At 37.7% G+C, this 72,089-nt stretch overlaps 3 protein-coding genes across 3 annotated transcripts in view; 1 reads left to right on the top strand and 2 right to left on the bottom strand.

Moving 5' to 3' along the window:
* Positions 1 to 1,374, top strand: part of LOC104242679 (probable protein phosphatase 2C 63) — a 3,114-nt gene extending 1,740 nt beyond the window's left edge. Inside the window, exons 3-4 of the mRNA XM_009797753.2 lie at positions 240 to 476; positions 868 to 1,374. Of these exons, the coding sequence (XP_009796055.1) occupies positions 240 to 476; positions 868 to 1,119 (489 nt within the window). The 3' untranslated portion in view covers positions 1,120 to 1,374. The remainder of the gene's footprint in view (positions 1 to 239; positions 477 to 867) is intronic.
* Positions 1,375 to 41,546: 40,172 nt separating this feature from the next.
* On the bottom strand, positions 41,547 to 46,256 carry LOC138881203 (uncharacterized). Its single transcript, XM_070161412.1, has 2 exons — positions 46,153 to 46,256; positions 41,547 to 41,871 (listed from the first exon to the last, which is right to left on the bottom strand). Exons 1-2 carry the CDS (start codon positions 46,254 to 46,256, stop codon positions 41,547 to 41,549), a joined length of 429 nt encoding a protein of 142 aa, XP_070017513.1.
* An 8,957-nt stretch (positions 46,257 to 55,213) lies between these two features.
* Positions 55,214 to 56,948, bottom strand: LOC104221872 ((S)-8-oxocitronellyl enol synthase ISY1-like). The gene is made up of 2 exons (XM_009773009.2): positions 56,769 to 56,948; positions 55,214 to 56,580 (listed from the first exon to the last, which is right to left on the bottom strand). Exons 1-2 carry the CDS (start codon positions 56,805 to 56,807, stop codon positions 55,453 to 55,455), a joined length of 1,167 nt encoding a protein of 388 aa, XP_009771311.1. The 5' UTR covers positions 56,808 to 56,948; the 3' UTR covers positions 55,214 to 55,452.
* Between the last annotated feature and the right edge of the window lie 15,141 nt (positions 56,949 to 72,089).

A 72,089-nucleotide genomic window follows, 5' to 3' on the forward strand; every position in this document is an offset into this window, starting at 1 on the left:
TGCTTTTCTTTTTTCTTTTTTTTTGAAAAGTAAAAGCACAACTTACAGGAGCTTGCTTCTGAGATTCCCATTTATCTTGGTTATGCACAACTCATAGCTGTAACCTCAAAATGTTGCATACTTTTAAAGGCCATGATTTTCAAGGAAAGATACTTACACATAGCACATTTTGTCTGTAGCCTCTAGAACTTTGTCATTATGAATGTGCGACAAAGATACTTACACATGGCACTTTGCAGGTCTCTAGATCTATTGGAGATGCCTATCTCAAGAAACCTGAGTTAAACAGGGATCCTGTCTTTCAACAATATGGAAATCCTGTTCCTTTGAAGCGGGCTGTACTGACAGCAGAACCTTCTATTGTTACAAGAAAACTTAGACCGCATGACTTATTTGTGATATTTGCTTCTGATGGCCTCTGGGAACACCTAAGCGATGAAGCAGCTGTGGAAATAGTCTTTAAAAACCCAAGAGCTGTAAGTTAACATTTCTTTCATTGTTGTTTTCTATGGACAAGATGTGGAAATAGTTTTTAGAAACCCATGTTTGCTTCATTTTTATTATTAGTGTCTAAGTAGCCATATATTTCATTTTGCATTTCGGCCAAGCTACTAGCTATATTGGGCTGTTAATACAGTCGGAACTCAAGTCTATTTAACCTGGGAGGGGATTGAAATGGCTTTGCTGACATTCTTGTTTAAGTCGTCTGAGCACATTTGAGATCAGCTACTCGATTAGATGTAGATATCTTTGTTAAGATATGGGAGTGATTCTTTATAAATTTGTTTATTTTGATCCAAGAAATGTAACATGGCACTTGAATTTTATACAATCATGAACTGATCTTTTGGTTTGGTGTCCTTGCAGGGAATAGCTAAGAGATTGGTGGGAGCAGCCCTTAAGGAGGCTGCTAAGAAGAGGGAGATGAGGTACAAGGACATAAAGAAGATAGAGAAGGGGATTAGGCGTCATTTCCACGATGACATAACAGTTATAGTGATCTATCTTGATCACCAGAAGAGCTCTTTCCACTCCAAAAGCACTGTTGGCTGTATCACTGCGCCTGTGGACATCTCGTCCTATCATTCAGATGGTGTTGCAGATGAACCAAGTGGTTAAGAGTTTCTTAAACAGCCAATATAGCCCCTCGGCGCAGTGTATAATGGATACAGTAGGATTGTAGTAGTGAAAAGGAAACGATACGTGGAAAGAATACAGGGTTGTACATAAAATCACAGTTTTGGGTGGCTGGTTGAATGCATTACCAGCAGAAGCTTTCAGTTTTAGGAGCTGACCAAACAGATTTTTTTGTTTTTTCTTCTCTTTTTTTCATAAGATCAATAGTGTAATGGAGGCCCATGATTTTGAGTTGAAGCAAGTTTTTCATTACTTTATAGTTATCCCAAAGTTTTCTGAAATCCGACATTTCCAGGTTCTCTGTGGAATGGTACTGAACTTAAATAAAAATGAAAAGCAGATCTTCTCTTCAGAAACGAAAAGGTTAATTAAAGACTTCCTCTGCAGTTTCAGTGCTGTGGTTTCTTCCTTTGGAATTTGCACCAATCTTTTGTTGTTCATTAGTATAGGTTTAGGTCTGTAACTTAAGAGTTACCTAATACTCCTATTTTGTAAAGAATAATCACCAGTAATTTTTTCTCTCGCCAATCACCAGTAATAAGTGGTTTCTAAAATATGTTCATCTAATAGAATAACCTTTTTCTCGATTCATTAAATATGAGAATTAGTATCCATTTAGGCTCTCTGCACTGTACATAAGCGGAGTTATTTTCCATTTCTAGATGCTCAAGGAGAAAGTACTATTATGCAGCATAAGAGGAACTGATTTCCATGATCATTTACCCCGGAATAGTTACAAAAGTTTCCTGCATTTTTATTACCATTTTTCGGTGAAAAAGACCATATAACTAAATTCAATATCTTTGCGGCACAATTCGGAAGAGCAGGAACTTTCAGCTGTTCTAATAATAGGGCGGATGTAGCATATACTCCACGGCTTCAATGAACCAATAACTTTTGACGAAGAGTAAAAATTTATATGTAAAAATCCATTAAAATTACAAAAATAGTAGATATGAACTAGGGCGACAAACATGCGGATCGGGTCGGGTCGGAGATGGACGGGTCAAACGAGTAATGAAAAACAGACAAATTATTCTACCCGACCCATATTTAATACGGATAAAAAATGGGTTAACTAGCGGATAATATGAGTAACAATATTATCCATGACTTCTTGAATATGATCAGTTTTGTGAGAATTCCTAGTCTCCAAACTTGAGGAATCCAAATTTGAGAATTTACAAATGTAAAAGTTAAACCCATTAGTTATCCATTGGTTATCCATTTTCTAAATGGATAATATGGTTCTTATATATATTTGACCAATTTTTATAAAGTTCATTATCCAATCCATTTTTTAGTGGATAATATGAGTGATTAACTGTTTTCTTTTAACCATTTTGCCACCACTAATTATGACCCATGCCTTTAAAAATATAATGGATTCAATACTAAAAGTTTTAAAAATTGAATCCAGAGGGCTTAAATCCTGGATCCGCTTCCGTTAATAAGACCCAAAGGTGCAAGAAAGTGCTATAGCGCCATCAATTATGTTGAACACATTGCAAATGGTTCTGCCAAATTATTTAATTATGTGCTCGGGGTTCCCTTTATACAGAAGCGGACCTAAGTTACGGGTTGAGGGGTCACGGGATCCCGTTAGCCTCAGCAAAAACTCTGTATATATCTATACATATAGAGACGGGACCCCTCAAATATTTTATTTGTGACCCCAAAAATTAGAAAGGGGAATGGTAGAGGTGATTGTTCGGGGCAGTTTTGTTTCATCCTTTGTTGGATGATGCGGGTTTGATACCCAACTTCAGTGTCTTCTCCTCCTTTCTGTTTTTGTTCTTTTTTCTTCCTATCTATTTTTGTTCTTTTTTCTCCCCATCTATTTTTGTTCTTTTTTCTCCTCCTTTCTATTTATATTTGATAGCAAACTACTTTATTTTTTATTTTTATCTTTTTTTGAATTCAATTATAGTTTACTACTAATACATAATAGTCAATTTAATTAATTTTATTCCTTTTCAAACCCCCCATCCCCCAATTTTAAAAGCCTCAAATAGCACAAATTGCAACATATCGCTCCCCTTAAATCCTATCTATTTTTGTTCCTTTTTCTCCTCCTGTCTATTTTTGTTCTTTTTTCTCCTCCTTTCTATTTATATTTGATAGCAAACTACTTTATTTTTTACTTTATCTTTTTTTGAATTCAATAATAGTTTACTACTAATATATAATAGTCAATTTAATTAACTTTATTCCTTTTCAAGTATCCCCCTTAAATTTAAAAGCCTCAAATTGCAAAGTATCGTTCCACAAATAGAAAAATACAAATCATTTGGGCACAAATCTTCTTCAACAACTACTTTGACACCGTCTCGACAATGACAACTAAGAGAGACTCTTCTTCATTTCTTTGACTATTAACATTCTCTTAATCTTAATTTCTTTAGTAAGTTTTTGATAATTTAAAGTTTGAGCGCCCTTTTGATCACTGCCCCCTTTTTTTAAATTAAAAAGCTAGAAATTTCAAAGTGTGAAACATGCATAATCAAACACCTTCCTATCCTATAACACCTATTTTGCGAAAAAAATTCTCTCTGTGTGTGGTGCTTTCTTTTTCTTTAGAACTTCTTGTTTATACTTGTATGATAAGTCATTAAAATCATTAAGTTTTCAAAGAGTTGCACGCCAGATTTTATCGCTAGTGATAAGCATACGATGGTGCCCCCGTTATGCTCAAATTCTAGGTCCGTCTCTGCCTTTATATCAACCTCATGTTAACATTAAGGGTTAATACTGCATACTGATCCTAGTTTATTCAAAAATTAGTTAATTTTTCCACGCTATATTAATACATTTATTGAATGTGGTTGCTCATCCTAGGATACTCAAATTGAAGAGAACAACCTCGACTTTAAGTGGATCTGGAAAAGTAACACCCTGAACAAACTAAAATACTTCATGTGGTTGCTCACCCTCAATAGACTCCCAACAGCCACTTTTCTAGCAAAACGTAATATCTGCGCATCTGACATCTGCACCATATGTGGAACTGAAAAGGAGGACATAAAACACATGCTCTTCTATTGCACCCACTCAAAAGAAATCTGGAGGCAATGTCACATAAAACACAATTACCCACCTTCGGATAATGAACTCTCTACTTTTTACTGGCTAAAGCATCAACTAAACTCGAACAAGCGCTATAATCAATACATCACTTGGCCTGTCTTCTTACCTTTCCTCCTATGGTACTTATGGACCACTAGAAATGAAAAGATATTTCACAAAAGCAGCCCATATCCTAAAATTAGCAAAGTAATCAATAGTAGCCAATAATTCCTTTTTCTAAGCAATTGGAGTCCTATCCGGACACCAAAAAGAACCATTCTCATTAAATGGCAACTACCTGACATAGGAACCTTCAAACTAAACATAGATGGATCTTGCTTAGGTAACCCAGGTAGGGGGGTATAGGAGGGATTTTTAGAGATAGCAATGGAAACTGGATACAAGGATTCAATATGGGATTTGCCTACGCTACGAATATCTAAATGGAAGCCATGTCCCTATTACAAGGCTTAAAACTAGTCATCCAAAAGAGACTAACCCCTTTAGTCATTGAAACGGACTGTGAGGAACTTATCAACCTGATAAACAATGATAATTGCCTTTATCAAAATATTATTGATGATTGTAGGTTCCTATTATTTGAGGCGGGCACGCCATCCTTGAAGCATGCATTCAGAGAAACTAATGGAGTAGCAGACACCTTAGCCAAGAATGGATGCAGCCTAGACTCTTTTGCTAATTTAATGTTGTATTATTATCCGCCTGTATTTGCTATTTCAGTTTTTGATAGAGATGAGATAGGCACTGCGTGGCCTAGACAAATCTCATGTTGTAATGACTACTAAGTTTTTGTGTTCTAAATAAATGTCTTTATTTACCAAAAAAAAAAAAATCCAGTTAAAAGCACAGTATACCTTTTTCTTTTTGTATGTGAGAGTTCTCGTGGAACAACCAATCAATGAAGTTTACTTTTATTTATAGAGAAAAGGAATAACGTATCAATGATGTTAATATTTCATTTTATAAAATTACAAAAATTAACGGAAGGCCTCTCCCTTTCCTTCTTGTTTAGATATTGTTCGCTTCCCTTCTTGTTTGAATGTTGTGCATAAGAATTTATTTGTGCGTTGCGATCAATAAAAAATCTAAGTATGACTAAATGATTAGTGTCATAAATTTTGTACGACGAAGTTTTACTAATCAAGCACCTTTTCATTATTCTGCCATATCTTCACGACTCTTGATTATCTCATACATAAAAGTTGTGACAAAAATAATCTATTAAAAAAATCAGCATTTGAGTGAAAAAATAGAAGAAATAAACAATAATGTAAAACAGAGGAAAGAAACGGTGGTGTTCCATTTGGAGAATGTAGATGTCCCCCGTTAATTATTTTTAGTTTAAGTTCTGATCATGTTGCAAGAACAATTCTTTTATTTTAAAAATTAAAAACATAAAAGAAAAGTGAAATCAAAAAAGAAAAAGAAGAGAACCCAAAAGGAAAAAGATTAGAAATCAAGAAATGGATATCCTCTGTGACAGAATCCAATTAAAAGGTAAAAAATAGCACGGGCTAGCCAGTTTTCGGACTGGTCATTCAGAAATAGCTAGCGTTTGCAAAGTCATTGAAAAATAGCCACAATTTTGCTGCAACACGGATAGTTCCAGTATAATATACTGGATATCAGTTCACTTGTGTATGAACTTCCAGCATATTATGCTGGAACTCCAACACGCTGAAAGTTCCAGTATATTATGTTGGACCGATATATTATACCGGAACTCCAGTATATTATACTGGAGTTCCAGCATAGATATACTGGAACTCTAGTATAATATAATGGAATTCCAGTATATTATATTGGAGTATTTTTTTGGATTTTAAACGGTGTTTTCGTTCATATTTATCTTTATATTAAAAGTGGCTAAATTTTGATTATTTTTGGAACTGTGGTTATTTTTGAATGACCACTTATAAATCTGGCTATTTTTTAATTTCTCCCAATTAAAATATCTGATATATACTTACAAAGATTTTCTTCCATTAAGAAAAATCCTCTTGAGTCCAAAATGTACAAAAAGAACAAAAGGGCGAAGCTATGTTGGTCCAATGATGGTCAATTGAACACCTTTCGCCGAAAAATTATACTATGTATAAAGTAAAATATTGCTTGTTATTGATTAAAAAAAGACTTTGAACACCCTTGCATAGCCCACTGGCAAATGATGTTCAAAATTTAAACACCCTTATTGAATTCTCTAGCTTCGCCACTAATACAATATTTTCTAAGAAGCTGGTAATGCCGTATTCGCCTTCATATCACGCAATGTCACCGCTGTCACCTTCTCCATATTGTTGTTGCTTTTGCACCCCATTGCCCATTCATGTTGCTTTTCATCTTTCTCTTTCATTAGAGTAAAATTCAGAAAACATGAGACTTACCATAGAAGAGTTCAAATAGTAGAGTTATTTTTTTGGCTTCAACCCTATTTCGTATCATGGCTTCTTCTCTTCTTTGATTGATGGCGTAAAAATGTGAGCTAAACCCTTGAATCTGCTCTAGTAAGATTTACTGCTACCTCATACGTCTTATTTCACAATCTCAATATGTTGAGCCTTCTAATATAGTTATTGTTAAACAACATAAACTCAGCATGATTTTACAAGTAGGGTCTGAAGAGAATAAGGCGTACGCAAACATCACCCCTATCTTGTGTGGGATAGAAATGTTATTTTCGATCTCAAGGGAAAAAAAGTCTAAACATGTCTGACAAACATAAGACTAAAAAGTTGTGATAAAAATACTAAAAAAAAAAGTATTGCTGGCAAAAAGAGTAAAGAAATGATCAAAGTAAAAGAAACATTAGCAATAATAAAATTGAAGAATAAGATAATACTAGAAAATAAAAATAATACTGATAAATATAAGAGGTAGCAGATGTTAGTAAATCTATTCAAAAAATAAAAAATCTGAGAAGCAAAGAAATGTTAGGTTAACAAATAAAACACAAAATAATTTCGAGCCCACAAGTTGCGTGTGTGTTCTTAAGGAATTTAATCCCATCATAGTTGCTCAAAGTTTTGGATTAATTTCTCCCAAGATAGAACGGAATAACTATTTTGTAATACTGTCAATTGAAATTACAGAACTTCAGCGAACTCAATAAACTGGGCAAATCACATTTGACACTTATGTTTGTTTTGGAAAACAATGCAAAGAAGAGGAGAAAGATTTCAAAATTTTGTGTGTATAAAAATGAGACAAAACCTTTCAATTTAAAAACAATGAAAGGGTGAGACGAAGAGATGCTACCCAAAAGGTGCCTCTTTTATTTCTCATTCACATCCTTTTAAAAAAAACTAACAATCCTCGATATGAATGGAGAATGGCAATATGTATAAAAATATGCAAACAACTGTGTGATTCAAATAAAGATTAATCACATTTGGATATGTAGGTTTTCCTTTAAAATTTTCGTAGTGAACTTATATCGGATATACTCGGTTAACGGGTATATTTGATATCTTTGAACTGTCAAATTTTGGTGTATACCTAGACAATCAAAAGTCACACAATCAACCCATAATAATCTTGGTACTCATTGTTGTGTTCGTTTCAGTCATGAAAACCATCTCGTTCATAAGTGCATAGAGAACTAGCCTTACAGAATTCTGCTTGAAGTGACTTATACTTCGCACTTACAAATGTGTTATCACGTAGATACACTATTTGATATAACTCGTATCAAACATAGAAATCATTAAAAAGTCTTAACATTTATCCTTGGTACTGAACATTGCCTCATCACGAGAATGAACCAAAATTTTATTTGATAACATTGAATCGTCATTAATGATCTTATTTGATCTACTTAAACTTAGATCTTGGGATCTCCAGTCTTCTAGATAGAGCTACAGCCACAATGACATGCCTCGGCCATAGTCTAATTCCACTTGATGATCTCTCAACTACTTCGATAGTTAGCCCTTTTATAAGTAGATCCATCATATTATCGCTTGACTTCATGTACTCAATTATGATAATTCCCCTAAAGAGTAGTTGCCTAATTATTTTTTGTTTTTGTTCTATATGACAAGGTTTTATGTTATACATAATTCTCCTAGCCCTTTCTATTGTCTCTTGACCATCGCAATATATATATATATATAGGTGCCAACAATTTGGACCTATATGGAATATCTTACCAGAAATTTCGGAGCCATTCAACTTCTCTACTGGCCTTATCTACAATAATAAACTCAGCCTCCATTGTCGGGCAATGTATATTTGTTAGGATGATTTCCAAGACATCACTCCTCTATTAACTGTACAAGTATATCCACTTGTACATTTAGAAACAGTCGAACTAGTAATCTTATTTGTATCACTATACCCCCTCTATTATCGTGGGATACTTATTATAGTGCAAAACATAAATATGTGTGCATATTTCAAATATCTCAAAACTAGTTTCATTGTCATGACAGTTCAATGCAAACTTCCTTATATCGTCGACTAATACATCTCGACTTTTTATTGCATATCAGATTATTGACTACACTTATATAGTAATATTATATTATAACAACAGTTGGAATGGTTGGCATCAGTTGTAGCCACAACTTTGTAATATCTAATACATTTCGCAACCATTCCGCTTTTTTTTTTTTGCATTTGTATACTACTCATTCTTATTCCGTGATAGAATACAAGTATATATGATATATGTTATAGCACCTTCATTCATGAAGCAAATCAAGCTTTTTATGGGCCAACGTACAGACCAACGTATTAATATATCCATTCATGAATGGTCATATTTATATCCGTGATTGAATACAAGTATATATGATATATGTTATAGCACCTTCATTCATGAAGCAAATCAAGCTTTTTATGGGCCAACGTACAGACCAACGTATTAATATATCCATTCATGAATGGTCATATTTATACAAAAATGTACAGAAATCTTTTCATATAAAGTCACAACCTTCCAAGTGATACCATTTCGTTAAAAACTAAATCTTATAAATGTTCAAGAAAGAACACAATCTTTTTGGAAAGGCACATAAACAACTTTTAAATTGGTAGTTTTATCAATAAGATTGAACAAGTAATGAATTCACCGACTACCATATCAATATCCACTAAGCATTTGTGGGATCCAAAAATTGTATCATCTAGTTCTTTTAGATAATATAGACATTGCATCTAACATTGGCTTTTGTAATGCATAAGCTAAGGCTCCCCCATTTCAAATATTTCATGTGCCTTTTCTATTATTCATTATCAATATATCATTCACAAATAATGACTTGATTTTAAAATCATTTGATAATATTATGTGATCAAATTTCGCGTGCCTTTTTTAGGTGCTGGTTTTAGTCCATAAAGAGACTTAACACGTTTGCACACCTTCTTTTCTTTTTCAGGAACCCCAAACCCTTCTGTTGTTCCATGTAGATTTCTTCCTCCAAATAACTACATAAGAAGGTTGTCTTTACATTCATTTAATGGATTTCTAACATTACAAACCGAAGCCAATACTACTAATATCCGTATGAACATAATTCTTGTATCGGGCTAGTATGTATCAGAATAGTCAACCTCTTTTCATTGTCCATAATCTTTGATAACAAGTCTTACCTTATACTTGTCAATAGTGCCATCATTTTTCACTTTCCTCTTGAAAATTTATTTGGAACCCAACGGTTTATTCCCTGGAAGAAGATCAACTAAAGTTCAAGTATGGATGTTTAATACGAATTTCTATCTCATTATTGACTGCCTTTTTCCAAAATTTTAGTTCCGAGGAAGCATAAATTATTAAAAGTTTGAGGCTCATTTTCCAATTGGAATATCAGAAAATTTTATCCAACGAAAGTAGCTATCCTTTGATACTTACTACATGTTTGGATTTTCCTCATTAAGCGTCCTTTCCTTTACTTTTTTTTGAGCTCGCATAAATTTTTACTAGACGAATCATATTCCTTTTTATACAAATATATATTTTCAAAGAATTCAGCTTTATCTGATTCTATCACCGTATTAATAAAAATGTCGAAATTTTCTGATTTAAGCACCAGAAAATAATATGCCATACTATTGGTTGTATATCATTCGGAAACACAATCAACGATTTTCAGTCCTATTTTTACCCTTTTAGGTTTAGGACTTGCACTTTACCCAAATTCCCACACTTTGAATCAGTTCAAGTTAGACTTCTTTCCTTTCCATTTTTTATATGGAATAGATTGTGTTTTTCATGGGGCACTTGATTGAGTAATCGGTTAGCTGTAAGCATAGCTTTCCCTGACAAGTTTTAGGGTAAACCAGATCTTATCAACAAGGCATTTATTAGCTTCTTTACCATTTTATTCTTTCTTTCCGCAATTCCGTTACATTGTGGCATGTTAGGGACAGTTGTTTGATGAATAATGCCATAATCCAAATATATTTCTTCAAAAGGAGATACATAGTTTTCCACCGCTATCATTTTAATAGAGCCAATCATAGGAACTATCTGATATTCAAACCGAGCACTATCTGATACAATAAGAATTAATAAACAGTGAAGTTTTTAATCTTCAAATTGAGTAATAAAGCGGAAAAGAAAACCACTAAGATTTTAATTTCCAAAACGAGTAAAAACTCAATTAGGCTTTAATCTCCGACAAATGAGCAGAAAGTCACAAAAACATTAATCTCAACAAACGAGTAAAAAATTACACTGATGTTAATCTCGAAGCTGGAGTATAAAATCACGAAGATTTTGGTCTTCATAACGGGAGTAGAAAATCATGAGGATTTCAAATTAAATGGCTTTCCATCGTAGCCATAAACAATTCAATAGTTTGATATATTATTCTTATCAAACTAACATTTGTATATTTTATTGATCCATAGAATCTTTTCATCTTCATGATCTAAATATAATTTTTAAATATCAATGTAAGCCTAATTCATACTACAACCTTAAATATAATTTTTCACATAATTCTAAGCATGCCATCAAAGTTATATACCAAAAGAAATAAGTAATATAACCTTAGTTATTCATAATTAATATGCATGCAAGACACAATATATATTTGAAATCATCACATAAGCACATATATCCAATATTTATAGAAAGTTAATTTTATAAATCAAAAGGGGTAGAAAACCACTAATATATCTACCGTTTGAAAGCTATTTATTGTCATTTATTGCTCTCTTTTATAGTTTTCAAGTCATTACTGCTCAACTATTCTCCCAAGTTGCCTTCTTCAATGCTTTTCATTAAATATTCATAGTAGAATATTAGATCGATCATTGAACATTAATATTGACTATGATTAACCTTACTTTTCAACAAATCTTATTGTATAAAAGCAAGATCTATTTTTTGAGTCATACAAAAATAGAACCCAATTTTTTTATTGTCGCCAATAATTCTAATCTTGTGATGACTCAAAAGGTCATCACTTATATTAAAAGTAAATTCTACATTCCAAGGCCTTAAAAACCTCTTTCGGTATCACCTTGATTTGCGTGCGCAGTCCGGGCGCGTAGCCGGAAAGCTATTATGTGAAAATATGTGAAAAATGATGAATTTTGTATTTAAAATGAGTTTAAGTTGATTTTGGTCAATATTTTAGGTAAACAGACCCGGACCCATAATTGGACGGTCCTAGAAGGTCCGTAGGAAAATATGAGACTTGGGAGTATGCCCGGAATCGAATTCTGAGCTCCCAAGCCCGAGAAATAAATTTTTAAAGAAAATTATTTTATGAAATTATTTATGAGATTTGGAAATGAATTGTGATTAGAACTCGATGGTACCGGCCCGTATTTTGGTTCTGGCATCCGATAGAGGTCTTATATGTGATTAAAGATAAGTCTGTGAAATTTGGTAAGAAACGGACTTGAAATGACATGAATCGGATCATTTTTGAGAAAATTGAAAATTTGAAGTTCTTAAGAAAATTTCATGATTTTGATGCTAAATTCATAGTTGTTGATGTTATTTTAGTAATTTGAATGCACGATCGAGTCTGTATGATGTTTTTAGGTTGGTGTGCATGTTTAGGTTGGAGCCCCGAGGGCTCGGGTGAGTTTTGTATAGGCCACGGAGTGGATTTTGGACTATAAATTTTGCAGACTTTCAGCTGTGCATCTGCAGGCCTGTAGGCTTCGCATTTGCGAAGCCTGGCTCACAAATGCGAGTTCGCAAATGCGAAGGCCTCGTCGCAAATGCGATCAAAGGCCCAGGCCAGCTACCTCGCAATTGCGAGGAAATCTATCGCAAATGCGATGCCTCCCCTCCTAGCCAGTAGTCGCAAATGCGATCCCTTGTTCGCATTTCCCAACTCGCAAATGCAAGAACCCCTTCGCAAATGCTAACCTAGTAATCGGGGTTCGTAATTCCCATACCTGCAACCTGCAACTTTTTATACTTAGTCGAAAATCAACCATTTTTCACCTCTTTTCAAAACATAAACTCCCTAGGGCGATTTTTCAAGAACAACTCTTCTTCCAAATCGATTGTAAGTCAATTTTAACTCGTTTTCTTCAATTATTAACATCTTTTAATATGATTTCAACTCAAAATCAATGATTTTCATGGGGGGAATTGGGTGTTTTGGGTAGAACCTAGGTTTTTTAAAAATTTGGGATTTGGACCTCGATTTGAGGTTCGATTTCAAAACAAATTATATATTTGGGTTCGTGGGGGAATGTGTAATCGGGTTTTGGTTTGAACATCAGGTTTTGACCATGTGGGCCTGGGGGCGATTTTTGACTTTTTGGGCAATACGTTGGAAAACTCATTTTCATGCATTGAGGTTGATTCATTTAGTGTTTATTGATGTAATTAAGTAACTTGTGGCTAGATACAAGCGAATTGGTGGTGGAATCAAGAGGTAAAGCGATAGTAGAGGCTTGAATGTCGCGCCCCCTTTTTCTTGCGAAATTGGGTTTATGACATTTGGAGGGCAACTCGTTTCTTTTGGGAACTGGGTTTTGCATTTTGAAGATTCGCCACCTAATGGTTTGAGGTGCATTAGGACACCAATGGGGTTCAATTCTAAGTTTGTTTGGATAACCAGAGATTGGGTAAGGGTTTGAAATTATCCCGAGGGGAAGGTGCTAGGCACCCATCAGGATCCACTAGTGTGGTTCCCGACCAGATAGTTTATTATGAAATTAGCAAATATACAAGTACAGGCTCAAATATTAGGGGATTTAAACACATAAAAAGAAAGAACATTAAAAAGAAGAGTAAAAAGAGTTTGCTACTAAAAGGAAAGGGGGGGGAGGGGTCTTAGGTTTATATTTAATATGGATCACATCAATGCAATACCTGGTAAGACACTCCTTAGAAGAGGGGATACACGTGGTATTAGCGCACCAGTCATCATATCCATATCTATCATTCCCACCCTGTTAAGGTATTAAAGCGCGAATTGGTCTCGATTATTATTGCATGCTATTACCCGTCACATTCCTATTAGTCCAGAGTCACTTAGGACTACTAGTCCTGAAGGGTGGAATATTAGGCTGATTGGTTTCAAAGGATAAAATTCTAAGGCGACATACAAAATAAATAACACTACACATTAGGGGAAAGCATGCAAGCAAATAAAGGCTCAGGTATGCCTTCTCAAACAAAGCACATATATAACATGACTTACACATACTATTTAGGTATGATTAAAAATACTAAAGACGATGAGAGTTTGATTATTGAAGCAGACTTGTTTATTACATAACTCAGATAAGAAGTTTGAATCAGGCCTGCCTGCTAATTGTAGCAATTAACAAAAAAGCGGATTCAATTTTATAGCTATTACTCTAAGGCTTGCCTAAGTGTTTAGACGGGGTCCTATAGGCATGATATCTACTTAATTCAGAAGGGGTGAAACAGTGTTAACTCAAAATGAATTGCTTGAAATCCTATAGGCATGCTTGCTAAACCTTGTTAAAATAAGGGAATTAGGTTATTAAAAAAGGGTCCAGAATGGATGAATTTTAAATTAGACTAGTTTCAGTTTCTGCAGATGACAATATCCACTATCGCTGATTTTTACTCCTATGAACACGAGATCTAGGATTACTGATTTTAGACCCTTATAGACATAATTGCTGATTTTAAACCTTTGTATACAAAGTATTTAAATGAATAACGTTAAACCTTATAGGCATAATATCTAGTAAACAATGGAAACAAACAAGTTCTTACTGGGGAATTCCTATAAGCATGATTTCTATATATTATACCGATTTTAACATGCTACTGGGTTATAACCAATTGGGCCCTAAAAACATGATATCTAAACGGTGACTAACGCACAGAATTTTAGATAATTCCTATAGGCAGGTTATCTAGATGTGAACAAGCAGGATTTAAAGTAAGTCATATAGACATGGTTTCTAAATGCGATGTGAGTATGCAGAATTTAAAAGCAGTCCTATAGGCTTATTTTCTAAATGCGAATTGAACATGTAGAAAAAGCAGTCCTATTGGCATATTTTCTAACCTTAAGCATGCGTAACTACCCAATCATTTTTCACTAGCCAACCCCAAATGTTCATTGCAAACTATTACAAACCAGGAATACTGAATTACATCAGAAAAGTACAAAGAAAATTTACAACCGGAGGAAGCCTGATTCTTGACTTCCTCTCTGAGTTATGGAATAAACCACCTCAAAATGCCATTGATCCAAGTCATTTGTTAGACTTGAGTGTGTCAGAGTTCCCTAAAGGCCTCAATAGGACCCCGGGCAGTGCTCACACCCAAGTTACATAACCAGAATAGAGATGAGTACAGTGTGGAAATGCCATCCCTCATGTGTCCAAGTTCATAAGGAGCTCATGGGTCCCAAGGAAAGGCTCACATGAGGGGGGGGGGAGGCAGAACATAAGTCTAAGAAGAGAGTGAAAGTGCAGAAACTGAGTTTTAGGAGCTGAGGGAATAAAGGAGAGGGGAAGGGTGATAGGAGACAACCATTACCATTTCAAGGAGTCAATAACTTCACATAAAGGGGCAGGGGATTGGGAATCCATTGCAAGGAGCATATATACTTAGGCATGGATTAACTTTGGGCATGCACAACAATAGGAAGTGCTGACATGCCTGTAAATCAACCATAACACACACGTATAAGAGAAACATGGAGGTTATGATCCTAAGAGGATCAAGTTTGGGTCATGCACAACAATTTCCAATGTTGTCATGCCCCAAACCAACCACAAGTATTAAACACATTGGGGTAGGGATTTAGGATTCACAAGTCATAATACATTGATTCAGAACAGGAGAAAGGAAATTACAGCATGCTAAATAATGGTATTGGATTAAATACAGACAGTAGGCAGACAAGAATGCAAGAAATAATGGATAAGCATGTTGTTGTTGGTGTAGAAAACTTAATTAGAACAAACCAGTAAGAAATGCAAATGCAGAAAATAAGCAAGTTTTCCCACAGCCTAGCCTTGGCTTTCAGCCGGCTAGGTAAGGCAGCAATATAGTAGTAGCAGAGAAGAGAGAGAGAGAGAGAGTTTTAGTGTATTGTGTGTTTGGACTCAAGTGTTTATGCCTTGTGTTCGTGTGTCTTTGAAAGAGAAGAAGTACAGGGTATTTATAGTTTTTGAAAACGAGTAAGAGAGAGGTAATAAGCTACAAACATGGAAACAATCATGATTCGGAATAAATTATACAAGTGATTCTTTTTAATTAAGGGATCACTTGCTTAACGGCATTAACAGGTTCAAAACAAGGAAAGAAATCAATTTGTCAGCAGGTTGACAGTTGCCATAAAAGAAGTAGTAAAACATTAAGCAAAAAATAGAGTCTAGGTACAGAAATAATTTAATCTTGGAAAGGATTCAGTAAGGCAAAACAAGAAAAGAAATCAGTTAACCTTAACAAGCGGGTGAAATCAGAATTTCACACAGGAAAAGATTGAAATTAGTCACAAGTTTGAAAATCAGTCAAAGAAGGAGACTCGGTATATAAATAAGGTGCATAAACATTATACATGCGAGGCCAAACCTGTTGACAAAAGGAAAATAGCATACAGTAGTAGCACAAAAAGAAAATTCAATGGATAGCAACACTCGAAGCATGATAATCAATTGAATCAATAGTGAAGAAACATAGAATATCAAAAGCATGCAAAGGTCTCGCAGTAGCCGGTGAGGAAAACCCCTTTTGAAAAATTAGGGTTTCGAGCATACTTGAGTTCTGGAGGAAATAGGAACCCAGAATTAAAAGTATCACACAAAGGAATAGAAGTTTCGAAATAAAGAACTTCAAATCGAGCCTTGTACTTAAACTAACAGTCTTAGATCCAAAGCAATAAGGTTTTCAATAATAGAAGAATTTTAAAAGATGGATAAACAAACAAATCGGACAAAACTCAAGCAAACCATCATTAGTCTAATAAACAGTTCAAAAAGAATTAAGACTTTTAACATGCAAACTCAGCCATAAGAATAATACGAGCAAACACAGCAAAACATGATCAAAGAAAAGTTTTCGAATAACTTAATAGAACCCTAATTGAAAAGATAAGGAGTTTTGAAAGCAGAGTTTTAAAAGAAACTTCAAGAAAAGTGCTTAAAAGTTCAGAGCAAACATAGATCTGAAACGGATCTAAGAGAAATCGAAAGAACCTTAGAGGTTAGGGTTTCAGAAGAACCCCAAATGATGAGAAAGGCTTTGAAAACCCTCTATCTAAGCAGGAGAGTCAAAAGTCTGACTCGAATAGCCATGACAGGTCGGAGAAATGTCAGAGACGACCGGAAAACAGTTATCGAGCAAAGACTGGACAAAGCCCCTTCACGATCTGGTCATGAGACCACAAAATCAAATACGTAGAAGCTATGAGAGGTGGATACAGGTCTCTGATGACCTTAGAAGCCATAGATTTGGGAGGTATTAGGGTTGTAGTTTGATGGCGGTGGCTAGGGTTTGAGAAGATTTGAGAGAGGATTGAGAGAGAAGGGGGATTCAGAGGTGGCAGAGTTTGGAAATGAGGCTAGGGTTGGGGGTCGTTGGAAATAAAAAAGGAAAGGAATCGTGAGGGCCGTTGATCTTTTAGATCAACGACCAGGATTTAGCGGGTCTTGAGTCGGGTAGGCAGATTTAGGGCTTGGGTCGGTTCAGATGGCAATTGGGCTGGGTAATTGGGTTTAAATTGGGGGTCCAATTAGGCTTTAATTGAAATGCAATTGGGGCTAGATTTTAAATAGCCACTTTTCCCTTATTTATTTTATAAAAAATAGCAAAATAATTTTTGAAAAATAAATTGAAGGTACTAAAATAATTTTTAATACATAATTATCAATTTAAAAATGCGGGACTTAATTTTTATAAATATAAATGCAATTAAATCTAAAAGAGGCTAATATTGCAATTATATACAATTTATCTTTAAAAATAATAAATGACTTTGTAAAAATATGCAAAACTTATATTAGCTATATGGTAGTATGAATATGAGAATCCAATAAATGAATCATCAAAAATAATAATTTTGGAAATTATTATTGGATTTTAGGGATGAAAATAAGGAAATAAACTGGTTTAAAACCTTTTAAAAATTAAGGAAAAATAATAAAACAATTGGACATACTTATATATGCATACATATATTATTTTGAAGTATTTTTCATATTAGAAAATATATATATAGGAAAAAATTGGGTATCAACATTGAATTGTGTCTGTGGCATCGAGGTAAGTGTTTGGTCTAACCTTAGCTTGATGGATTAAGAGTTGTGTCTTATTTGCTACGTGTTAATTGTAGAGTACAAAGTATAGTCATGGTGACGAGTATCTATACGTCAGTGTCAAGCATGCCCGTGAGTCTTGTATTGTAGTTGTTATGACTCTGTTGTGGTTTATTGCGCTTCACATGTTATTATCATTATTATTCCTTTGTCGGGATGTTATTATCATTATTGTTCCCTTGCCAGGATGTCATTATCGTTATTTTTTCCTTGTCGGGATGTTGTCTTGATATTATTGTTCCCTTACCGGGATGTTGTTGAAATATAATTGTTCCCTTGCCAGGATTCTTTTGTGATTGTTGTTGATTTGTAAATGGGAGCGGGTTGCACGCCTACAATGAGATATGTGAAATAGGAGCGGGTTGCACGCATACAACGAGATATGTGAAATGGGATTGGGTTGCACACCTGCAACGAGATATGTGAAATGGGAGCGGGTTGCACGCCTGCAACGAGATATGTGAAATGGGAGCGGGTTTCACGCCTAAAATGAGATATATGAAATGGGATCGGGTTGCACGCCTGCAACGAGATAGGTGAAATAGGAGCAGGTTGCACACCTACAACGAGATATGTGAAATAGGATTGGGTTGCACGCATGCAACGAGATATGTGAAATGGGAGCGGGTTGCACGTCTGCAACGAGATATGTAAAATGGGAGCGGGTTGCACGCCTATAACAAGATATGTGAAATGGGATCGGGTTGCACGCCTGTAACGAGATATATGAAATGGGAGAGGGTTGCACGCCTGCAAAGAGATATGTGAAATGGGAGCGGGTTGCATGCCTACAACAAGATATGTGAAATGGGATCGGGTTGCACGCCTACAACGAGATATGAAATGAAAGGGAACTCTGCATTTGTTTTCCCTAGCCGTGTTAATAATTGGATTTTTGTTTCTTTATATTCTCTTAATATTCTATTGTTATCCATTATTCCCCGAAGTATATTCCCCTGCCCAATTTTAGTTGAAATTATCTGCTTCTATTTTCGTTGTTTATGATATAACTACACAGGTTTATTTGGTAGTCTAGTCCTAGCCTTGTCACTACTTCGCTGAGGTTAGCTAGACACTTACCAGCACATAGGGTCGGTTGTGCTGATACTACACTTTGTACTCTTTTGTGCAGATCCCAGTGTTGTAGACTTCGGACCGCAGTGAGGTTGCTGCCTTCAGTCCAACAGGCGACCCGAAGTAGTTCTGCAGGCGTCCGCGAGCCTTGGCTTCACCTTCTATCTATCCCTTTCCCCTGTTTCATTTCCTTAATTCAGAAATAGTGTATCTTTATTGTCAGACTTTGTATTTAGCACTCTTAGACCGTCTGTGGTACTGTGACACCAGTTTTCAGTGATTAAGGCTTAAACGGTTGTATTAGATTCATATTTAAGTTATTTTATTGCTTTTCTTCCGCTTATTTTAAAATTTTCGCTGTTTTTCACACTATTGCTTTATAAATGCTAAAAAGGTATAAAAATGGATAAAGCTAATCTGTTCAATAATTGGCTTGCCTAGCTCACATTAGTAGGCGCCATCACAACTCAAGAGGGTGGAAAATCCAGGTCGTGACAAGTTGGTATCAGAGCTCTAGGTTACATGAGTCTCACAGTTCATAGACAAGCTTAGTAGAGTCTGAGGGATCGGTACGGAGACATCTGTAATTATCCCCAGAGGCTACAGAGTTAGGAAAAACTTCACATTTATTCTCTCCTATCGTGCGGTTTGGTTTCTTAATGCTAATTGAATTTCTACTCTGTTCTTTTGCAGATGGAGAGAACACGCGCTTCCTCATCCATCGACCAGCGGCCCGAGCCCCCAGCAGCAGATCCCATGAGGGGCAGAGGGCGAGGCTGAGGCCGAGGTAGGGGCAGAGCTCAGCCCAGAGCAGCAGCACCAGCGACGGAGCCTCAGGTTGACTTTGTTGATGAGGTTCCGGCCCAGACAGTTCCGGTGGGCCCAGCTCAGGTCCAGAGGGGTTTATTGCTACCCTCATACTGCAGGATGCTCTGGTCCGTCTAGTGGGCCTTAAGGAAAGTGTCATCCGAGCAAGCTTGCTTCCTGTAGTACTAGCCATCTCTTAGGCTGGAGGAGGAGCCCAGACTCCTTCTACTCGCACTCCGGAGCAGGTAGCTCCCCAGTTCCAGACTCCAGCAGTTCAGCCAGTTGGAGCATTTTAGCCGGGTGTGGTAGCTCAGACCGGTGATGGAGCAGCTATGTCTGCCGATGCTTTGTGGAGGTTGGACAGGTTCACCAAGCTCTTCACTACTACTTTCAACGGTGCATCTTCTGAGGATCCCCAGGAATATCTAGACGGCAGTCATAAAGTTTTCAGGAACATAGGGATAGTTGAGACCTATAGGGTCGATTTTACTACTTTTCATTTATCTGGATCCGCCAAGACCTGATGGAGAGATTATTTTTTGGCTAGACCAGCCGGATCACTAGCTTTGACTTGGGAGGAGTTTACTTAGCTATTTCTGGAGAAGTTTCTCCCCATCACTCAGAGAGAGGCCTATCGGAGGCAGTTTGAGCATCTCCAGCAGAGTTCTATGACTGTTACCCAGTATGAGACCAGATTCATCAACTTGGCTCGTCATGCTCTTATCATACTTCCCACCGAAAGAGAGAGGGTGAGGAGGTTCATTGAGGGACTTATTCAGTCGATTCATCTTCAGATGGCTAAGGAGACAGGGAGTGAGATTTCATAACAGGAGGCGGCCAGTGTGGCCAGGAGAGTAGAGATGGTTCTGTCACAGGGAGGTGGTTAGGGGTCTGACAAGAGGCCTCGTCATTCAGGACGATTCAGTGGTACCTCATCTGGAGGTAGGGATTCGTATGGTAGAGGCCATCCTCCTATGTCTTTTCAGTCAGCACTTCAGGTTTCTCACTGTGCTTCAGGTGGTCGTGGTTCATATATGCAGTATTCGGATCAGCAGTCCTACAGTGCACCACCAGCTCCTGTCAGTGCACTGCCGCTTTAGAGTTTCCAAGGTCGTCAGGCCCAGTAGCCGATGGCTTATTTTACCTGTGGTGACACGAGGCATATTGCTAGGTATTTCCCTTGAGCACCAAGTAGCTCTCAGCATCAGGGTTCCTGTGCCATGGTTCAGGCACCGAGTGTTCCACAGCCTGCCCAGCCAGCTAGAGGTGGGGGTAGAGGTGCTAGAGGTGGAGGTAGAGGTATTAAAGGTGGAGCTCAGGCCGCTAAAGGTAGAGGCCAGCAGCAGGCCGTCCTAGAGATGTAGTTTTAGGGTGGTGGGGCCCAGCCCCGATGTTATGCTCTTCCAGCCAGGCCTGAGGCTGAGGCTTCTGATGCAGTTATCACAGGTACTGTTCTGGCTTGTAGCAGAGATGTTTCAGTTTTCTTTGATCTGGGATCTACGTACTCCTATGTGTCATCTTATTTTGCATCATATCTGGTCATTCCTAGTGATTCTTTGAGTGATCCCGTTTATGTGTCTACACAGGCAGGTGATTCTATTGTGGTAGATCGAGTCCATCGTTCATGTGTAGTTACGATTGGGGGTCTTGAGACTTTTGTAGATTTGCTTCTTCTTGACATGGTTGATTTCGATGTCATATTAGGGATGGATTGGTTATCACCTTATCAAGCTATCTTGGACTGTCATGCCATGACTGTGACCTTAGCCTTGTCGGGTTTACCTCGCTTAGAGTGAAGAGGAACTCATGGTCATTCTACCCATAGTGTTATCTCTTATATGAAGGCTCGGTGTATGGTCGAAAAGGGGTGCTTGGCCTATTTGGCCTATGTTAGTGATTCTAGTACTGATGTCCCTTCTATTGATTCTATGCCTGTTGTTCGAAAGTTCCCTGAGGTATTTCCTTCAGACCTTCCATGTATGCCACCCAACATGGATATTGACTTTTGCATTGATTTGGCTCCTGAAACTCAGCCTTTTTCTGTCCTGTCATATCGTATGGACCTGCCTGAATTGAAAGAGTTGAAGGAGCAGTTGCAAGGCTTGCTTGAGAAGGGTTTCATTAGACCTAGTATTTCACCTTGGGGTGCGCCGGTGTTGTTTGTTAAGAAGAAGGATAGATTGATGAGAATGTGTATTGATTACCGACAGTTAAACAAGGTTACAATCAAGAATAAGTATCCATTGCCGAGGATTGATGATTTGTTTAATCAGGTTCAGGGTGCCAAGGTATTTTCGAAGATTGACTTGAGATCTGGCTACCATCAGTTGAGGATTAGGGCATCCGATGTCCATAAGACAGCTTTCCGCACTCGGTACGGGCATTATGAGTTCTTGGTAATGTCATTCGGGTTGACAAATGCCCCAACAACTTTTATGGATTTGATGAACCGAGTGTTCAGGCCTTACTTGGATTCGTTCGTGATAGTCTTCATTGATGATATTTTGATATATTCCCGCAGCCGGGAGGAGCACAAGCAACATCTTAGAGTGGTTCTTTAGACCTTGAGGGATAGTCAGTTGTATGCTAAGTTTTTGAAGTGTGAGTTCTGGTTGAGTTCAGTTGCATTCCTGGGTCATGTTGTATCAGTAGATGGTATTCAGGTTGATCCGAAGAAGATTGAGGAAGTCAAGAACTGGCCTAGACCAGTATCAGATACAGATGTCCGGAGTTTCTTGGGATTGGCAGGCTACTATCGTCGGTTTATGGAGGGGTTTTCATCTATCGCAGCCCCAATGACCAGGTTGACCCAGAAGGGTGCCTAGTTCAGATGGTTAGATGAGTGTGAGGCGAGCTTTCAGAAGCTCAAGATAGCTCTGACTACGACACTGGTGTTGGTTTTGCCCATAGGTTCAGGGCCTTATATAGTTTATTATGATGCATCTCGTATTGGACTTGGTGTGGTGTTGATGCAGGCGGGCAAGGTCATTGCCTATGCTTCACGGCAGTTGAAGATTCATGAGAAGAACTATCCAGTTCATGATTTGGAGTTGGTAGCCATTGTTCACACGTTGAAGATTTGGAGGCATTATCTGTATGGCGTGGCATGTGAGGTGTTCACGAATCACAAAAGTCTGTAGTATTTGTTCAAGCAAAAAGAGTTGAATTTGAGGCAGAGAAGGTGGGTGGAGTTATTAAAGGACTATGATATCACCATCTTATATCATCCGGGAAAGGCCAATGTGGTGGTCGACGCTTTGAGTAGGAAGTCAACCAGTATGGGCAGTCTTGCTTATATTCCGGTCGATGAGAGACTGCTTGCTTTGGATGTTCAGGCTTTGGTCAATCAGTTCGTGAGGTTAGATGTTTCTGAGCCCAGTCATATGTTAGCTTGCACGGTCGCTCGTTCTTCCTTGTTGGAGCGTATCCGTGATCGGTAGTATGATGATCCTCATTTATGTGTCCTTAGAGACACGATACAACACGGAGGTGCCAAGCAGGTTACATTAGGTGATGATGGAGTTTTGAGATTGCAGGGTCGAATTTACCTAATGTGGATGGGCTTCGAGAGTTGATTTTAGATGAGGCCCACAGTTCCTGGTACTCTATTCATCTCGGTGCTGCTAAGATGTATCAGGATTTGCGGCATTATTATTGGTGGAGAAGAATGAAGAAGGATATCATTGTATATGTGGCTCAGTGTTTGAATTGTCAGCAGGTTAAGTACGAGCATCAGAGGCCCGATGGTTTATTCTAGAAGATTGAGATTCCTGAGTGGAAGTAGGAGCATATCACTATGGACTTTGTTGTTGGACTCCCACGGACTCAGAGGAAGTTCGATGCAGTGTGGGTTATTGTTGATAGGCTGACCAAATCAGCACATTTCATTCCTATGGCAGTCTCCTACTCTTCCGAGAGTTAGCTGAGATCTATATCCAGGAGATTGTTCGTCTTCATGGTGTGCCCGAGTCTATCATTTTGGATCAAGGTACACAGTTTACCTCCCATTTCTGGAGAGCAGTTCAACGAGAATTGGGCACACGAGTTGAGTTGAGCATAGCGTTACATCCTCAGACAGACGGGCAGTCTGAGCGGACTATTCAGATTTTGGAGGATATGCTCTGAGCTTGTGTCATTGACTTTGAAGGCTCGTGGAATCAGTTTTTGCCTTTAGCAAAGTTTGCCCACAACAACAGCTACCAGTCGAGTATTCAGATGGCTCTTTATGAGGTTTTATATGGTAGGCGGTGTCGGTCTCTGGTTGGATGGTTTGAGCTGGGAGAGGCTCGGGTGTTGGGTACGGATCTGGTTCGGGATGCCTTGGACAAGGTCAGGATCATTCAGGATAGACTTCGTACAACTCAGTCCAGGCAAAAGAGATATGCCGATGTCACAACCCAAAATCCCACCATATGAGTCGTGATGGCACTTAGTATCTAAGACTAAGTAAGCCGATTATAATAACAATTCAAGCCATTTTTGTTTTTAAAATAGATAATCGAAACCAACAGCAAAAATAAAGATACAACCTCCCAAGACTGGTAGTACTGAATCACGAACTCTAACGGAATACATGAAATGATCTGAAGGAAATTAAATATACAATACTGCTCAAATAATATATGATAGTACGATAAAAGGGAAAGACTCCAAGGGACTACGGCGACCAAGCAGCTCTACCTTGAATCCTTGCGATCACTCTCTAACTCTTTCCGAGTCCTATATCTCCAATACCTGCCTCTGTACATAAAAAGATGTACAGAAGTGTAGTATGAGTACACCACAGCGGTACCCAGTAAGTATCAAGACTAACCTCGGTGGAATAGTGACGAGGTACAGTCAAGACACATCTAATAACCTATGCAATATAGCATACCACAATAATAGGAAACAAATAGCAATGATACCAACAATTATCAACTAGTGATATAAACAACAGGACAACAGGAACACCATAAATATCGCTCAACAAACTGTGATTACAAGTATAACCATTTAATCAAGTACTTCAATTACACATCTTTCATCTAAAAGTTTTTCAAATAATAATCTTTAGAATATAATACTTACCAATAAATATATTTCGAATATACTTCCTTCAAATAAATATCCTTCAAATCTAATTCTTTGAAATAATATTTTGAATATAATTCTTTCAAATAAAAGTCACATTGTGACACCTCATTTCACAATCATAAAAATACGGGTCTCAGCCCACCTTCATATTTTTCGTAATACGGGCCTCACCCCACTTTCATATTTCCACGGCACCTCGTGCCCATATTTCTATCACAATTTCACGGACAACTCACATGCCAAAAATATCAATATATAAAAAAATATGCACGACCAATTTACTTTACAAATAGTTTAAGTGAAGAAAATGACATTGCACTTAAATTAAAGCATCATATAAACTATTGATTTGGATGTAAAACTTATTAATTTAAAACATAATAGTAATTTCTTTTATTTAAAACAACTCAATCATTGAAAATCGCTAAAAACCAAAAATATAAATCTTCAAAGTCTCGTACTAAAAAGTCAAAGCGAACACAATGCAACAAGGAGCACAAAACACATAATAATAATAATAATAATAATAATAATAATGTCAACTAGTACATCACGGAAGAAGATAAGAATTTACATATTAATGAAACAAAATCACCAAAGACAAGAACATAAATAAAGATATATCAACAGGGCACTACCGAGGTACCGCCTCGTAGTCCTAAATCATAAATAAATTCACAATATCTCATTTTCTTATATCACCGCGGGAGCCTTCACATATAATTTTAAATAAAACAATTTTCCCCGAAATAGCATCCCGCGTTTTAGCCACCCTTATCACACCGCATGACTTCTAGTAGCTCCCCTACTAGCCACGCGTTTCAAGTCACCCTTATCTCACCGCATGCATTTCAACACCCTGGCCTTATATCACCGCATGCGTATCAATATCACAATATTTCTTTAATCACACCTCAAGTGCCCAAATATCACAACATAATACAACTTGCACCTCAAGTGCCCAATTATCGCAGCATAATACAACTTGCACCTCAAGTGATCACATATCAAAGCATATCACAAACTACACATCAAGTGCTCAAATATTACAAAATATCATAAATTTCACATCCAGTGCTCAAATCCTACAACATATCACAAATTTCACGTCAAGTGCTCAAATATTACAACATATCACAAATTGCACATCAGGTGCCCAAATATTACAACTTGTCACATGAATCAACAATACATTATTTTTCCACAATAAGAAGCCCACGGCTCGGTCATAATGCGCACAAAAATTCTAACAAAATATCTGGGAGTGAAAACTCAACAAAATAATATTTCACAATTTAACACTTCGCCTCAATATGATTTACAGCCTTTATAACTCAATATCAATTTCAGCAACATGAATTCAAAAGAAATTCATCAAGGGACAACACATTTTTTTTAATTCACAACTTCATGAAATAAATAGATTTATTCATCTTATTAACTAAATTTCTCATTTAAATTGTATGTAGATTAAATCAATAATGAAAATTATTTCCATAAAAATAACAACTCAAACAAACACATAAGTCACATAAAAGTCAAGTAGCAATTGCACCAAATTATCATATAAAAATAATCTAGACAAATAAGGAATGAGACATGACAAATAAGAGATATAGTAAGTCCCAACAATTTTCTAATTTAATACATAAGATTGTCTACGAATTTTAACCGATATAGTTTGCACATATAAACCAAGTACGTACTCGTCACCTCGCGTACATGGTTTTCAATCACACAATTTCCACATAAGACTCAATGCCTAAGGGAAAATTCCCCCCCACAAGGTTAGGCAAGATACTTACCTCAAATCACGCTATCTCAATCCAATAATTGACATTTTTCCTCGATTATCCAACTCTGAATGGTTTGAATCTAGCCAAAAATAATTCAATACAATCAACACAGACTATTGGAATCAATCCCATGTGAAAATACCAAATTTTCCAATAAAATCCGAAATTAGATCAAAAATCGCCCGTGGGGCCCACGTCTCGGAATCCGACGAAAGTTACAAAATATGAACGGCCATTCAACCACGAGTCCAACCATACCAAAATTACTAAATTCCAACAACAAATCAACCTCCAAATCTTAAATCTAAGGTATAGAGAATTTCTACCATTTTCAACTTAATTCACTAATTTCATGATAAAAACAACAATAGATTCATGTATTTTAACAAAAATCGAGTTAGAATCACTTACCCCAATCCATATGGTGAAAATCGCTTCAATCCGAGCTCCATAGCTCCAAATGTGTTAAAAATGGCTGAAACTCGCGTTTTGTAATCTGTCCAGGTATGTCGCAGGTGTCGAATACGATTTATAAATCGCATTGGGTAACTGCGATTTGCCTCTGCCCCAGAATACAGCATTACCCGCCTTCAGTAAATCCATCATAATCTTTTGTACAAATGTCCAAATGATGAACGGTTTGAAGCATTAGAAACTAGACTCAAAGACCTTTAATTTGATAGGTTGTGAATTACATAACACCTTATATATATATATATGTATATGTGCTCGTCCAAAGTGTGATTTTGTGCTTGCTCATTTAGAATTTTAGCCTATCTTAAAATTTTCCAACTTGGCTTAGACTTAGGCTTCTCCTTAGACCCCAAATCAATTATAATATACTTCGTACGCTTATTATCATATCCAATTGATATTCATCATATTAATAGTCCGTCTTTGCGCACAAAATAATATAATTAGCGCACATCAACTTTCTTAATAGCTTAAGTACTTCAAAAAAATTCTGAGGTGTTACATTCTCCCCCACTTAGGATCATTCGTCCTCGAATGAGAAGTAGAGTCCACCCCAATTTTGCACATAGCTTCACTCTTTTCTCACACACCTCAAGTTCCCAAAATTTTGACTAACTCTCAAATTTTCTAGAAATTTTGGCAGAGTCTCCCCTGTAATTGGGTCTATCCACCTGTCAGAGTAACACCAAAATAACTCCTAACAACACATCCACAACCCAAATCAATAATACTAATCTCAGCATTACAAGAATTGCATCATCATAGTGATATTTGACCATAAAACACATCATATATATGTCCATAACTACATCTCTGGTCTTAATAATTATCAATAATTGATTACAACATCGCCAATTAACTTGCTGAAACAAAATCTCGTTTCGAACCTCCACTTTACTAACAACGAGGCGCGAGGCATGAAGACCTCGTAATTATTTACCTGAATTAACGAGTCACACTTTACGCCACTTGACACTCACCTCATAAGCTGAAACTAAATAATTATAACACGAATTTAGCAAAAATATGCACAGTAACACATAAATGAATTATCAAATAAGCCTGACAGGCATGACTCCCTGCTAATACTATAGTACAAATTATAATTTCACTAAAAGGATAATTTAAACACATAAATTTTCATCCCAAGGATCTCGTCCTCATATAACATCAATAGCAGCACATAGCCCGTTTTAAATATTTCACATCCTCTAAAAATTGTGAGAACCTCGTCCTCAACTCTGAATCATAAGTATTTTGCACATTGTGCCAACTGAATTCTTTTCATTTCCTTTCTTTCTTTTTTTAAATAATTTCCGTTAAATAAAATCACAACATATAAAGAACCCTCATATCGATAGGGAATATAATTCACAATTGAAATTAATTATTTGGAAATTACATCAAACTCACTGAAATGATTAACTAAAGTCACTTTTAGCCTCAACACTATTCTTAGTGACCAACACATAATGATGGACATAGCTATCTCCATAACATCTCCCAACAGGAGTATTCATATAAGTAGATTTTAGGATTAAGAAACTCACTCATGAGTGGAGAATATTAGGAGGATTTGCCTCGCTACTCAGAACCGAATCAAGTTAATGAAATTGTTACTTTGTAATAACCCCAAATCGTATTTGTAATGACACTATCTGGTGTAGCGACCTCTGTCATACCATAGAAAATATATCAATGGGCTGGGTCCCACCTCTTAGGTGCCTCTACCCGCTTGTCCTCCACTTCTAACTGATAGTGTATGTAGAATGGAGTACATGGCCTGTGTGTTCCGATAAAAATAGGTTTCTCCCAAGTCTCGGATAATTTCTCATGATGTGCCTAGTATCACCACACTCAAAACAACCCACTTGCGGTTCGGCTTCTCATACTGAGTCTTTGCCGAATAACTGAATAACTATTGTAGAAAATCCCGTGCCAGTGGTACATTAAAAGATGACTGTCCCACATGAGTGCCCTGATTAATTGGAGCACAACGAGTATTCGAAAATGCGGTCTGGGCTGGCTACCGCCCAAGCCTCCGCCATAATGAGTTATAACTACAAAGAAGAATCTGTCGAATTCTACAAAACTTCGAGACCTTTTGTTCTCCTCCGAACACGTTCTAGCATCTTAGCAATTTGTTTTTTACCACTAGTCGAAATGAAGTATCAGCCTATAGTTCCCGAGTCATACAAAATTTTATGATCATAATAGAGTCCTTTAATGAATCCATGGACTCGTTCTCTTGCTGTAGGAACGAATGTAGGGATATGACATGCTAATGCACTGAACCTGATGGCATATTCTTATATTGTCGTGGTGTCCTTACACAACCATTCAAACTTTGCGCGCCACACATTACAGAGAGTCTGGGGAACAAACTCTTTCAAAGCATTTCTGAAGATTGAGCCCAAGTAGGTGGTGTTGCATTGGTTGGTCTGCCCTCTCCATATGCTTTCCACAAACACCGATGGAGAATTATCTCTCCCAATGCCAATTTCTTCTTTTACTATGATGACTTAACATTGTTAAGTTGATCCATTTGTTTACATACTCTTCGATTCTTGCTTGGGTTAACTCTTCCCCTTATTTATACACAACGATAAGTAAAGCTCCATACAGACAAATCTTGGAATGAACCACATAGTCTAGAAGCTCATCAGCCACCGTACTTCCTCTGAAGCACCCCAGAATCCGCAACCGAGACGTTCACGCTGAGTAGACCTTCTGTAAATTTAAATTGGTTTATCTAACTCCTTTGGTACTAAAGTATAGGATTATTAAAGACGCAAACATACCGTAAGTCCCAAATTTATCCCTTGCAAAAATCTCAAGCCTTAAACATGTGCAAATTTTGGGGAACCTTATAGTACCACAAATATACATTTCAAGCCAAGACTAATATAACATGTGACCCCACAATCTGTCCATTGATAGTGGACTCCCCCACTTGGCGCTAAGTCATAGGTCACAATGTCCGATGATCCACAATATTAACCTTTACAGCTCATACAAATCAACCAGATGCCAAGGTCTATTCTACGCCCACACGATTCATGAGTGATCTTTCAATACATCCGCATCTTTAGTCGGGACCACATGTTGAAACAATGTTGAGCATTTCTAGTTGCCTTATAACCCCTCTGTAGTATCACGAACAATTGGCGTATAGTTGATATCGAGTGCGTAATTTCATACACGAGTGGATGCAAAAGAACATAAGATATATGCTTCAAGCTGAATAAATACCGCACGATAAGGAATGAAAGAAGTGGAAATTTTCCTAATAGCTCTGTAGCCTCTCAAAGATAAGTACAAACGTCTCTGTACCGATCTGCAAGACTCTACTAAACTCGTTCGTGACTCGTAGAACCTATGAACCTAGAGCTCTGATACCAACTTGTCACAACCCAAAATCACACCATATGAGTCGTGATGGCACTTAGTATTTAAGACTAAGTAAGCCGGTTATAATAACAATTCAAGCCATTTTTGTTTGTAAAATAGATAATCGAAACCAACAGCAAAAATAAAGATACAACCTCCCAAGACTGGTAGTACTGAGTCACGAACTCTAACTGAATACATGAAATGATCTGAAGGAAATTAAATATACAATACTGCTCGAATAATATATGATAGTACGATAAAAGGGAAAGACTCCAAGGGACTACGACGACCAAGCAGCTCTACCTTGAATCCTTGCGATCACTCTCTAATTCTTTCTGAGTCCTATATCTCCAATACCTGGCTCTGTACATAAAAAAATGTACAGAAGTGTAGTATGAGTACACCACAGCGGTACCCAGTAAGTATCAAGACTAACCTCGGTGGAGTAGTGACGAGGTACAATCAAGACACATCTAATAACCTGTGCAATATAGCATACCACAATAATAGGAAACAAATAGCAATGATACCAACAATTATCAACTAGTGATATAAACAACAGGACAATAGGAACACCATAAATATCGCTCAACAAACTGTGATTACAAGTACAACCATTTAATCAAGTCCTTCAATTACACATCTTTCATCTAAAAGTTTTCCAAATAATAATCTTTAGAATATAATACTTACCAATAAATATATTTCGAATATACTTCCTTCAAATAAATATCCTTCAAATCTAATTCTTTGAAATAATATTTTGAATATAATTCTTTCAAATAAAAGTCACATTGTGACACCTCATTTCACAATCATAAAAATACGGGTCTCAGCCCACTTTCATATTTTTCGTAATATGGGCCTCACCCCACTTTCATATTTCCACGGCACCTCGTGCCCATATTTCTATCACAACTGCACGGACAACTCACATGCCAAAAATATCAATATATAAAAAAATTTGCACGACCAATTTACTTTACAAATAGTTTGAGTGAAGAAAATGAGATTGCACTTAAATTAAAGCATAATATAAACTATTGATTTGGATGTAAAACTTATTAATTTAAAATATAATAGTAATTTCTTTTATTTAAAACAACTCAATCATTGAAAATCGCTAAAAACCAAAAATATAAATCTTTAAAGTCTCGTACTAAAAAGTCAAAGCGAACACAATGCAACAAGGAGCACAAAACACATAATAATAATAATAATAATAATAATAATAATAATAATGTCAACTAGTACATCACGGAAGAAGATAAGAATTTACATATTAATGAAACAAAATCACCAAAGACAAGAACATAAATAAAGATATATCAACAGGGCACTACCGAGGTACTGCCTCGTAGTCCTAAATCATAAATAAATTCACAATATCTCATTTTCTTATATCACCGCGGGAGCCTTCACATATAATTTTAAATAAAACAATTTTCCCCGAAATAGCATCCCGCGTTTTAGCCACCCTTATCACACCGCATGACTTCTAGTAGTTTCCCTACTAGCCACGCGTTTCAAGTCACCCTTATCTCACCGCATGCATTTCAACACCCTGGCCTTATATCACCGCATGCGTATCAATATCACAATATTTCACAAATCGCACCTCAAGTGCCCAAATATTATAACATAATACAACCTGCACCTCAAGTGCCCAATTATCGCAGCATAATACAACTTGCACCTCAAGTGATCACATTTCAAAGCATATCACAAATTGCACATCAAGTGCTCAAATATTACAACATATCATAAATTTCACATTCAGTGCTCAAATCCTACAACATATCACAAATTTCACGTCAAGTGCTCAAATATTACAACATACCACAAATTGCACATCAGGTGCCCAAATATTACAACTTGTCAAATGAATCAGCAATACATTATTTTTCCACAATAAGAAGCCCACGGCTCGGCCATAATGCGCACAAAAATTCTAACAAAATATCTGGGAGTGAAAACTCAACAAAATAATATTTCACAATTTAACACTTCGTCTCAATATGATTTACAGCCTTTATAACTCAATATCAATTTCAACAACATGAATTGAAAAGAAATTTATCAAGGGGCAACACATATTTTTTAATTCACAACTTCATGAAATAAATAGATTTATTCATCTTATTAACTAAATTTCTCATTTAAATTGTATGTAGATAAAATCAATAATGAAAATTATTTCCAAAAAAATAGCAACTCAAACAAACACAGAATTCACATAAAAGTCAAGTAGCAATCGCACCAAATTATCATATAAAAATAATCTAGACAAATAAGGAATGAGACATGACAAATAAGAGATTTAATAAGTCCCAACAATTTTCTAATTTAATACATAAGGTTGTCTACGAATTTTAACCGATATAGTTTGCACATACAAACCAAGTACGTACTCGTCACCTCGCGTACATGGTTTTCAATCACACAATTTCCACATAAGACTCAATGCCTAAGGGAAAATTCCCCCACACAAGGTTAGGCAAGATACTTACCTCAAATCACGCTATCTCAATCCAATAATTGACATTTTTCCTCGATTATCCACCTCTGAATGGTTTGAATCTAGCCAAAAATAATTCAATACAATCAACACAGATTATTGGAATCAATCCCATGTGAAAATACCAAATTTTTCAATAAAATCCGAAATTAGATCAAAAATCGCCCGTGGGGCCCACGTCTCGGAATCCGACGAAAGTTACAAAATATGAACGGCCATTCAACCACGAGTCCAACCATACCAAAATTACTAAATTTCAACAACAAATCGACCTCCAAATCTTAAATCTAAGGTATAGAGAATTTCTACCATTTTCAACTTAATTCACTAATTTCATGATAAAAAACAACAATAGATTCATGTATTTTAACCAAAATCGAGTTAGAATCACTTACCTCAATCCATATGGTGAAAATCGCCTCAAAAATCGCTTCAACCGAGTTCCATAGCTCCAAATGTGTTAAAAATGGCTGAAACTCGCGTTTTGTAATCTGTCCAGGTATGTCGCAGGTGTCGAATACGATTTATAAATCGCATTGGGTAACTGCGATTTGCCTCTGCCCCAGTACACAGCATTACCTGCCTTCAATAAATCCATCATAACCTTTTGTACAAATGTCCAAATGATGAACGGTTTGAAGCGTTAGAAACTAGATTCAAAGACCTTTAATTTGATAGGTTGTGCATCACATAACACCTTATATATATGTAGATGTGCTCGTCCAAAGTGTGATCTTGTGCTTGCTCATTTAGAATTTTAGCCTATCTTGAAATTTTCCAACTTGGCTTAGACTTAGGCTTCTCCTTAGACCCCAAATCACTTATAATATACTTCGTACGCTTATTATCATATCCAATTGATATTCATCATATTAATAGTCCGTCTTTGCGCACAAAATAATATAATTAGCGCACATCAACTTTCTTAATAGCTTAAGTACTTCAAAAAATTTCCGAGGTGTTACAGCCGACCGCAAGGTTCGTGATTTGGCATTCATGGTCGGTGAACGGGTATTGCTTTGAGTGTCGCCTATGAAGGGCGTGATGAGATTTGGGAAGAAGGGCAAGCTTAGCCCTAGGTTCATTAGCCCGTTTGAGATTCTTGATCGAGTGGGAGATGTGGCTTACATACTTGCGTTGCCGCCAAGCTTATCAGTCGTGCATCTAATGTTTCATGTGTCCATGCTTCGGAAATATCACGGAGATCCATCCCACGTGTTAGATTTTAGCACTGTCTAGTTGGACAAGGACTTGTCTTACGAGAAGGAGCCGGTAGTTATTCTAGACTGGCGGGTTCGTCAGTTGAGATCGAAGAGTTTTCCTTCTGTTCGTGTTCAGTGGAGAGGTCAGCCAACTGAGGCATCGACCTGGGATTCCAAGTCCGATATGCGGAGCCGTTATCCCCATCTTTTTCCCGACTCAGGTACTTCCTTCTTCTGTCCGTTCGAGGACGAACGGTTATTTTAGAGGTGGAGGATATGATGACACAAAAGGTCATCACTTATGTTAAAAGTAAATTCTGCATTTTGAGGCCTTAAAAACCTCTTTCGGTATCACCTCAATATACGTGCACAGTCCGGGCGCGTAGCCGGAAAGCTATTATGTGAAAATCTATGAAAAATGATGAATTTTGCATTTAAAATGAGTTTAAGTTGACTTCAGTCAATATTTTGGGTAAACGGACCCAGACTCGTGATTGGATAGTCCCGAAGGGTCCGTAGGAAAATATGGGACTTGGGCGTATGCCCGAAATCGAATTCTGAGCTCCCAAGCCCGAGAAATAAATTTTTAAAGAAAATTATTTATGAGATTTGGAAATGAATTGTGATTAGAACTCGATGGTATCAGGCCCGTATTTTGGTTCCGGCTATGTGATTTAAGATAAGTCTATGAAATTTGATAAGAAACGGACTTGGAACGACGTGAATCGGATCATTTTTGAGAAAATTGGAAATTTGAAGTTTTTAAGAAAATTTCATGATTTTGATGCTAATTCATAGTTGTTGATATTATTTTAGTGATTTGAATGCACGAGCGAGTCTGTATGATGTTTTTAGGTTGGTGTGCATGTTTGGGTTGGAGCCCCGAGGGCTCGGGTGAGTTTTGGATAGGCCACGGGATGGATTTCGGACTATAGAAATTGCAGACTTTCAGTTGTGCATCTGCAGGCCTGCAGGCTTCGTATTTGCGAATCCTGGCTCGCAAATGTGAAGGCCTCGTCGTAAATGCGATCAAAGGCCCAGGCCATCTACCTCGCAATTGCAAGGAAATCTATCGCAAATGCGATGCCTCCCCTCCTAGCGAGTAGTCGCAAATACGATCCCTTATTTGCATTTCCCAACTCGCAAATGCGAGAACCCCCTTCGCAAATGCGAACCTAGCAGGGGTGGGGGCTTGCAATTGCGAACCCTGTTCGCAATTCCTATACTTGCAACCTGCAACTTTTTATACTTAGCCGAAAATCAACCATTTTTCACCTCTTTTCAAAACAGAAACTCCCTAGGGCGATTTTTCAAGAACAACTCTTCTTCCAAATCGATTGTAGGTCAATTTTAACTCGTTTTCTTCAATCATTAACATCTTTTAACATGATTTCAACTCAAAATCAATGATTTTCATGGGGGAAATTGGGTGTTTTGGGTAGAACCTAGGTTTTTCAAAAATTGGGGATTTGGACCTCGATTTGAGGTCCGATTTCAAAACAAATTATATATTTGGGTTCGTGGGGGAATAGGTAATTAGGTTTTGGTTTGAACCTCGGGTTTTGACCATGTGGGCCCGGGGGCGATTTTTGACTTTTTGGGTAAAACTTTGGAAAACTCATTTTCATGCATTGGAGTTGATTTATTTAGCGTTTATTAATGTAATTGTTCCCTTGCTGGAATGTCATTATCATTATTGTTCCCTTGCCGGGTTGTTGTCTTGATATTATTGTTCCCTTGCCGGGATGTTGTTGAAATATAATTGTTCCCTTGCCGGGATTCTTTTGTGATTGTTGTTGATTTGTAAATGGGAGCGGGTTGCATGCCTACAACGAGATATGTGAAATGGGAGCGGGTTGCACGCCTACAATGAGATATGTAAAATGGGAGCGGGTTGCACGCCTGCAACGAGATATGTGAAATGGGATCGGGTTGCACGCCTGCAACGAGATATATGAAATGGGATCAGGTTGCATGCCTGCAACGAGATGTGAAATGAAAGTGAACTCTGCATTTGTTTTTCCCTATCCATGTTAGTAATTGGATTTTGGTTTCTTTATATTCTCTTGATATTCTGCTGTTATCCGTTATTCCCCGAAGCATGTTTCCCCTGCCCAATTTTAGTTGAAATTATCTGCTTCTATTTCTGCTGTTTATGATATAACTCCATAGGTTCATTTGGTAGTCTGGTCCTAGCCTCGTCACTATTTCGCTGAGGTTAGGCTAGACAATTACCAGCACATGGGGTCGGTTGTGCCGATACTACATTCTACACTCTTTTGTGCGGAATCCAGTGTTGTAGACTTCGGACCGCAGTGAGGTTGCTGCCTTCAGTCCAACAGGTGACCCGAGGTAGTCCTGCAGGCGTCCGCGGGCCTTGGCGTCACCTTCTATCTATCCCTTTCCCCTATTTCATTTCCTTAATTCGGAAATAGTGTATCTTTATTGTCAGACTTTGTATTTAGCACTCCTAAACCATCTGTGGTACTGTGACACCAGTTCTGGGTGATTAAAGCTTAAATAATTGTATTAGATTCATATTTCCGTTATTTTATTGCTTTTCTTTCGCTTATTTTAAAATTTCCGCTGTTTTTTACATTATTGCTTTATAAATACTAAAAAGGTATAAAAATGGATAAAGGTAATCTATTCAATAATTAGCTTGCCTGGCTTACATTAGTAGGTACCATCACGACTCCCGATGATGGGAAATCCAGGTCGTGACAAATCTCTCCCAGCAATGGCGTGACATAGAAACAACTTTTCCAAATTGTGACACTTTCTTTGATCATTAGAACCTTACTGGTGAACTCTTATTCTTGTTGCATGCTGAAATCTACGTGATGTGCCGTCGAAGAAGGAGCAATGAACTTGATAGAGTATGTGAATGAACGAGCTAAGTGGAGAATAATCTAGAAATGATAATTGTTTCATCAATTCATTTATATATATATATATATATATATATATATATATATATATATATATATATTGTGATACTTTCTTTGATCATTAGAACCTTACCGGTGAACTCTTATTCTTGTTGCATGATGAAATCTACGTGATCTGCCATCGAAGGAGCAATGAAATTGATGCTCCTCTTATGGAGTTATAGAGTATGTGAATGAACGAGCTAAGGGGAGAATTATCTGGAAATGATAACTGCTTCATCAATTCATTTACAGTACAAGATATATATACATATATATTTACACACAGAGACACACAAAAGCTAACTCCACTAATTCTTAACTAACTAATAGGCTGAATCCATTAATTTACAGTTGGCAACTAACTGTATAACTGCCTAACTAACATAACTAACTTACAGTAACAGTACTAACTTGTAATACTCCCCTTAAGCTACAGGGTGTAAAATGTTAATCACACCAAGCTTACCTAAGAGGTGATTGTGTTAAGCCTGACTTAGTCCTTTGGTAAGCAGGTCAGCCAGTTGATCCTTAGTGTTCACATAGATTGTCTGCACAATTCCATCTTTAATCTTGTCTTTGATAAAGTGGCAATCTATCTCGATATGCTTCGTATGTTCATGAAAAATGAGATTAGCTGCAATCTGCATAGCTGACTTGCTATCACTCATAACTGCAACAGGTGTCTTAATATCCACTCCGAACTCATTAAATAGGCCTAGCAGCCAAGTAACCTCTGCTACAGTTGAAGCCATGCTTCTATAATCAGCTTCTGCTGAACTCTTAGACATTGTTTGTTATTTTTTTTATTTCCATGAGATTGAGGATTCACCAAATTTGATCACATAACCAGTGACAGATCTTCTTGTGTTGGGACTGGATGCACAATCTGAATCACATCAACAGGTTAACTCTCTAATAGGAGTTTCTGATCTCAACCAAATACCTTAGCCAGGAGAGCCTTTCAAATACCTTACTACCCTCAGTGCAGCCTCCCGATAAGATCTTTTTGGCTGCTGAATGAATTGACTTAGTGTTTGGATGGCATAACTAATATCTAGTCTGGTGGTAGTGACATACATCAATTTTCCAATCAGTCTTTGGTATAGACCAACATCATGCAGAACTACATTACCTTTAATTCCAGTTGTAGCATCAAACTGCACTGTGGTGAGCTTTAGTTTGTTTCTAAAGAAGTTGCAGCTGGCTTGGCTGTACTGAGCCCTATACTGGATATGAGTTATAATACATACTTCTTTTGATTTAGGATCACTCCTTTCTTGGACCTTAGTACTTCAATCCCTAATAAATACATAAGCTCACCTAGGTCCTTTAGTTTGAATCTTTGATGAAGAATATGTTTTGCCTCAGCTATCAGTGCCTCATCATTACCAACTATAAATAGATCATCAACATATACCAAGATAATCACCAAACCTACACCCTTTCTCAAAGTGAACAAGGAGTAATCATGGTTACTCTGCACAAAACCTCCCTCTGTTAAAGCACAAGATAGTTTGATATTCCATTGTCTTGAAGCGTGTTTAAGACCATATAAGGACTTGAGTAACTTGCATACCTTTTGCTCCCCCTGTCTTCTGAAGCCTTCAAGCATATCCATATAGACTTCTTCACATAGATCACTCTGTAAAAAAGTATAGTAAACATCCATTTGATATAGGTTTCAATCCTTGAAAACTGTCAAGGCTATCACTGATCTAACTGTGACCATTTTCACTACTGGTGAAAATGTATCATGGTAATCAAGTCCGTCTTGTTGACTGTATCCCATTGCAACAACTCTAGCCTTGAACCTTTCAACCTCACTATTAGCTTTATACTTAATTTTATACACCCACTTGGACCCTACAGTATGTTTACTATGTGATAAGTCAACTACTTCTCATGTTCTGTCGTCTTCCAGTGCTTTGACCTCTTGTTTTATAGCTTCTACCCATATTGTATCCTTCATAGCCTGCCTGAAGTTCTGAGGTTCTACCAGACTGGAAAAGTTTGCTAGGTAGGAATGATATAGAGGAGTAGTTCTTTTATAGGACAAACAATTGACTATAAGATATTTCTACTTGACTTCTCATGTGATATGTAGTCCTTCATCAAGATGAGCCTTCTAGACTCTCTGGTTGACTTTCTAATAGGAGGCTGAGGTCCTTCTGCTTGCCTGCTCTCAGATGGTGAATCAATTATGGTGGTCATGGGATTTGTTGTTGGAGCAGCTGGTTGAGACATCACACTCTATTCTTCTGTGGCTATTTCCTGTGCACCTGCATTCTGATCTTGTTCCTCATTGGTATGAGTAACCTCTAAGGTAGAACATCATAGTTAGGTTGTTCCAAGAAACTATGATCCTCTAAATCAGGCTCAACAATATCTTGAGCAAAGGGAAACTCTGATTCCTTGAAGACCACATCTCTACTGACAAAGAATTGTTTTATAACTAGTTCCATCAGAATGTATCCCTTTTGTCTCTCAGAATATCCCATGAGCACAGCTACCTCTACTCTTTCTGCAAATTTATCCCCTTTTGGAATGATTGTTGCATAGCATAGACATCATATAACTCTTAGATGTGTTATTGATGGTGGTTTGTTATGCATTACTTCATATGGACTCTTTCCTTGAAGTGTTGCTGAAGGAAGCCTGTTTATCAAGTATACAACAACTGTAACACACATGCCCCAATACTTAATAGGCAATTTTGACTGAAACCTTATGGCCCTTGACACATCCAGAATATATCTGTATTTTCTCTCCACTACACCATTCTGTTGTGGAGTGTGAACACAACTACTCTGATGCAGAATTCCCAAACTCTGCAGCAGGTCCTTGCAGTGAGAGTTAAAAAACTCTGTGTCATTGTCTGATCTCAGGATTTTTACCATCTTCCCAAACTGGTTCTTTACCATCAACAAAAAATTCTTAATAGCAAGTATAGTTTCAGACTTAAGTTGTAGCAGATAAATCCAAACATATATACTAAAATCACCAACAACAACTAGAAAATAGTACTTCTTGTCAAAAGTAGGAATTTTATAAGGTCTCCAAAGATTCATATGAACAAGAGAGAAAAGAGCTTCAGCTCTGGATGTACTATTAGGAAACATCAGTCTAGTTTGTTTGTCTAATGGATGGACTGGACAATTATTCAATGACTCACTATATACATTCTTGCTCAGCAAGGTGATATTATTCATGGCTGGAAGAGATGGATGTCCAAGTTTTTTATGCCACAGCCTACAATCTTCCTTTACTGCTGCAACAACAACTATGCCCTGCTGTGCTTTATTGATGCCATTGACTCCTTTGAATATGTACAAGACCCTTGTCTCCTTACCAATCCCCTTCACTCTGCCACTATAAAGGTCCTGAAACAACACATTGTCAAGATAAAAGTTCACCGAGCAACATAGTTCCTTGATTAAATTGGAGACTGAGAGGAGGTTAAACTTGAATCCTTGAACATAAAAGACATCATATATTGCTTCATTGCCAAATATAGCAGCCCAACCAGTAAGTGCAATAGGAATCCTATCTCCATTAGGTAAGTGAACCACATTACCAGAACCCTAGTAGTCTTATTGTCATTCACCAGTATATCATTGGAAGTTACTATGTGATGACTGGCACCAGAATCTACAATCCACTCATCTAAATAGTCCTTAGACAAGAAGTTACTCATTATACCTGCCATGTTGACTTGACAATCAGAAGTTGTATCTTTGTTTAACAACTCAAGGATCTGTTTGTATTGTTCCTTAGTGAAGTATGGTACCTTCCTAGTTATTCCTCCTAGTACATCACAAGCTGATAAGGATCCTTGAGAATGAGCATCAATGTTCCCTAAGCACATTGTTGGTTGCAGTGAAATGTTTGTGAGATCCACGCCCAAAGCCAAACTGGCCCCTATTGCCACGAACATATTGACCTCCAATGTTGTTACCAGACTTCCTCCTTGCCTTAAAATCTTCAGGATACCCAACAATCTTTTAGTAGTTCTCCTTAGTGTGACCTTTTAGACCACAGTGTTCACATTGCATAAAGGGTTTCTTGCCTTTGTACCCTTGGCTTTTTCCTACCTGCATAGCCATTGGATCATTGAACCTAGCCCAAGGGATTGTTAAGATTCACCTTCTATCACCATGGAATAAGCTTGGTTCAGGGAGGGCTCATTAGTCTTCAAGAAGATTTGTCGTCTAGTTTGATCATATGAATCGTTCAAACCACTGAGAAATTGCAGAAGTCTTTGCTGTTGAAGATGCTCCTTGTATTCTCTCGAGTTTAAGGTTGGTACCAATGCATCATATTCATTTCATAAACTCTTCAGCTTAGTAAAGTAACTTGAAACTAAATCAGTTCCTTTTGACAAATTGGCAGTGGCTCTGTGCAATTGAAAGATACGCATTCGATTCATCTTATCAAACCTTTCCCTCAGATCTTCCCGAACGAAATGTGCATTCGAAGCATATGCAATTCCACTTAAAAGTTCAGTGGAAATTGTATTCATGAGCCATGATAAGACAATGACATTAAAAGTTTCCCATTGCTCATTCAATTCAGCTGTGAATGACTCTTTTATACAAGTGTCAGTCACAAACCCTAACTTCCTCTTTCCTAGAAGGGCAATTTTTATCGTCCTGCTCCATAAACCGTAATTTTCTAATCCTGTAAGCTTCACAGGGATCAGGACAACACCAGGAGTATCCAATGCCCAAGGTACAGAGGATGAGTATAAGGAATTGCAGTTCCGCCATTAATGAGCAGAAAAATAAAATCGAGCTAATTGAGAAGAAGAAATAGATCACCTAGATAGAGATAGCCAACCTTAGTGATTGACGAGCATCGATGGCTCTGATACCATGCTGAAATCTACGTGATCGGCCATCAAAGAAGGAGCAGTGAACTTGATGCTACTCCTATGGAGATTATCTGGAAATGATAACTGCTTCATCAATTCATTTACAATACAAGATATATATACAAGCTAACTCCGCTAATGCTTAACTAACTAAATAACAGGCTGGATCCGTCAATTTACAGCTGGCAACTAACTGTATAACTGCCTAACTAACATAACTAACTAACAGTAACAACACTAACTTCATAATAATTGTCAACAAGCCTTTATTTCTTTGTAAAAACTCAAGATGTTTCTGAACCTGTGCCCGATGTTTCTGGTAACGTTGTTCGTAAAGGAGCGACTTATTTGATTATTCCGGCAGGTTAGGGCAACCGCAGTGGACTTGTTGTGTCATTCATTAGGAACACAACTAATCCTCTCGTTGGGATCCAAAATACTCAAAATTCTGTCGGCATTAAGCTTCAATTTTCACCAGTGCATACGAATAAAAATACTATATTACTATACGAACATCGACGTACTGATCTGAACATCAAATATACGACTATGATAATAACTGATTTATTCATAGTATGGAAAATTAACACTGAATTAATTCCACGATGTCATTTGGTGATGGTTGGTGGAGTTGAAGGAAATTCAAGGCGTGAAATCCAATCCAATGTCAATTGGTTCAGGATTGAGAAGTACGAGGAAGCCTACAAACTTTGTGTATTATCGTGGAGTTTGTTTGTGCGACGTGCAGACTATTCTATGGAAATATTTGATTACTTGTTTTGTGCTTTAAAGAATATATCATTTAATATATGCCCTCTAATAAATAGAATCCCAAACAAGATGCAATTTACTTCCCGAAATACTCCTGATGCACTTGAATCGCTGTGACGACCACCGATAGACCGTTTTAAATACTAACCTTTATTTTTGAGTTTCGTAATATCTATTAGCTTCATTTGATATTTCTTGATTTGCATGCTTGGTCCTTATTGTTATTCGAAAAGTTTTTACATAACTTTTTTAAGAAAAATGATACTAGGCTTAAAATGAGACTTGAGTTGATCAAGGTCAACATTCTTGGTAGGAGTGTCAAGGTTCGGTTCGGTCGGTTATTTTTTAAATTTTATACCATACTAATTTTTAGGTTATTCTATTATATATAACAAATATTAGACTTTTCGAAACCGTCCCAATCATATCAGTTTCTCTTCGGTATTGGTACGGTTCGGTTAATTTTCGGTATTTTTTTAAAATGTTATATAAAAATCATTAGTAGAAGTAGAATGCAATAGCATACGTACTTTTATAGAATTTAGTAAAACTCTCTAGATATTTTTATATTTTAAAGGGTTATGAATTAAGAAAATATGAAAGATGGCTAGAGTATAGATCCATTAACTACTTTACAATAGCGTAAAAGAAACTAAACAAATAAATATAAAGAAAACATAAAGCACTCGAGTGGAAAGATATTAACGAAGCTGGAACTGAGACTCGAGAATAAAGTCTATAGAAGATTAAATATTCAAAAAGATAAATCTAAATCATACGAAATAAAACGTAATCAATACATTGTAGTTTGTTACTCATAATCGCTACAAATACCTTGTATCTTGCTAGTGAATATGCTGAAAATGATTTAGTTTCAATGAGAGTAGCATAATAGGTTTGGGAATTATGATTTTGAGTTTATTACTTTTTGGCTTGTAATTATTTTCATAATTCTAAGACCCAAAGAAAATGTACTGTTTTATTATTTTTAAACTTAATATATAAATATATTTTTCACATATAAATTTATTCGGTACGATTCTGTATTTTTTCGGTTTATTTTCATAAAATAAAAAATCTACCCTAACTATCGGTACAGTTATAGATTTATATAAAACCTACGATTTTATTAAAATAAATCTAAAAATTGGTTCGGTATGGTACGGTTCAGTCGGTTTAGTCGATTTTTAAATATCCATTGGCACCCCTAATTCTTGTTAAACGACATCGGAACTGTATTTTTGATGATTTCGGTAGGTTCGTCTGATATTTTTGGACTTGTACACATGTTTGATTGGGGTTCAGGGTGACCCGAGCACATTTCGGCGCGTTATGTAAAAGATTATGAAAATGAGTTTTCAAGTTGAAAATCATGAGTTTTGATGATCGATTCTTATTATTTGATATTATTTTGATGATTTGAGGTAGTGAGCAAGTTTGTAGGATATTATTTGACTTGTGTGCATGTTTGGTTAGGAGTCCAAGGGGCTCGGGTGTGTTACAGAAGAGTTTTAATCATTAAGCAACTGCTGGTGCATTTGAGTTGTTGGTTCCTATTGCAGATCTCGCAATTGTGAGGGTCAGTCTTGCATTTGCGAGCTTCGCTTTTTATAACGATTCGAGCAGTTGTTTTATGTATTGTGTCCATGTTTCCCTATATATTGACTCTTCTATGTTTAATTTTGATTATGTGACTTGCTAGGGTGGTTGGATTCGTTTCGGGAAAGTCTTGGAGTGAATTGGGGCACTTAGTCCCAAGGTTGGAAGCTTAAGTTGAAATAGTTAATCGGAGTTTGACTTTTATGTAGACGAATTCGGAATGGAGTTTTGATGATTCCTATAGCTTCATATGATGATTTTGCACTTAGACTTATGTTTGGATATTGATTTGGAGGTATGTAGGTTGATTTGGTACTTTTTTGCAAAAGTAGGAAAGTCAAAGGGTTGGAAAGCGGAGAGGGTTAAACAGGAGCTGACTTTGTTGATATAGGGTTTGAATTTTGGTTTCGGAAGTTGAAATAGGCCCGTTGGGTTATTTGTGACTTGCAGGCAAAATTTGAGGTTATTCGGAGCTAATTTGTTATGGTTCGACATGAGCTTTGGAAGTTGAGAGTTCATTAGTCTTTAATTGGGGTGCGATTCATGATTTTGGTGTTGTTTGACGTGATTTAAGGCTTCGAAAAAGTTCATATTGTATTTTAGGACTTGCTGGTATATTTAGTTGGGGTCCCGAGGGACTCGGGTATATTTGAGATCAGATCAATTGTGGACTTAGTGAGATTGCTGAAGATTTGCAGGTTCTGTTGTTTTCACATCTCCGGAGGGCTTGGCCGCAGATAAGGAGCAGCAGTAGTGGCCATTTGTGCATAGGCGCGAGGAAAGGTGGAGACTGTTTGGGAGCGTAGGTGCAAGGTAATTTCCACATGGCCTCGAAGGTGCGCATAGTTTGACCGCATATGCGGTTTTGCGAGACAAACTACATATGTCGAAGGATTTGGTATTTTCTCATTTTTGGATTTGTGGAGCTCGGCTAAGGGCGATTTTTGGGGTTCTTTTTATCATACAAGAGGTAGGTGAAGTCTAATCACTTTTGATAATTAATATTGGTTACCCATGGAATATTACACCTAGTTTGTGTGATTTAATATAAAATTTGGGAATTTTCGACTATGTTATTGGAGAGTGAGATTTGATAATTTGAGGGTCAATTTATGGTTGGAATTGGATGAAATTAATATGGTTGGACTCGTATTTGAATGGTGTTCGGAATTTGTGAATTTGGTTGGGTTCCGAGGTGCGAGCACGTGGTTGATGTTTTGGGTTGACTTTTTAATTTTGGTTAAAGATCCTAGCTTTATTATTTGGAATCAATTTCTACGGCTTTTATTGATTATATTAAGTTATTTTGGCTAGATTCGGGACATCCGGAGGTTGATATAAGCGGGAAGGGCTTGTTAGAGGAGTGATTTGGCTTGCTTGAGGTAAATATCTTACCCAAACTTGGTTGATGCACTAGTTTTTTGGATTATTTGTGATAGCTACACGCTAAGGATGCGCATATGTGTGGGGTTTGAGCTCATGTGCAAGCACCAGAGTATTTATTCATGCTCGGGGTAGTACATAAACTATGACATTCCTTGATTTGATTGTTAAACTTTAAGCTGTGATGATGGCTCTGAAGTTTATAGCATCTTTTTAGGATTTTCTGCGGCTGTGTCAATTCGAAGTGAATGTTCCATGATGATGGTTCATAATGAAGGTTCTTCCTTATAAATACCACATTACATACCACCCAAAAATTTCTTCTTCTTTCTTGCATTCATACCCAAACTTCTTCTTCTTCTGCAACTTCTCTTCTTTCTTTGTGCTTCTACTATTAAAATGACTTCCCATTCTTCAAACCCTTCTTCATCATAAGATTCTCATAAAATGATCATCGTTGATGAACTTCCACCTTCTTCTGCCTCAGTTACGAGTAGAAGAGGTGGTAGACTTCGTAGCTTAGGTTCTATATCAAGTTGTAGCTCTACTTATTCTCGTAAGAACACTTCAAAGCCTTCTTCTTCGAAAGCCAAAACTTCATCAGCCTCTAGATCCTCTTCTAGAAATAAAGACCATAATGAACCGCTACATGAGTCTGTTGTTTCTAAAATTATTCCTTAAGAGTTACCCTTCAAATCGGACTGTGAGGCAATGAGAAAGAAAGTTTCTTCCATAGCAACACTAAACCATGTCAATCATTACCCTACTTTATTCTCCATTGGCCTTTTTCCTCTATTTCTCTTTGAATGCCATTGGAAATCTAATTTTCCTGTGGTAGTTCCTAGTGCTGATGAACTAATAACCTCTTATCGTGAAGGTTATTCGTTTGTGTATACCTGTCCTTTACCTTAGGATTTGACCCACCTATTAAACAAGTAATCATTGAATTTTGTCATTACTTCAATGTATGTCTTGGTCAAATAGGCCTGATAGTGTAGAGGGCAGTGGTCTGCCTGTGTTATTAATCAAACTTAGTTTCAACCCTTTTACTTTCTAACATTTACTCCATCTATATTCCATGAAGCCTTTTCGCGAAGGTGTCTTTTCTCTTATAGTGAGGAGCAAGAGAGTTTTAGTCGCCCCGAGGATGATTGTGATGTACCTGGTACTCCTGGTTCATTGTTGTTCCCACTCGTGATTTGGTGGGCGATGAAAACATGCATTTACTTGAGAAGTGAAAATTTGAACGTGAGTTCTTCTCTTCACCACTTTCTTTTCTTTTCTCTTATAATTTCAATTTCCTCATTTGTTTTTTTTTTGCCTTCCAGCAATCATGAAATTTTTCGGTGAACTTCCTAACTTTCTTGATTGGGTAGAAAAATATTGACTGTTGCTCCTATGGATCAGAGATAGTGGAAATTTGTTTCTCAAAAGTTCTGGTGGAAAGTGAAAAACCATGGTATTTTATCTTACCGTACCGTTTTCTCACCATAAAGTTTCTTTCTCTGAACCTTTTTTGTTATTCCCAGGTTTTGATGTTCGTGGCATTCGCCCCGCCTCTATTTCTATTGCTAGGTTTTCTGTTAGCACAATCCAAGAGCATATTTTAAGCGTGTCTTCTTCAAAGAGGAAGAACAATGAAACCCTCGCCTCTGATAAAGAAGTAGAAGAAGAAGATGATGGCTCTCTAATAAGGAAGCCACAAGTTAGGAGGCTTATGTTTTTAGATGATGAAGCCACAGTTACCCCCAATCTACCTTCAGGACCCCTGCCTTTCAAACTTGTTGATGAACTTGAGAGTGTCTTTTTGGACATCTCACAAGATGAAGATATTGACCATTCTAGTAATTGCCCCTCAAGTCCTATTGATAGACTCTTTGGTTAAGGATTTGGGGGTGAGGAAGATTTTGGCCATGTTTCTGAAGATCCACCACCTTGTTTCCCTTGCAATGACCTCTATTGCTCCTGCTTTTATTCCATTCATCTTTTTTGCTACCACACTGGTAGCTATTTTTATTACCACCTACAGCTACTGATGCTGTTTCTGATGATGCTCCTTAGTTTTTCACCCTTCACTTTAGAATTTTTCTTTTATTAGTGTTTATGAAACATTTTATTTTTGTTTGAAGTTGATTTTGAAAAACTTTTCCTTCCCTATTTTCTAATATTAATACTAATATCATTTCGTTACATATTTTATGTTATGCTTTTTGCTCTTAAGTTTTCGAGCTTTTACTTGCATTTGAAATGCTTCAATATGCCGCATCTAAATATGCACGGGCTTCTTTTATATAAAAGAGGTCTCTTTTATATTAACAACACTAATGAAGATGATGTCTCACCTTCATATTAGTGTAAAGATATGAAATATGAAGTAATTTGAAGAAGCTTTATTTGAACTTTCAAACATATATTTATGTACAACATTTTCATAACTACTTTCTTTATAGCAAGTTTACAGGTACGGGTATGTCTATTCCGTTTCTAAATTTATGGTCTTAACCTAAAAGCTCTTGGAAATTTTATGCGGAATCTTCAACTCTTACTTCCCAATCCCTCTGCGAGCTTGAAAATTTAATATTTTTCCTTCAAGGTTTTTTCTTTGGCTAAGCTATTCTTTTATGGTGGACATCTTATTCCTTTGTGTACTTTTCCATATGCATAATCCCCTCCCCAATATTTAAGCATTGAAGTGTGAAAACTTGAACACTTGATTAATGCCATTCTTCAGTCCTTTCCCTTAAAAAGAAAATACATACGGGACTCGGAGGTAATTTTTTAGATGATGACTGCTTAACCCTTTCCATCAGAATTACTGTAACCTAGACCGAAAATAATTAAGTATTCTGCGTGTCTTTCGGGTCTAATTCCATCATCTGGTATGGGCTAGCTTTTTGCCTATTGTCTAAAATGATTAGTAAAACTTAAATGAACAAAATAAAAAATAAACCTTTTAGGAAACCTGAACGTGGGTATTTGCTCAAAAATAATACTTCGTCAAGTGAACTGCATTCCAATGGGATGGCAACACATTTCTATCCATAGTCTCTAATTCATAAGCTCACTTTCCAGCAATACCTTTAACTCGATATGGGCCTTCCCAATTTGGACTCAATTTTCCTGCATTTTTCGCGTGTGTTGATCGAAAAACCGTTTTTAGGAAAAAGTCCCCGATCTTGAAATATCTCAAGTTTGCCTTCATGTTATAATATCGTTCAATCCTCTGCTTTTGCGTTGCCATCTGAACCAAAGCTACCTCTTTTCTCTCTTATGTCAAATCCAAATTTGTACGAAGTTTTTCCTCATTTGACGCTTTATTTGCATGCATGTACCTTGTACTCAGTTCTCTTATTTCCACCGGAATTAAGGCCTCAATTTCATAAATAAGAGAGAACGGTTTTTTCCCGTACTTTTTTTGTCGTTGTTCGGCAAGCCCATAGCACCCCAGTTAGTACTTTAGGCCACCTTATTTTTTATTCTTCTAACTACTTCTTTATATTATTGATAATGAATTTATTTGTCGCTTGTCCATTAGCTACGGGATGATAAAGTAATTTGTTTAATTTTTCAACTTCTGAAAAAATCAGTAACCCTTGCACCTACAAATTGCGGCCCATTATCGCAAGTGATTCCTTTGGGACTCCAAACCGGTATATTATATTTCTTCAAATGAAGTTGATAACTTTCTTTTCTCGTACTTGTTTAAGGCACCTGCTTCTACCTACTTTGAAAAATAATCAGTTAAAATTAATAAAAATAGCCACGGTAGTAAAGGACCTACGATATACATCCCCCGCTTCATAAACGGCACGGTGATATGATTGAATGGAGAAACTCCGCCGGTTGATGCATATTATTTGCATATCACTAACACTTATTGCACCTTGTTACAAAAATATTTGCTTCATATTTCATCTTCGGCCAATAATACCCCGCTCTTATCAGCGTTTTCACCAACGATCTTCCTCCGGTATGATTACCACAATGCCCTTCATGCGCTTCTCGCATCAGATATTCAGTTTATGATGGTCCAAAGCACCGTGTTAGGGGTTCTCAAAATATTTTGCGATACAAATTTCCTTTTATTAGGCAATACTGAGCATCTTTCTTCGCAGCAATTGGGATTTCTTTTTATCCTTAGGTAAAATTTCATACTGCAAATAATTCACAAATTCGTTTCTCCAATCCCAAGTAATTTATTGAAATTTACTTTGATTTTGGTATGATCAAGGGATGAATGAAGCAAAAGCACCACAATCGCATTTTTTGCGTTTGACACATCTGCCATAGACCCCAAATTTGCTAACGCATCGGCTTCTGCGTTTTTCCCCCTGGGTATTTGGACAACTTTCCAAATTTGGAAATGCCTTAGTAACTCTTGTACCTTTTCAAGGTATTTTTGCATTCGCGTCTCACTTTTCACGTAATTCCCTTGCATTTGATTTACTTCAGCTGCGAGTCACTTTTGATTTTGATTTGTTCAATCCAAGTTCTCTTGCGAGTTCCAAACCTACAATCACGGCTTCATACTCTGCCTCATTGTTAGTAATTGGATAACACTTTATTGCTTGTCTTATACTCACCCGGAAGTGAAATTAAAACAATTCTCAAATCTGCTCCTTTTTACATTTGAGGACCCATCGGCATATAAGGTCCAAGTCCCCAGATTAGACCCGGTAAATACTCGTACCTCATTTTCGGCTTCAGAAAAAACTTTCGAGCTGAAATCCACTACAAAATCCGCTAGTACCTGAGATTTTATGGCAGTTCTAGGCTGACAGATAATATCATATTCACTAAGCTCTATAGACCATTTAGCTAACCTCCCTAGTAACTCTTGCTTGTGCAATATATTTCTTAACGAAAAAATAGTTATAACAGAAATATGATTACATTGAAAATAGGGCCGTAACTTTCTTGATGTCATTATTAATGCTAATGCGAGTTTCTCTAAATGGGGATACTGTGTCTCGTCATCTAATAAGAATTTGCTAACATAATAAATTGGAGATTACTTACCCTTGTCTTCAAGTACCAGCACCGCGCTTACTGCCACCTCTGCGCTTACTGCCACCTCTGATACAGCTAGGTAAACAAATAATCTTTCTCCGTCCCTTAGTTTTGCTAACAGGGGTAGTTTTGACAAATACAACTTCAAATCCTTCAAAGCTTGTTGACATTCGTCAGTCCATTCAAATTGATTTTGCTTTATAAATATTGAAAAGAATTTAAAGTATTTTTCTGAAGATTTGGATATAAATTTTTCTAAAGCTGCAACTCTACTTGTTAATTTTTGTACATCTTTTTCGCTTGTAAGTACATCGGGTATTCCTTAATTGCTTTGATTTGAGCAAGATTCACTTCGTTGCCCCTGTTAGAAAGAAGAAATCCTAAAAATTACTTGAAGCGACACCAGAGGCGCATTTCTCTGGGTTTAATTTCATGTTATACTTGTGGAGAATTTCGAAGATTTCACTCAAGTACTGAAAATGGTCCCATGCTCATGCTGATTTAACCAACATGTCGTCAATGTAGACTTTCATGGTTTTTTCCCAAGTCCTCTTGAAACATTTTGGTCACCAGCTTTTGGTACGTTGCTCCAGCATTTTTTAAGCCGAACGACATAACTTTATAACAGTATGTCTCCCTATCTGTAATAAATGAAGTTTTTTCCTCATCTAGAGGATGCATCTTTATTTGATTATAGCTAGAATATACGTCTAAAAAACTTAAAAGTTCATGATCTTGCGGTAAAATCAATGTTCATGGCCTGCAGTAGAATCAATTAATTGATCTATATGCGGTAAAAGAGAAATTTTTGTGTAACCACGTATTATATACATCGTGTGCAGTGTCCTATATTTTATATATAAATTTTTTGTGTTATTATTATTGATCTCTAATGAGAAGGGTCATATAACTAAAATAAGATTTGTAACGGACTACACAACTAAATCTCATGTGCAATGATGCGATCAAATTTCATTTAATGCAAGTAAAAGTAGTTCCATAAATTAAAATCAGTAGTACGACTTATCAATGTAATCTAGTAGGAAATAGGAATTATCAATGTGTAGTCAAGTTATAGACACCTCCTCTTCTTTGTTATCAGAACTTTGTAAGATATCTTCTGATTTCCAATTTCCATGATACATTAACATTTAAGACGGCTTAACTTTGCCATCCAGTATCCTACTTTTTATTTTGTAACGCAGAGTTTTATGAAATTCCAATTTGCCATCTCAATGACATCATGAGGGTGAGTTTTGGTATAAGTGTATAACATAAAATTTTCAACAAAGATAACATTTTCTTATCTCTGGAAACAGTTTTCTGGATACTGTTTTGTATTTGATTGGTTATAAAAGGAACATATATTAATCCTATAACACGTACCGTTAACGGAGATAGTGCTTTGATATATTATAATTTTTGGGTGCTAAAGTGTGTTGAAAAAAGTTGACAGACAACTAGAGCTTGGATACTTGTAAGTTGTAATAAGTGACATGTCATTTTCCCATTTCAAGTAGAAATATTATATTGAAAAATCATTTTTAACAATTCAATATGACTAAACACTAAAAAATGATTTACGCATGAAAACAATTCGTCCGAAAACATATTACTTCAAGTAGCATGCATCTCATAGGACCTTGACCCGCCTGCTAATCTTCTATTAATTTTTTTAAACATTGTTGAATATGATAAAGTCGCATTCACTAACGGACTCATAATCTGTCTTATACCAAACAAAACATTTATACTGTCCCAACTTAAAATCCATATTTTTTTTGTTTAATTATCTACTGCCAGGAACATACTAGTTTGATTTGATCCAGATTCACCGGGTATAAGGTACATTGAAAGGTGAAACGTTCCCTACTAGAAATTTCACCCAAAGGTGTGGCCTAATGGTCAATAAAATGGAAGGAGACTATGAGGTCCCAGGTTCAAATCCTAACAAAGGCAAAAAAAATACTAGTGATTTCCCTCATCTGCCCAAACCTTTATGGACAAAGCTTGTGTTTGTGGGAGATAACAGATACCCGGTAAAACAGTTTAGGTGTGCACAAGTTGACCCGATTAAAAATAAAAGGATAGATGAATCCCATGCTTCCCACCACATCCCTTGGTGGATTAAAAAAAAATCCATGGTTCCCATTCTTGTTGACTGACACTGCCAAGGAACATTGCTAAGGGACATGAGGATCTTCCTGGGGCGTGATTCATGTCAATGGACATGGTATTCATTCTAGTAGAAAAATAACGTTTTGCCCGTCTGCTAAATGAGAATTGTAACCAGCGACCTCAAGCTTATACCTATTGATGAGTTTAAATACGAAGTACTTACGATGTATATATTTATTACACCATCAAGTTGATTTAATACAACAAGTAATTCTGTATCGCAATATCTAATATACTACTAGTAACTTAAAAATAAAATGATAACTTGCTATAACCACTAAATTATCCTGACAATATAAAATTCTTTTACTGTCAGCAATCCATGGCGTAAATCCCTATTGATTACTACTACCTGTCATTTTAGCTTTTAAACGAACATTAAACTTGTGCTTTGCTCCTCAGAATGATCGGAAAGCAATAACGTCACTTAGGAAAGGACATAAAAGTTGAGGCAATCACTTTGATCTTTTTGTTGCTTAAAATACCACGCAAGTACTCTCTTCTTTAGATTGTGCTTCAAATTTTAAGATCAACATCCAAGACATATACGGACGACAATAGACAAGATTGTTGATTGAAATCACCTAACTCATGCTGGATTAATCGTATGTTGAGCCGGAGCAATGAACTTATTTGAAGTGGCTATTTCGTACCAGAGAAGTCTATGTACGAACAAGAATTATTTTATTTCCCATCTAGCTACTCTAGGAACCTCTTGTTTCCAATGCCAAATCTATCAAATTTGATCAACCTATCCAGACTAGAACTATTGATTGATTCTACATTAGCACTAAAGTAAGGGGACTGCTTAAAAATTCTCATTGAATAAGTTAGAGATATATTAGATAGAGTGCAGCCAGGCTAGAGAGAGATGGGGAACTACTCACATATAAATCTTCTTTGCACGAGCTTCCATAAGTCCCGAAATAGACTCCAATTACAAGTGTTAAGCATCAAGCAATTCAATCAAGAGAAGAATGGGCAAGAAAAAATTAAGTACGAATTCATCACAGATAAACTGCTAATCTAGCTCTTTCATAGAGGAAAACCCAATTTCCATTTTCTGGTTAGGCACCCTTGCTAACTAGGAAGAGGGTTGAAATAGGATTGATCCAAGTCTAATGACCCCCCAAAACATTTGTGCAGGCTTTAATCCAGAAACAGGTCATGATAATCTATTACAAACATCAAAAATATAAACACTGAAGAAGCAAATAAATCATGGTGAATCAAGCAACTTGACTTATTAGTTTGCCTGTCAAAATAATATATTATTACATAATTTATGTTGTTGACCAAAAAGAACAACATATGATGTTGAAAACACTTGTTTTGATATGATGTTGAAAACACTTGTTTTGATCCTTTTCTATTAAGCGTCATGCTGAATCAAGATGTGCTCTTTTATGATTACATTCATCTTTGCTATAATTGAAGTCATTTCTTACGCTAGAATAATTGAAGATGCATGTTATCAATTAGACATCCAAGATCATGTATTTGTAATTCTACATGATGAGGATCTGGATTTGGGAACTGCTTCAGTTTGTTAGACCACATTCTTCTTGAATTTGCAACTACCCAGTCATATCCAGATAAATGATATCCAATTTGATACATAGATATGGTGTACTCTAACTATGTACCCTAAACAGCGATGGGACGACTACCTGATCTCCTTATTGATGTACATGTTACACAACCTCTGAAATGCAATTATATCAAAAAATTGTTCTTCATCTGGTATACACTTCAGATTTTAAAAGATGAATATTCGTTAACCTCAGTATTCGACTTTCATAGCAAATGCATCACCATCCATAAGACCTTCTAGATTTAGCAATTCGCATTCAAAGATGGCATTATTCAAAACAAGCAGGGCACATTCAGACCATGGACTTGAAACTTCAGATTGCTAATTTCCGTTGTCTTCTACTTCACTTGTAATCTTGTCAGATATTAGCTCATTTTCCATTTGCAATGAAAATATCCATTTATAAATCAAGTGCACCCATATGTGCTTACAACGTTAAAGGTTAGACACTCAAATAGGTCAAACATTACTAACATGTAACAACTTTGTAGAAATGGTAGTGCAACAAGAAGTTGTTTAACTTCTTCATTAGAAAGGTGATAAACAAATATCAACACAATAAAAAAAAAAAGATGCTAAACAGATCTCATCAAACTAATAAGCACTTTCCAGTCATCAAGGCTACCAACATGTACAAAAAGAAGATGCAAAAAAACATAACAAATGGATAATTACAGCAAAACAGCATATAGAAGCCAAAAGTTACATCATTTCAGCTAGAAATTGCTTCAATTTGCTATTATTACTTCTTATTAAACAACATAATAGAGAGGAAACAAGCTCAAATAATTTATCACACAGTAAAACCAAGAAACGCACATCAAACTAAGGAACAACTTTGTAGGCTTTCACCTTATCAATCCAGGAAATGAAGGCTTTTTGCGAGTTCCGGAATCCCAAGAAACCGTGTTCCTTACTCTTGTTCATAGTATCTAGAGGGCAATCTCCAGCAAGAATAAGATCAACAAACCACCAAACTCCAACATCCTCCAATTTAGCAGGCGTCAATCCGTTCTCCTTCACAATCTCATCCCAAACTGGACCTTTGTCTTTCATCATCTCTGCCAAAGTGCACCTATTCACTTCATCAAACTCTGCGGCTTCCACTCCAAATTGCTCCGCCAAAACCTTCCAGAAATGCTTCCACTTGAAAACATCCCCATTGCTCACATTAAACGCCTCATTCTTAGCATACGGATCCACTGCAGCCCATATCTGATGCTCAGCAATCAAATCTGCATCCGAGCAATCCGAGTATCCATCCCACGCTGCTTTAACGCCTGGAAACTTCAATGGCAACCCTTCATGTTTACATATAGCTGCGTAAACACAAAGCGTTCCAACAATGTTCATCAAACTATACGGTGAAAACCCGAATATTGTCCCGGGCCTATGAACTGACCATGTCAGTCCTTCCTTCTTCTCCACCTCCTTAAACAAAACATCCTCAAGAGTGTAATAGAAATTGGGGGCGTCTAATCTAGGTAAATCCTCGTGAAATGGAGAATCATGAGCAACTTTACCATACAATTCAAAGGGGCCCAAATAATGTTTTCGGCCTGTTTGCAAACAGATGTGGCGCAAGTTGGGACAATTAGGGATAATAACACTGAGAACATTTTGAAACATCTTCCCATTAATTTCACAGTTTTCAACCTCAGTGGATCTACTGGCCCATGTCACGTAAAAAACGTGAGTAACATCAGTTAGAAGGGAGAGTTTGGATTGGGTATCTTCTGGGTTTGATATGTCACATTGGATGTAGTCAATGGGGTGATCGGCGTTCCAAGACGGTCTAGGACGGCGGGCAACACCGTAGACCTTCCAAGGACCGCCGGGGGTGTCAGCGAGAGGGAGGATCTCGGCGAGACTGTTTCCGACGATGCCGGTGACACCGATGATTAGAGCTACGCTTTGGTACTTGGGTGGTGCATCATCTTCTTCGAATTTTTTCTATGGAATTAAAATTTGAATTAGATTAGATGTAAAATCAAAAAAAACAACTACTGTATGTCTCAATTCCAAGCAGACGTAAAAATCGACTATATATAGATTGATTCAACTTTTACTTGGACCTGTTTCATTTCTAATAGATGCAAAATAGAGAATGAGTGAAGAGAAAGAGGAATTGAAACTTTTACCTTAGCAGCACCAATAGCTCCAGCCCACCACCAGCTCATTTTGCAGTAGATTTAGAAGAGAGAAATAGTTTGTTTGAATCTCAGGATGAGAAGAAAGAAACTTGGAGAAATATAATGATGGTCAATCAGTCATAGCATAGAGACAAGGGAGTGCGTGACGGTAGATGAGTTGTGGCCCTCGCATTCTTTCTTTTTCTACTATATTATTATATAATTTTAAACAAAAATTATACTAGTATTACTCCTATTTTATACTCTCTCCGTTCCAATTTATGTGAACGGTTAGACTGGTACAAAGTTTAAAAAAAATGAATACTTTCTGAATTTGTGGTCCTAAATAAGTTAAAAAGAGGTCCAACATATTTGTGTAATTATAAAAGCTTCTCATTAAAGGTATAATTGAAAGTTTAAGCTAAATTGTTTCCAAATTTAGAAATGGGTCATTCTTTTTGGAAAGGATAAAAAAATAGGTTCATATAAACCGGAACGTAAGGAGTATTATTTTCATAATTATTAATAATTAAAATGTCATATTTCGTTTTAGATTGTAATTTTAATTTATATTCTGCTTAAGAAAATCATATTTTTATTTTAAAATAACATAAGCTTATTATGTTAGTATTATAAAAAATAATTTATATATCACAAAAAATGCATTATATGTTTGTGATCATAAATTTCAAAGAGTTTCTTTTAAATTCTTAAATTCGATGACTAATCAAATATTTGCCGTAATTAATTTTTTCTTTTCCTAAAAGAAAATTATACTTTTTTTATATATTTGGCTAATTGTGGGATTTCACTAGGTTTTTTATTGTTTTTGTTATTGTTGGCTAGTCCTTTTTCTTGGAGGATAAAATTTTGGACTTTTATAAATTGAGGATCTTTGGTTCTCATCTAGTAGCATCCACAATGTAGACTCTAAGGACTCGTTTAGCATGAGGGATAAGTAATAATTAATCTTGGGACTAAATTTAAGAAGAGTTTATCACATGTTTGGTTGAGAAAAAATTATGGTATAATTAATTCCTAAATTTGTAGTATTTTTTTTATCCCCATAGAAAGGAAGAATAACTAATCCCGAAATAATTAATCCTGGGATAACTTCTTTCCAACCAAACGACTCCTAAGAGCTCGTTTGGTATGATGGATAAGAAATAATTAATCTCGCGACTAAATTTAAGAAGAGTTTATCCCATATTTGGTTGGTAGAAAACTGCGGTATAATTAATCCTGTGATTAGTTATCCCGGGATTGTAGTATTTTTTATCCCCATGAAAAGGTGGAATAACTAATCCTGGGATAACTAATTTCGGGATAATTAATCCTGGGATAACTCCTTTCCAACCAAACGACCCCTAAGGAGTTTGAAAGTCTTGTTTAAAGGAAAAACTTGTGAGATAAGTATTGTTATACTCTGGATATTTTGTATTTTTTTATGTGGATTGCTCGTGATGTAAGACAATCAATCGAATCACGATAAATATTTGTTTCGCTTTTGGTATATATTTTTATTTTGTTGCCTGATTTATTATTGTTAAAGGTATGAGTGTTCAAACCGAACCGAAAAATCGCACCAAACCGAAAAACTAAATCAAACCGATTAAAAAACTAGACTAGATTTGGTATTGAATAAAAAAACTCGAACCAAACCGACATATAAATATATAAATTTTATTTATATTTTTAAGACTTTATAGTGAATTTTCTTTAGAAAATGTAGAAATATTTGGGATCCTCTCATGTATTAACCTTGAAAGCGTAAATTAACGAAAAATTATTGTTAGACTTCTAAGAAAATAACTATCATGTGTTACTAAAAAAATTCTCACATTAGAATATTTTAATAGATCATATGTTTGTCAATTTTTTTCCATATTTACTAAACATATATTCATTTATCAAAGCTTTATCTATAATTTTAATAAAGTAAGATTGAAATAATATTCATGTAACAAAAAAACCCGAAAACCTGAAAAACCCGACAAAACCGAACCAATCCAAACCGATATAGATGATTTGATTTGATTTTGATAAAAACTGAACCAACCCGGTCCATGTACACCCCTAGTTGAAGGTATGTTTTGTTAGCTTACACGTGATACCTGGTTATCACGATCCTGCAAAAATAATTTATCAAATTAAATTTTTAATTAGAAAATGTAAAGTTGGATTTTAGTCTTGTAGCTCCGCTCTAAATCGCTGATAGTATATTCATTAGTCATCCTCCTCTTGTAACTTTTCGTCGTATGCGCCACTCCTATTTCAAAAAAGGTTCTACAGATTTTCAGCTGTTACGTTAGTATCATAATTTCTGAATGTTTTAAGGGAGCTAGGCATGCTAATTGCTAAATATTAAAACGCATATAGCACAGTTGTCTACGAAAAATCTATTATTCCTTGAAATTCATGCAAAATTAACCATGAACATAAAAATATAGAAGCAAATTAATGATATAAATAAGTTATACTCACCAATTCGTTGCAGTTAAGACTTACTTGGTTTACCCTTATACATATCAGGTCTTATTTTTGCCAGAATTCTTTTTAAACTTGTTAAACATTTGTATATTAGCATACTGATATATGTGATGATAAAAGAGAACCTCTGATTGAGGTTCAATATTGAAATGGATAGACACTCAACCTTGAGGTAGAGGTTCCGTTAGTTCAGATTGAATATATTAGTTTTCGGTTTGAATTTTTTATTTTTGGATTGAAAAATGACAATTCAAATTCAATACAAATAAGTTTGGTTTGCATCGGACCTTTTAAGTTTAGTTTCGGATTAATCGGTCTCGATATTTTGGATTTTTTATTTTGAGAATATAAGTTGAGTTGCTTTTTTTCTTACAAAAATGAATATGCAAATGACGTATTGATCACGCCCAACTATTCCTTATAAAAAGGATAAAGCGGTCGTTGCAAATATATTCCGATTAACAAGTTCGGAGTCGAATCCCACAGGGAATTAACCTATCAATCACAACTATTGGACTCACAGAAATTCACGTATTCATTCTTTAGAAATATTTAAATAACAGATTGGATGTCTACTAATTAAATATTACGAAATGAAAATGCAGTAATTAAGAGCTAACTATGAACGGTTTGTAAACAAAAATTGGAAGGCTCCAAGGTTTTGATTTCCCCTGTTGTCGGAATCCTTTCCACTATGTTTGCTATAAATTTGCCTAAGTCTTCTCTATCGATCATGAGCACTCTGATTGTCGTAACTCCCTCCCGAGTAATTGCAACAATATATAGACATATTCTCCCGAATTACGCTAGCTAGCTTTTAAGTACAACTCACTTAGATCGCACCCAAGGTTTCGTTATCCCTAATCCCACTTTTAAACCTTTCGTATTGATCCCTCATATACGTTAGGAGTGATGGTGTTCAACAACTACCTAAATATGAACTCTCTCCCGAGTAATCTACACTAAATAGGCACAATTAATTGAGGGCCCTTCAATCAACAGCAATAAGCATGTAGTTGAACAAATAGAGATAATACTATGGCGAATTTATATTAACATAACAAGAAAATCATCTTTCAACAGGGTCCATCAAAACCCTAGATTAGGAATTTAGCTACTCATACTCATAGTAACAATTTCCCAAATAATTTGCATAATTAAATTACAAAGTAAAGATGAAGGAATGAAGAATTCGATGTTAATCTCCTCCGGAAATTGCTCCAAACATTTTCTCCCTAGGTCTAAGATATGTCACAAGTTCTCAAAATAGTATTTTTATATGTATTTACACCAAGTAGGGTAGGGCCTAGAAGAAACACCCTTTCCTGCGCGAAATAGGACTTGGCTCTGTAAAAAATGTACAGCTGCGCCGCACCATGTGGCGCGCTAATGGGCTTTGTCTACAGCCTCTCACTTTTCTTGTCAGGCAGTCTTTTACACTGTTGTGCCGCGCCTTGCGGCGCCCCATGCGGCGTGGCAATGTAATTTCCTCAGAGTGAACTTATTTCGTCCTCTTTTGTCAAGACCCGGATTTTCTACCCTCGGGAGTCGTGATGGCGCCTACTCATAGAAGCTAGGCAAGCCACTAAACATAGAAAATTTCTAACTCTTTCATTTTTAACCTTTTTTAACAATCTGAATTAACAGATATCCAACATTTAGATATTAACGATAAATGAAATCAAGCGGAAGACTTAATCTAATATAATAACCAAGATCAGTACGATAATGACAACACACATCTCTACCCGGAATCTGGTGTCACAATATCACGGACGTATTAAGATTACTACAACAAATGTCTGAAAGGAATACAATCTGTCTCGAAATCAATTGAAAATAGAGCACATAATAAAGTAGAAGAGCGTCGGGCCTGTAGACGCCTGCAGGACTACCTCGGGATCTCTGGCTGGACTGAAGGCAAGCTCCCCAAGTGCTACTGTCCAAAAGCTGCTCCGTAATCTGCACATAGTGCAGAGTGTAGCATCAGCACAACCGACTCCATGTGCTGGTAAGTGTCTGGCCTAACCCCGGCGAGGTAGTGACGAGGCTAGGACCAGACTCCAGATAAACTTGTGCAGTTATATAATATATAACGGAAAATAAACAGGAATAAACAATTAACATGGGAGGGGTACATGCTACGGGGGAAATATCGAATCCAGCAGAAACTTAAGAGAAATATGAGAGAACAATTCAAGATTTACACCAAAACCATAATAACACTGTTGCGGCGCGCAACCCGATCCCTATCATTTAACACTGTTGCGGCGTGCAACCCGATCCATTTATATAACTATTGCGGCGTGTAACCCGATCCAATATAACATTATTGCGGCGTGTAACCCGATCCAACATAACATTGCTACAGCGTGCAACCCGTTCCATATATAGTATTGTTGCAGCGTGCAACCTGATTCAACATAACATTATTGCGACGTGCAACCCGTTCCATATATAGTATTGTTGCGGCGTGCAACCCGGTCCAACATAACATTTATATACCTTTAGCAACAACCATACCAAGAGTCCCGGCAAGGGATCAACAATAAGCTACACTATCCCGGCAAGGGATTCGACAGTAAAAGTAAATACGTCCCGACAAGGGAGAAACAACTATAACCAATCTTAACCCAACTTCTACTCATCTCAGCTAACACCAATACTCAATCATAAGTAATTTCCATGAAAACAAACTTGATCCTTGCTCAATATCGAGAATTATCAATTAAAGCATCTGTAGTACTATTTAAGAACACAAATAAATTGCAATTTAAGACTCACGGTCATGCTAGATACCAACGTATAGATACTCGTCACCATGCCTATACGTCTTACTCAACAAGAAGCAAATAGAAAATAGGACACAACTTCTAATCCCTCAAGCTAAGGTTAGACCGAACACTTACCTCGAACTTCCACGGCCAACTCAAGCCTCAAACACCGCCTTTCCTTTTGAATTTGACTCCAAATCAATTGTATCTATACATAATCAACTTAATAACATCAATAAACGCTAAACAATCCAATTCCAATGCTTAATTATAGCTTTCCCATCATTCTTCCCAAAAAGTCAAAAATTGACCCCGGGCCCGCTGGGTCAATACACGAGGTTCAGACCAAAATCCGATCACCCATTCACCCACGAGCCCGAATATATATTTTATTTTGAAATCCAACCCCAAAACGAGGTCAAATTCTCAAATAATCAAAAAGCCCTAACTCTACCCAAATCCCTAATTTTCTACCCTTAATCTCATGTTTTAGGCCTAGAAATCTAATGGGTGTTGATAAAAATGGAAGAAAACGAGCTTAGGATTACATACCTATGAAGCTATGGTGAAGTTCCTATTCAAAAATCGCCCAAGAGGTGTGGAGAAGCTGAAGTTTATGAAAAATGGTGGAATTCCTGTAATACATTCTGTTTTTGGAACTTAAAATAACTGGGCGAATTTGCTCTATGCGTTCGCGACAGGCTCATCGCTTTCGCGATAAACTAGGCCTGAGAGACCTTCGCGTTCGCGGAAATGGGCTCGCGTTCGTGGAGAACTAACTCCTTGAGCCTTCGCGTTCGCGTCCAGGTGGTCGCGTTCGCGTAAGTATAATCCCCCCCTGCCCAGGCTCATAAGCCATCGCGTTCGCGTATGTTGGGTCACATTCGCGAAGGGTATCCCCCCTTAGCCTCGCATTCGCGTCACCAGCTTCACGTTTGCGAAGAAGAAATTTGGCACCTGGGAGATTTGCCTTACGTGTTCGCGAGTGTGACCACTCGAATGTGAAGAGAAAAATCCCTGGGCACTGAACAACAAAAACCAGCAACTTTTATGATTTCAGAAAACCATCCGAAACACACCCGAGCCCTCGGGGCTCCAAACCAAACATACGTACTAACTCAAAAACATCACATGAACTTATCCGTGCGATCAAATCGCCAAATTAACCCCTTAAAAAACGAATTAAACCTCAAAATCAATGAAATATTTCAAAAATTCTTAAAACATCAAATTTTGCATTAAGGTCCAAATCACGTCAAACGGATTCTGTTTCTTACCAAACTATACCGGGCGTCGGAACCAAAATACGGGCACGATACCAACATTTTCTAATCAAAATTCATTTCCAAATCCTTTAAACAATTTCAGAAAATAATTTTCTTTAAAAATTCATTTCACGGGCTTGGGATCTCGGAATTCGATTCCGGGTATACGCCCAAGTCCCATATTTTCCTACGGATCCTCCGGGACCATCAAATCACGTGTTCGGGTCCGTTTACACAAATATTGACCGAAGTTAAATTAATTCATTTTATAGTCAAAATTTATCATTTTTCACAGATTTTCACATATAAGCTTTCTGGATACGCGCCCGGACAGCGCATGCAAATTGAGGTGATGCTAAAAGAGGTTTTTAAGGCCTTGGAATGCAGAATAAAAGGTCATCACATTCTCCACCTCTAAAACAATCGTTCGTCCTTGAACGGATAGAAGAAGGAAGAACCTGAGTCGGGGAAAAGATGGGGATAACGGCTCCGCATATCGGACTCGGACTCCCTAGTCGATGCCTCAGCAGGCTGACCTCTCCATTAAACACGAACAGATGGAAAACTCTTCGATCTCAACTGACGAACATGTCGGTCTAGAATAGCTATCGGCTCCTCCTCATAAGACAAGTCCTTGTCCAACTGGATAGTGCTGAAGCATGGACACATGAAACACTGGATGCACGACTGATAAGCTCGGCGGCAATACAAATCTATAAGCCACCTCTCCCACTCGATCAAGGATCTCAAACGGGCCAATAAACCTAGGGCTAAGCTTGCCTTTCTTCCCAAATCTTATCACGCCCTTCATACGACACTCGAAGCAAAACTCCCTCACCGATCATAAATGCTAAATCACGAACCTTGCGGTCGGCATACCTCTTTTTCCTGGACTGAGCTGTACGAAGCCTATCCTGAATGACCTGACCTTGTCCAAAACATCCTGAACCAGATCCGTAGCCAACAACCGAGCCTCTCCCGGCTCAAACCATCCAACCGGAGACCGACATCACCTACCATATAAAGCCTTATAAGGAGTCATCTGGATACTCGAGTGGTAGCTGTTGTTGTAGGCAAACTCTGCTAAAGACAAAAACTAATCCCACGAGTCTCCATAGTTAATGACACAAGCTTAGAGCATATCCTCCAAAATCTGAATGGTCCGCTCGGACTGCCCGTCCGTCTGAGGATGAAACACTGTGCTCAACTCAACCCGTGTGCCCAACTCTCTCTGAACTGCTCTCCAGAAGCGTGAGGTAAACTGCGTACCTCGGTCCGAAATGATAGACACGGGCACACCATGAAGGCGAACAATCTCCCGGATATAGATCTCAGCTAACCTCTCAGAAGAACAGGAGACTGCCACATGAATGAAATGTGCTGACTTGGTCAGCCTATCAACAATAACCCATACTGTGTCGAACTTCCTCTGAGTCTGCAGGAGTCCAACAACGAAATCAATAGTGATCCGCTCACACTTCCACTCGGGAAGCTCAATCCTATGAAATGAACCACCGAGCCTCTGATGCTCGTACTTAACATGTTGGCAATTCAAATACCGACTCACATATGCGACGATATCCTTCTTCATTCTCCACCACCAATAATGCTGCCGCAAATCCTGATACATCTTTGCGGGCCCGGATGAATAGAGTACCGGGAGCTATGGGCCTCCTCTAAAATCAACTCTCGGAGTGCATCCACATTAGGCACACAAACTCGACCCTGCAATCTCAAAACTCCATCATCACCTAAGGTAACCTGCTTGGCACCTCCATGTTGCACCGTGTCTCTAAGGACACACAAATAGGGATCATCATACTGCCGATCACGGATACGCTCCAATAATGAAGAACGAGCAACTATCCAAGCTAACACACGGCTAGGCTTAGAAACATCCAACCTTACGAACTGATTGGCCAAAGTCTGAATATCCAAAGCAAGTGGTCTCTCACTGACCGGAATATAAGCAAGACTGCCCATACTGGCTGACTTCCTACTCAAAGCATCGGCCACCACATTGGCCTTTCCTGGATAATATAATATGGTGATATCATAGTCTTTCAACAACTCGAACCACCTCCTCTGCCTCAAATTCAACTCTTTTTGCTTGAACAAATACTAAAGACTCTTATGATCCATGAACACCTCACATGCTACGCCATAGAGATAATGCCTCCAAATCTTCAATGAGTGAACAATGGCTACCAACTCCAAATCATGACTTGGGCAGTTCTTCTCATAAATCTTCAACTGCCGCGAAACATAGGCAATGACCTTGCCATCCTGCATCAATACTGCACCAAGTCCAATACGAGATGTATCACAATAAACTGTATAAGGCCCTGAACCTGTGGGCAAAACCAACACCGGTGCCGTAGTCAGAGCTGTCTTGAGCTTCTTCACACTCGTCTGACCATCTGAACTGGGCGCCCTTCTGGGTCAACCTGGTCATCGGGGTTGTGATAGATGAGAACCCCTCCATGAACCGATGATAATAGCCTGTCAATCTTAAGAAACTCCGAATCTCTTTAGCTGATGCTAGTCTAGGCCAGTTCTTGACTACCTCAATCTTCTTCGGATCAACCTGAATACCCTCTGCTGATACAACATGACCCAGGAATGCAACTGAACTCAACCAGGACTCATACTTCGAGAACTTAGCATATAACTAACTATCCCTCAAGGTCTGAAGAACCACTCTAAGATGCTGCTCGTGCTCCTCCCGACTGCGAGAATATATCAAAATATCATCAATGAAGACTATCACGAACGAATCCAAGTAAGGCCTGAACACTCGGTTCATCAAATCCATAAAAGCTGCTGGGGAATTTGTCAACCCGAATGACATCACCAAGAACTCATAGTGCCTGTACTGAGTGCGAAAAACTGTCTTAAAGACATCGGATGCCCTAATCCTCAATTGATGGTAGCTAGATATCAAGTCAATTTTCGAAAATACCTTAGCACCCTGCTGATCAAACAAATCATGAATCCTCGGTAATGGATACTTATTCTTGATCGTAACCTTGTTCAACTGCCGGTAATCAATACACATTCTCATCGATCCGTCCTTCTTCTTAACAAACAACACTGGCTCACCCCAAGGCGAAACACTCGGCCTACTGAAACCCTTCTCAAGCAAGTATTGCAACTGCTCCTTCAACTCTTTAAACTCAGGGGGGGCCATACGACATGGCGGGATAGAAATGGGTTAAGTGCCCGAAGCCAAATCAATAAAAAAGCCAATATCTCTGTCGGGTGGCATACCCGGCAGGTCTGAAGGGAAAACCTCAGTAAACTCACGAACAGCAAGCATAGAATCAATAGAAGGAACCTAAACACTAGAATCACGAACATATGACAAATAGGCCAAACACCCCTTCTCGACCATACGCCGAGCCTTCACATAAGAAATAACACTATGGGTAGAATGACCAAGAGTCTAAACCCGGTAAGGCTAAGGTCACAGTCTTGGAATGACAGTCTAAGATAGCGTGGTAAGGTGATAACTAGTCCATCCCTAATATGACATCAAAATCGACCATGTCCAAAAGAAGCAAAATCTACACGAGTCTCAAGACCTCCAATCACAACTATACAAGAACGATGGACTCGATCTACCATAATAGAGTCACCCATCGATGTAGACACATATACAGGGGCACTCAAGGAATCACTAGGCATGACTAGATACGGTGCAAAATAAGATGACACATAGGAGTACGTAGACCCTGGATCAAATAAAACGGAAGCATCTCTGCCACAAACCAGAACAGTACCTGTGATAACTGCATCGGAAGCCTCAGCCTCAGGCTTAGATAGAAGAGCATAACATCGGGGCTGGGCCCCACCACCTGGACTACCTCTCTGGGATGGCCTACAGCTAGCTGGCCTCCACCTCTAGCGGTCGGAGCTCCACCTCTAGCACCTCTACCCCTACCTCTAGCTGGCTGGGCGATCTGAGGAACACCTGGTGCCTGAACCATAGCACGGGAAACCTGCTGCTGCGACTGAGTACCCACCAATCTCGGACAACCCCTCCTGATATGACCATACTCACCACACTCAAAATATCCACCTGAGGGTTGTGGTTGAGGAAACTGAGACTGACCCTGGCGACCTGAATGACCACCCCGAAAACTCTGGAGCGGCGGTGCACTGATAGGAGCTGGTGGTGCACTGTAGGGCTGCTGATCAGAATACTACATGTGAGAACCACGACTACCTGAAGCACCGTGAGAAACCTAAAGTGCTAACTGAAAGGGCCTCGGAGGATGGCCTCTACCATACGAATCCCTACCTCCAGACGAGGCACCAATGAATCTGCCTGAATGACGGGGCCTTTTGTCCGACCTATGACCACCTCCCTGCGACAGAACCATCTCCACTCTCCTGGCCACATTGGCCGCCTCCTGGAAAGTAATCTCACTCCCAGTCTCCCTAGCCATCTGAAGACGAATTGGCTGAATAAGTCCATCAATGAACCTCCTCACCCTCTCTCTCTCTCTCGGTGGGAAGTATGACAAAAGCATGACGAGCCAAGTCGATAAATCTGGTCTTATATTGGGTAACAGTCATATCCCCCCTGCTAGAGACGCTCAAACTGCTTCCGATAGGCCTCTCTCTGAGTGATGGGGAGAAACTTATCTAGAAATAGCTAAGTAAACTGCTCTCAAGTCAAAGCTGGCGATCCGGCTGGTCTAGCCAAACAGAAATCTCTCCACCAAATCTTGGCGGATCCAGACAAGCAAAAAGTGGCAAAATCGACCCCATTGGTCTCAACTACCCCTATGATCCTGAGAACCTCATAATGGATGTCTGGATAATCTTGGGGATCCTCAGTAGATGCATCGCTGAAAGTAGTAGTAAAGAGCTTGGTAAACCTATCCAACCTCCACAAAGCATCGGCAGACATAGCTACTCCAACACCGGTTTGAGCTACCATACCTGGCTGAACTGCTCCAACTGGCTGAACTGCTGGAGATCGAAATTGGGGAACTACCTGCTCCGGGGTGCGAGTAGCAGGAGTCTGGGCTCCTCTTCCATCCTGAGAGACGATTGGTGCTACATGAAGCAAACCTGCCCGGGTGACACTCTCCATAAGGACCACTAGACGGACCAGAGCATCCTGAAGTATTGAGGTAGCAATAAACCCCTCTGGGACCTGAGCTGGGCCCACCAGAACTGTTGGGGCCAAAACCTCATCATCAAAGTCAACCTGAGGCTCCGCTGCGGGTGCTGCTGCCCTGGGCTGAGCTCTGCCCCTACCTCGGCCTCGCCTCTACCCCTCGTGGGAGCTGCTGCTAGGGGCTCGGGCTGCTGGTCAGTGGATGAGGAAGCACGTGTTCTCTCCATCTACGAAAGAACAGAGTAGAATTTCAATTAGCATTAAGAAACCAATCCTCATGACAAGAAAGAATAAATTTGGAATGTTTCCTAACTCTGTACCCTCTAGGGGATAAATACAGATGTCTTCGTACCGATCTCTCAGACTCTACTAAGCTTGTTCGTGCATTGTGAGACCTATGTAACCTAGAGCTCTGATACCAACTTGTCACGACCCGAAATTCCCACCCTCGGGAGTCGTGATGACGCCTATTCGTTGAAGCTAGGCAAGCCACTAAACATACAAAATTTCTAACTCTTTCATTTTTAACCCTTTTAACAATTTGAATTAACAGGTATCCAACATTTAGATTTTAACGACAAATAAAATCAAGCTGAAGACTTAATCTAACATAATAATTAAGACCAGTACGATAATGACAACACATATCTCTACCCGAAATCCGGTATCACAATATTAAGGACGGACTAAGATTACTACAACAAATGTCTAAAAGAAATACAATCTGTCTCAAAATCTAATGAAAATAGAGTACATAATAAAGTAGAAGAGAACGTCGGGCCTGCGGACGCCTGCAGGACTACCTCGGGATCTCTGGCTAGAGTAAAGGCAGACTCCCAAGTGCTACTATCCAAAAGCTGCTTCGGAATCTGCACATAGTGCAGAGTGTAGCATCAGCACAACCGACCCCATGTGCTGGTAAGTGTCTGGCCTAACCCCGACGAAGTAGTGACAAGGCTAGGACCAGATTCTAGTTAAATTTGTGCAGTTATATAATATACAACGGAAAATAAATAGGAATACATAATTAATATGGTAGGGGTACATGCTACGGGGGAAATATCGAATCCAGCAGAAACTTAAGAGAAATATGAGAGAACAATTCAAGATTTACAACAAAACCATAATAACACTGTTGTGGCGCGTAACACGATCCCTACCATTTAACACTGATGCGGCGTGCAACCCGATCCATTTATATCACTATTGCGGCGTGCAACCCGATCCATTTATATCACTATTGCGGCGTGCAACCCGATCCAACATAATATTGTTACGGCGTGCAACCTGTTCCATATATAGTATTGTTGCGGCATGCAACCCGATCCAACATAACATTGTTGCGACGTGCAACCGGTTCCATATATAGTATTGTTGCGGCGTGCAACCCGATCCAACATAACATTTATATACATTTAGCAACAACCATACCAAGAGTCCCGACAAGGGATCAACAATAAGCTACACTATCTAGGCAAGAGATTCGACAGTAAAAGTAAATACGTCCCGACAAGGGAGAAACAACTATAACCAATCTTAACCCAACTTCTACTCATCTCAACTAACACCAATACTCAATCATAAGTAATTTCCATGAAAACAAACTTAATCCTTGCTCAATATCGAGAATCATCAATTAAAGCATCCGTAGTATTATTTAAGAACACAACATAAATGGCAATTTAAGACTTACGGTTATGCTCGACACCAATATATGGATACTCGTCACCATGCCTATACGTCGTACTCAACAAGAAGCAAATAGCAAATATGACACAACTCCTAATCCCTCAAGCTAAGGTTAGACCGAACACTTACCTCGAACTTCCATGGCCAACTCAAGCCTCAAACACCGCCTTTCCTTTTGAATTGACTCCAAATCAATTGTGTCTAGACATAATCGACTTAATAACATCAATAAATGCTAAACAACCCAATTTCAATGCTTAATTATAGCTTTCTCATCATTCTTCCCAAAAAGTCAAAAATTGACCCCGAGCCCGCCTCGTCAAAATACGAGGTTCGGACCAAAATCCGATCACCCATTCACCCACGAGCCCGAATATATATTTTATTTTGAAATCCGACCCCAAAACGAGGTCAAATTCCCAAATAATCAAAAAGCCCTAAATCTACCCAAATCCCTAATTTTCTACCCTTAATCTCATATTTTAGGCCTAGAAATCTAGTGAGTGTTGATAAAAATGGAAGAAAACGAGCTTAGGATTACATACCTATGAAGCTATGGTGAAGTTCCTCTTCAAATATCGCCCAAGAGGTATGGACAAGATGAAGTTTATGAAAAATGGTGGAATTCCTGTAATACATTCTATTTTGGAACTTAAAATAACTAGGCGAATTTGCTCTATGCGTTCGCGACAGGCTCATCGCGTTCGCGAAAATGGGATCGCGTTTGCGGAGTACCCCCCCTCTGCCCAGGCTCATAAGCCATCACGTTCGCGTATGCTGGGTCGCGTTGGCGAAGGGTATCCCCCCCCCCCCTTAGCCTCGCGTTCGCGTCACCAGCTTCGCGTTCGCGAAGAAGAAATTTGGCACTTGGTAGATTTGCCTTATGCATTCGCAAGTGTGCCCACGCGAGCGCAAAGAGAAAAATCCCTGGGCACTGAACAGCAAAAACCTGCAACTTTTATGAGTTAAAAAGCCTTCTGAAACACACCCGAGTCCTCGGGGCTCTAAACCAAACATACGTACTAACTCAAAAACATCATATGAACTTATCCGTGCGATCAAATCGCTAAATTAACCCCTTAAACAACGAATTAAACCTCAAAATCAATGAAATATTTCAAAGGCGTAATGACTTCCTGGCCACTTAAACTTGTAGGGCTTTTGAAAGCCGATACACGAACTTTGGATTTTCCCATTTGAACACTCCAACTTGACAAAATGGGTAATAATAAACACATCCACTAGAGCGTGTACATCAATTGCGCTGACATGTACAACACATCATGCTAAGCTATTTATTACTTGCCATGTATTATTTGAGGGTCCCATTTTTAAATACATAATCAGAAAAAAAAAGTTACAAATACAAAAAGGAAAAAAAATGCCTGAAACATAGTTCGACAATTCCACCGTGGGAATCGTCCCCTCCGATGAGCAGCAGAACTCCGACGAGGCAAAAATGAACGCGCAAGGTGTTCCAGGTATCCAAATTGGAAAAGAAAGGTACAAAAATGTTCGCCTTGATGAGGAGAATGCTCCTACACTTCCAATTTCATATGGGTACCAACCAATTCCTCCAATTTTACAGTCCAAAAGCTCAGGCAGTCCGGTGGAGCAAGATGTTCGACGAAATGCCCCTATCAATTCTGGGCCAATTGGAGACCAATTTCTAATTGTAATCCCTTCTACTACACCCATGGATCCTCTATGCAAAGATTCAGCTCAATCCATTCAAGAAATCAACCATCACCACCAAGTTGAAAACTCAAAACTTTACTAGTTGGTCGGGCAAGGTGATCAAGCAAACCAAAGGACTCAAAACTAATGCCAAACTACTCCTTCTCCTCAGGAGAATGTTTCCAAACCTTCAAACTAGACCTTACATGGGCCAAATCTTTCGAATATCCAAAATGACCATTCTGCACACTGTTCATATAACAGTGTTCGACCAAATGTCAATGCACCTTCCAGTTCTACTCAG

The sequence above is a fragment of the Nicotiana sylvestris genome, chromosome 11, assembly GCF_000393655.2.
Source record: "Nicotiana sylvestris chromosome 11, ASM39365v2, whole genome shotgun sequence".
Lineage (NCBI taxonomy): Eukaryota > Viridiplantae > Streptophyta > Magnoliopsida > Solanales > Solanaceae > Nicotiana > Nicotiana sylvestris.

Excerpts from the sequence above, each read along its gene's own strand:
- LOC138881203 (XM_070161412.1), bottom strand. The coding sequence starts at position 46,256 with ATGGGAAGTCATTTTAATAGTAGAAGCACAAAGAAAGAAGAGAAGTTG. Across the intron at positions 41,872-46,152 it reads GAAGAAGAAATTTTTGGGTG|GACGATAAAAATTGCCCTTC; the intron begins GTATGTAATGTG and ends TTTATGGAGCAG.
- LOC104221872 (XM_009773009.2), bottom strand. The coding sequence starts at position 56,807 with ATGAGCTGGTGGTGGGCTGGAGCTATTGGTGCTGCTAAG. Across the intron at positions 56,581-56,768 it reads GAGCTATTGGTGCTGCTAAG|AAAAAATTCGAAGAAGATGA; the intron begins GTAAAAGTTTCA and ends TTAATTCCATAG.